The sequence below is a fragment of the Adiantum capillus-veneris genome, chromosome 3 (assembly GCF_014529385.1).
Source record: "Adiantum capillus-veneris isolate H3 chromosome 3, ASM1452938v2, whole genome shotgun sequence".
NCBI lineage: Eukaryota > Viridiplantae > Streptophyta > Polypodiopsida > Polypodiales > Pteridaceae > Adiantum > Adiantum capillus-veneris.
Genome location: NC_140933.1, coordinates 159,623,879 through 159,695,967, shown reverse-complemented (window position 1 = coordinate 159,695,967; position 72,089 = coordinate 159,623,879). Strand labels below are relative to the sequence as shown.

The window sequence follows — 72,089 nt, the reverse complement described above, 5'->3', positions numbered from 1 at the left end:
AAAGGAAGAAAACAGCTAGGAAGAGGTCACCCTCTTCTCCTTCTTCTTCACCTTCCTCCTCTTCCGATGAAAGCTATGGCTATTCTCCTAGAGAATACAGGAGGGGAGGACATCGTAAATCATTCCTTGCATGGCGAAGGTCACAAAAGCTAAAGAAGTTCAAGGATGGAGGAAAGAGTATCTCTTTTCTCACCTATGATGGCACCTTTGGTGCTACCGACAAAGTGTTGGCCTTCATCCAACAATTTGATGCGGCCTTTCAAGATGAGGGCTTCACGAAGTCCTCCAAGCTACGCCATGTAGCTATGCACTTTCAAATATCAACTCGTCAATGGTGGGATAGCCTTCGTGGCAATGGTGAAGCCCCAAAGACATGGAAAGCTCTACGAGTTTCCATCATGAAGCAATTCCTTGCAAGCGATACAAAGGACAAAGTGCTTACCGAATGGCGCAGCTTGAAGCTTCTCTCTCACGAGTCTATCCACAAGTATGTAGACAAGTTTTGGGGTTTACATCTCAAGGCTACTGTCTTTCAAAAGATAGACTTTGCCGAGCAAAGGCAACAATTTTGTGCGGGATTACCTAAAGAGATGGCCGAATACATCAACTCTCAACGGCCTATTACTATTAGCAAAGTAATCCATCACACCATGGTTGCTTCACGCAGCAATTTCCATCAAGGGGCTAGACAGAATGTCAAGCCCATGGAAAACGAAGACAAAGATGATGCAAAGGGGAAAACCAATGTTCAAAGTTCTTCCCAAGGCACTTCCAACAACAACAACAACAACAATCAGGTCCAAGGAGAAGGGAGTTTACAAAGGCAAAAACAAACTCTCTTGAAGAGCTTGAAGCTTTTCGCAAGGACCATAAGTGTTTCAAGTGTGGGGAGCAAGGACATGGCTATCGTTCTTGCCCCAAAAAGAATGCTCGCAATGAGACTCCTAGGGCTTCCACCATCGAAGCTCCAAAAGAGGATGTTCATTGCAAAGGATCATCACTTTCCTATGCTTGGGGAAACGTAAGAGAGCATGATGCCTTCATCTTGTTTGACCCTGGCTCTACTCACAACTTCATATCAACGGAGTTGGTATGACACCAAGTTGAACATTCAAGCTTTCAAGATGGGAGATATGGTAACGACCGGCTAACACAGCTTTCAAGGGACAACAAGCCTCCATTACTCCCTTGATTGGGAAGTTGAGGCTTCATGTCCAAAGTTATGTCGACAAAGAAGTCTTTTTCATCTCTCCTCTCCAACACAAGGATGTTATCCTAGGGGCACCATGGTTTGATTGCATGGCTGCCAATATGAAGTTCCTTGAAAGGAGAATCTACTTCACCTACGAGGGAAAGAACTTGTATATAGATGCTAGTAAGCGTGGTCGCACTATTCCACTTGTAAATCCTCCTGCTTTTGATAAGTCAATGAAGATCTCAGTTTCTGCGTATATGATTTTGTCAAAGAGTCTCTAAAAGATCCTAATGTTTCATCAAATGTAATGGTTGGAATCAAGAAAGAGTTAGACTTGTCTAATTTTCTAAAAGGATTCCAAGATGTGTTCATCGATGATATCCCTATGGACTTACCTGACCAGTATTGAGCTCCTTCTAGGAAGCTCACCGCCTAACAAGCCTCCTTATCGAGTCTCACAATCTTAACGAGAGGAGATCCTGAGAGAGGCAAGTACAGGAATTGGTAGACAAAGGGATGGTGAGGCCTAGTTCCTCTCTCTTTTGTTGTCCGGTCCTTTTAGTGCAAAAGAAAGATGGTACATACCGTATGTGTGTGGACTATCGGGCACTAAACCATATCACTATCAAAAAGAGATTTCCCGTGCTTCGGGTAGAAGATCTGTCTGATAAGCTACAAGGCTCTACCTACTGCAGTAGGATTGACCTTAAAAGTGGCTATCATCAAATAAGGATAGTGGATGAAGATATCCTAAAGATCGCGTTTTGGTCTTTATGAATATCTAGTCATGCCTTTTGGCTTGACTAATGCACCAGCTACGTTCAATTGTCTAATGGAGAAAAATTTTAGACCTTATCGTAAATTCACTGGAGTGTTCTTTGATGATATCATCATCTACTCCAAGTCTTTGGAGGAATATAAGCATCATCTCCAAGTGATTTTTCAAGCATCGAGAGAGAACAAGCTTTTTCTCAACCAAAAGAAAAGCAAATTGTTCCTTCAAGAGATTCAATACCTAGGTCATATTATCTCTCAAGATGGTATCCGTATGGATCCATCAAATTTAGAGGTAATAGAAGCATGGCCTAACCCAAGGAATCTACATGAGATAAGAAGCTTTATTGGTATGTGCGCATACTATAGACGCTTCATAGCAAAATTCTCTCAAATAGCAGGACCACTACATGACTTAACTAAGAAGAGCGTTAAGTATGTATGGATTGCTAAGGAGCAAAATGCTTTTGATAAGCTCAAGGAGAAGCTTATCTCCCAACCAGTCCTCATGCTTCCGGATCTCTCAAAGCCATTTGAGGTCCAATGTGATGCTTGTGGTGATTGCCTTGGAGCAGTTTTGCTTCAAGAAGGGCATGCCATAGCATATGAGAGCCGAAGGCTCAATACGGATGAATGAGTCTTGGGCATTTATGAAAAAGAGCTTTTAGCTGTTCTACATGCCCTAGACACATGGAAGCACTACCTATTGGAGACTCCATTTATCCTACAAACCGACCACCAAAGTCTCAAGTATTTCATGACGCAAACCAAACTTTCCGACAAACAAATGAGGTGGGCAAATTTCCTTTTGCAATTTAATTTCCATATTGCTCACATTGCTGGTAAGCACAATCAAGTGGCCGATGCACTTTCACGACGACCAAAAGTTAATGCGGTGTCTATATCTACTCACAATGATCTATCCTCTATAATAGATGAGTATGCTACTGACCCTGACTTTAGAGACATAATGTTAGCCCTTGCTTTGGGGAAGAAAGAGGAACCATTCACCTTGCAGGATGGTTATCTTCTCCACGGCAATAGTCTATGTGTTACCCATTCCCTTCGTGAGAGAGTTATGTATGAATCCCATGCTCCTCCCTATACGGGGAATAGAGGAATTCTACCTACTCTTCGAGGAGTAGAGATGTATTTCTATTGGCCTACCATGAAAGGGACATACAAGAGTATGTTTAAAAATGCGTAGTATGCCAAAATACATATGATGGAGGGAAGCAACCTGGATTATTCCAGCCATTGCCTATCCCAAATTCACCATGGGAGAGTATATTCATGGATTTCATCTTTGGATTGCCCAAGTCTATCCATGGGAATACGGGAATATGGACGATAGTCAACAGGTTTAACAAGCAAGCACACTTTATTCCTGTCAAAAAGACTATTAAGGCACTCGAATTGGAGCTGGTCTCTTTAGATAGCTGATTCTAGTGTTAGAATTTACAACTATTGGTGTTCTGTTAGTTCAATCAGTAGAACTGGAAGAGAAGATAGAAACTGAACTTGAAGTTACATGAACTCAAATACATCTGCTGAAGCGAGAGACAGACTGAATGACTGGAACTAGTGTTCAGATTCAGATTCAGAGTTCATAAAGAATGAATACAAGGCATATCTGTATTAAGGATTACAGAGTAGGATTACAAGGGAAGATAGTGTAGCTCAGGAACAGCTTCAGGACTAAAACCACACAACTAAGAGTAAGAAGTCAAAAGATAAGCAGCCCAAAAGTACAACCAACCCGATTACAATGTAATGGGTCCTATTTATAACCCCTTGAAGTTACTGTGGTAACCGCCATGGTAATTACTAACTGGTCTGCTGTTCGGCTTCCAGGAGCCAGTTCCCACCTATTGAGTCTATCTCCGCCATCTACATCCTTCCCTCCTTTCTTGAATTTTGGTAAGACTCCAAATTTTTTGGAAAAATCCACCGTCTGATCCTTCTGAAATGTTGAGGAAGCTCTTTGCCTGCTTGCTGAGTTGGCCGATGTTCCTCATGAGTCGGCCTATGTTCCCCATAGCTATTGTGGTATTGCTAGCTTTATGCCATACTTCATGCTTCTTGAGTGCTTAACACCCCTATAGTTGTAATTCCATGAGTGTCTAGCCAAAGAGATACCAACACCTGACTGGAAAAATCCACGGTCTGATTCTAAAAATTCTTGGAAAAATCCACTGTCTGATTCTAAGAACGGCTAGAAAATTCCTCCATCGAATTCTGAGATGGAACTACCCAGTATCCTTCCACTAAACCCACTTCCTTTTGCCCTTTGGTCTTGACGGTGTCTCAGAAGTCCCAGTGCCAGCATTGTCCTTCTGAATGAGTCAATAAATGGCCTCCTGCTCAAGCTGATCCCACCTTTCTGTGGTCATTTTGACTTCATAAGTCATGAGAGGATGATAAGTTCTGGTGTCGGGATCATAGAGCGTGCGTCTGCCTTTTGTTAGACGAGTTCTGGACAATTTGTGACAATGCGAAGATGTATGGATCCATCCTTCTGGAAGAGGCTGATTTGTTTTAATCCTAGCTTCAAAGAGAATCTCAACCATCTCTCTGTACTGTGGTCCTAGGCCTGGTTTAGCCATAATGTCCTTTTCAGGAATTTTAGAGGACTCAATAGTGAGTTGCAAAAGTTGGTTTGTGATCTTAGTGAGACTCTAATCTGGATTTTCTATTGTCCCATACACAGCTTGATCCTTTGCACCTCATCTTTTAATTCCTTAAAATCATTTAATTGAAGAGCATCATTGAATAGCATTTGCCAGGTTTTCCATTCCACAATTGATCGCTCATACGAATCCTGAAGATCATGAGTAATCTTATAGTATGTGAGCCGATCTACTGGTTCTGTATGTTGAGGATATAGTACTGGAAAAAACCTCAGAAGCTCCACTTCTCTTGCTGGTAAAGCATACAAGAGAACTGGGGAATCAAGTACAAACTCTCAAAAATTAAGGACAGCTTGGTTCTCCTGCTGCATCATCTTTCTGGTAACTTTAACCAGCTGAAATAATCTCCGGAGTGCAGTTGCTTGTTCTCCTACTGTCATTTGAGTTTGCGGTCCCTTGCTAGTGGTAGTCTAATCTTCAAGAATAGCTCACACCCTTTGATCCAAAACTCCCGTAGCAATCTGCATTTGCACTAAGACCTCTTTTAATTGACTTCTGACATCTTGCATACATTTATATGTCGGCTTATTCCCTAGCAGGAGCTCTAATTCAATGGCTAGGGAATGACAATCTGTAGTAGAATGCCGCTGCTAATGTGGATTAGCTACTTTCTCATCAGTATAGTTAGTATCCATTCAAGCACTCTCTCTAACAGTTGTATTGTACTAGGATGCTCAGGCAATTGGCACACCTCCTGATCATGAAAAGCAGTTGATTTCCAATGTTGAACCATTTCCCTAGCGCCGACGTATAGTCACTGAAATCGCTCTAGATCAGTCATAAGATCATCATCCTCCAGATACATCGTGGTTATAGGAGCTTGCTGATGTCTTAATCTCTTTTTCAGCGTGATGAGCTGTAATGAATGTCGCTCATCACCTTTTAGAATCTCAGTCACAGCTTTGCCTTTCCCTTTATCATCCATACTGTGCTGGTGCACTGGTGAATTCCCAACGTTGCTGGGTTGTTGATCTCCCACCTGTTGATCACCCGACTGCTGAACTTCATGCTAGTCTGGTTGGTCTGCCTTTGACTGATTCCCTCCTGTAGTCCCCCGCTCCACTAGTACCAGGTCCTGAAGGTAGAGATGGAGGAGAGTCATCATCATCATGCCCTTCCTCTGATTCATCCTCCTTCTCTTCCTCTTCTGCTACCTTATCATCATCCTCCTCAAGGTTGTTTTGCTGTCAATATAATCAAGGATAGCTTGATTTGCCAGAGCGCTGTTATATTCAGAGAGTTTGTCTTGCAAATCACTCTGCATTATCTCCATGAGAGTCCTCAAATTATCCATATTGAAAACAACATTCTCTTCTGGGTTTAATATCTCAGCCAAATTATTATAGATGCATCTTTCCGTTAATGTGGCTTTCAGAGCAGTGTGACTAGTCAGCAATGAGTTGAAATCAACTCGCTTCATTCTCAACAGAGTTTTGAATCTGTCGGCAGCCCTTTCAGTTTCTGCCTTTTCTTTCCTCAAGGTCCGTATCTCAAACTCCACCATGGCTAACTTATTTTCTAATTGTTGAATGGTCCTAGCTCACTAAGTTTCAATGATAGTGTGGCGCAGGGTCTGGGCTCCTCTCTCCTACTCTAGTTTTTCAATTTGCTGCTCAGCCTCCTTCAATTCAAATTTTACCTTGGTTAATTCATCATCTGATACTGAAGCATCCAGCATTTGTCCTATGGCATTCACAATAGTGTTCCAAGATTATTGAATAAGTACAGAACAGCCATCCTTCACCGTGGTTGGGTCACAGACAGTTGGCTCATAAACTGTGTGACATGAGCCATATATGATAATGTAGTATAATCAGATTTATGTAGAAGTAGACGTCCTTTGAGAGGATGAGTCTGCAACTGGTGTAACCTGTCCTTCTTAATTAAACGCAGGGCCGCTTCATTATAAGGGATGGAAACCTTTCCAAGTGGACTTGAAGATGCTGGTCCTTTTTCCTTATTAGTTTGATCCGCTAACTTCTCAGCAATGGTCCTATCTAACTGGTCTTGTCCTGTATTGGTGGTTGTCGAAATTTGCCATGTTGCCTGGCTGACTCCATCAGTGGTCTGGACGAGAGTTTGTTCAGTCTGACTAGCTGGAGTCTTTTCAGCAGACACTGTTTGGATTTGACTTTCTAACTGCTTAAGAAGAGCAGTGCTTTTGGTCAGTGTTGTCCTTGGTCTTTTAGAACTGCCAACTTCCTCTTGTGTGGCCTTTCTCTTTTGTCCAGTGAGAGCTAATTGGTTTTCTGGGGATTCTTCATCTGATGGTAAATCCACATTGCTGGTGACTGGAAATGGCTTCTGGCTCCAAGCCATTCTTACGTGGGCATGGGCGTCTAGAGCAGATGCCCAGTAAAGAAACTGCCAAACATGCCAAGCTTTGAAAACATTCTGAGACTTCAACTTGGCAGTCTGCTGAAGCACATTATGTGACAATATCTGACAAAGATTTATAGAAATTGTAGAGTCCAATCTTTTTGCTAAGAGTATAGCAAATAGTTTCTCTGACACATAAGTCAGATTGTTTTTAAGACGTGAGCTTCAGCTACAAAGCGGTAAGCAATAGGAATTTCCAGACCTACTACTAGAACTCCTTGCACACTGGCTTTTTGTTTCTTTTTGGCAACATCATCTTCTTTCAAGGCTGCATAGATTTACTCTACGGTTGCCACAGATGGCTTTGGCCCATTTGGCATTTGGAATGCGAAAGCAATATTTTCTAGAGTGACTCACACTTTCCTACCATAGACCATAGCACTTCCGTCTTTGGCATTGAAGGAATCCAGAACTTGTCTTATAATAGCTGTGTCAAACTCTATTCTTGTGGCTTGCACAACCACATGCAAATCCCACAGTCTAAGTAAGGCCTCGGCTTGCTCAGTAAACACACATCTTTGTATTTTACTGTGAGGAATAAGCGGAAGAGTTGCTTTTGCAACATCAATAAGGGCTTGGGTTTCTTCTATAGTTTCCTGCATCTTCTCCCACATTTTCTTCCTACCCATACACTGTGAAGACGATGAATCACTACACAAAGAAGAAGAGGACTTACTTGATTCGTCAAACTCGTATTGTTGGGAGAAGAGGGGGAGATCGACCGCTTAAACTATTCAACAAAAGCTCCCAAGCATCACCATCAACCTGTCCACCTCTTCTTTCAATTTCCAAGCACACACACTCACACCTAGACTATGAAACACACACACACAGTAAACATAGAATTGACATAGACATGCTTGTAAGAGATTGTAAGAGATGTGTAAGGGATGGAGACTAGATTAGAGAGTACACAGCAAATAACCATAGCATAAGAGAGTAGAGAAGAGAATCTGCAAGAGAAGGGCCTAAATCTAGCCCCAAACTCCACGGCACCTCTCTTGTGGAGTTGGTATTTAATATATTATTTGTGAGTTTAAGGTGCCAAAAATTGAGGCCCCTTCTTTTACAACCACTTCACTTTTGTAAACGAGTGAAGCTCATTAGTTCTTGCATGACCCATAAGGGGAGTTCCCACTACAACTATTTACAGAGTCATAGTGACTTATTGAAAAAATATTGTGCAAATATAAAATGGCCAAGAGTAATTTCCATCGCCTCTTCATTTACTTCCCGCATTCCACTCTACAAAATCATCATCAACTCAATTAGTAAAATAAATAGACAGCACATAATTAACCATTATGCCAGCTATCCCAATTGCAGCTAACCACTACAACAAGAGGGTAACATGTATCCTAGTGTAGCTGGCAAGGATAATCAGTAATCCACAGTCTCCTCAGATGAAGAAGTTTGTGGTTGTAGTGAGGAAACTTCGGAGCTTGGCGATGGCGAATGAACAACAGTAGGTAGGCGTCGTGCATGAGATTTGCGAGGAAAAACGCTTACTCGCCTCACTGTTATACGCGTTTACGTCATAAAAGCTCCACCACTTAGTGTTCCTAGAGTTCTGTGCACCGCAATTGACGTGGCAGACATGCATTGGACAAGACTCTCTCTTGTCTTTTAAATGATTACAACTGATAGTCCTTCTGACCGTTGTTCCCTTAAAAACTGATATTAGTTTCCATACTTTTCTGTTTCTGTTTGGACATGGTTTGGTCGTACTAGTACTGTTCTGACTTTTTGACTGGCTATGGAACTGGTTGTACATGAAAAAGACCTAAAATAGCTGATTCTGGAATTTCCTTGTCTTCAGTTTCTAGACCATCAGTACCCTTTTCCCGAAAAGTTTCTGTGGCTTCTGAATAATAGAGCTTGATTTTGGCTCCATTATATACCTCTAGCAACATTAATCCAGACAAATCTTTCAACCTTACCGTCCATTGGAGAACACCCAATCAACTTCAAATGGTCCTGCCCAAGCTACCTTTAAGTTCGGTTTCTTAGGGCCTAGTTTTGATTGATATAGGAGAACCAGATCACCTTTCTGAAACTCCCTGACCTTAATTCGTCTGTCATGCCAGTGTTTTCTTCTTTGCTAAACAATTTCTTTTTCCACCATAGCCCTCTGTCTCAATTCATCTAGCTGTCTTAGCTCCTCTAGTCTCTTTTTTAGATTGTGATTAAAATCCAAGCCATGCTCTACTACCATCCTGAGACTGGGTTTGACAAATTCCATAGGTACAACAGCTTTAGTGCCATACACCATTCTAAATGGTGTTAACCCTGTAGTGACCTTATAAGTTGTTCTATATGCCCATAGAGCAGTTTGAAGTTTCAAGTCCCATTGCTTTGGCTTTTTCTGCACAATCTTGGAGAGGATAGTCCTGATAGTCTTGTTGCTGCTTTCGGCTTTTCCATTGCATCTAGGATAATATGGTGTTGATTTTCGATGCTTGACTGAAAGCATATCCATGAGAATATCCATAGTGTCATTTATAAACTGTGTACCTTGGTCTGACACAATCTCTACAGGACATCCGTATCGGTAGACAATATTCTCAAATAGGGACCTAGCAGTGGATTTTGTCGTGTTGTCGGGAAGAGCCTTAGCTTCTACCCACTTGGTCACATAACAGGTAGCCATCAATATATACCTATTCTTCCTTTGAGTAATCTTCTTGAATGGACCCATAAAATCCTGACCCCATTTCATGAAAACACCCAGTGGCTGGACTGGTGTTAAAGGAGTCATATCTGCTGTTGTGGGTCTGCCCATTCTTTGGCATATATCACATGTTTTACAAAAGCTTCTGACATCAAGTATTAAAGTTTGCCACCACAAACCAGCCTATAGAATCTTCTTGAAAGTAATATCCATAGAAAAATGTCCACCAGATTTCCCATTATGTGCCTCTGAAATAACTTGCATTCTACCCTCCATAGGCACACATCAGCGAAGAATCCCATCGATACCCAATCTGTAAAGTGAGCCACCAATAATAGTGAACTTTATACTTTTAATAACCAGAGCCTTCTTCTGATTATGAGTCCTATTGTCTAGGAATCCACCCTTAGAAAGAAACTGATATACGTCATACAATTCTGAATCAATCGATTCTGCCACTTCTAGGTGAAATAATTATGCATCTACTGGCTCATCTCTTAAAGACACCTTAGAGTAGCCCTCCATACTCCTAGACAGGAAGTCAGCACCACAATGGTTTTTGCCAGGTTTATGGAAAATATGAAATTCAAATTCCATAAGGAACATCATCCACCGTATCAGCCTACCTTGAATGATGACTTTATTAATAAGAAATAATAAGGCTTGATGATCCACATAGAAATGAAACAGCTTGCCCATCAAATAATGTCTGAATTTAGTAGCACTGAAAACCATCCCTAAGGCTTCTCTTTTAGCAGTTCCTTGTTCAGCCTGACTGAACTTGCGAGACTGACAAAGTATACTGGATAATAAGTTCTTCCTTCTGGCTGAGCTAGTATTGCTCCCATTGCCAGTCCTAAAGCATCAACATGTACATGAAAAATGACATCCCAATTCGTTTGTCGAAGAACTGGTTTACTGATGATGGCATTCTTTAATTTCTGAAAACTTTTCACACATGCAGTAGTCCAGCTGAACTTGCTGGTTTTCTTTGTAAGTTCATACAATGGTAATGCTTGGGAAGCAAACTTGTGCACAAATCTTCTATAAAAATTAATATATCCCAAGAAAGAACTTAATTATGATGTATTTCTAGGCGCCTTGGCCTGTTGAACACACTGGATCTTGTCATTGGCCATTTCTATTCCATTTCTGGAAACTACATGTCCCAGTAGTTGTCCTTTCCAGACTAAGAAACAGATTTGAATGGATTCAGACAAATCTGCTTTTCCTGACAACGCTTAAAAAATATCTCCAAAACTAGTAAATGCTTTTTCCCTATTGAATATATAGTGAAGTCATCCATAAATATGGCAAGGAATCGATGAAGAAATTCACTAAATATTTCCATCATACATCATTGAAAAGTGGCTGGTGCATTGCAAAGGCCAAATGGCATTACCAGATACATAAATGCTACCCCGATCCTCAGGAGCAATCTGTAACTGGTTATAGCCACTATAACCATCCATAAAGCTATACATCTCATATCCTACAATTTCATTAACTAACATGTCTGTGAAGGGTAATGGAAATGGATCCTTAATGGTTTGAGTGTTCAGTTTCCTATAATCCACACATACTCTCAGCTTCCATTTCTTCTTAGGCACAACCACAATAGGAAACAACCAATCACTACTGGCTACTTCAGTAATGAACCCAGCTTTTAGAAGGTTGTCAATCTCTTCCTTGACCTTCTTAGCATAATTTGGATTCATTTGTTATCGTTGTAGTCGTACTAGTCTGGCATCTGGTTTCAATGGTATTCGATGTTGACATACCTCTGGATCCACTCCTTTGAGATCAGCATGTTCCCATGCGAACACATCTTTATAGTGTTGGAACATATGTCGTGCCTTCTCTTTCATCTCACGATCAGATGTTTATTGACCTTGATCAATCTAGGGTTTTCCTCAGACCCCAAATTCCATTCCTCTATCTCTTGATCATCTGGAAGAAACCAGTTAGGCTCTCCGCCCTTTCTCTTGGTTGACTCCTCGGCGTAATCCCAATGTTACGAGACTGGGCACGCTCCTATTGTAGTGGTTAGCTGCAATTGGGATAGTTGGCGTAATGGTTAATTATGTGTTGTCTATTTATTTTACTAATTGATTTGATGATGATTTTGTAGAGTGGAATGCGGGGAGTTGATGAAGAGGCGACGGCAATTACTCTTGGCCATTTTATATTTGCACAGTATCTTAGAACATCATTTCAATAAGCCATTATGGCTCTGTAAATAGTTGTAGTGGAAACTTCCCTTATGGGTCATGCACGAACTAATGCGCTTCACTCATTTACAAAAGTAAAGTGGTTGTAAAAAGAGGGGCCTCAATTTTTGGCACCTTAAATTAAAAAATAATATATTATATACCAACTCCACAAGAGAGGTGCCGTGGGAGTTTGGGGCTAGATTTAGGCCTTTCTCTTGCAGATTCTCTTCTCTACTCTCTTAAGCTATGGTTATTTTGTTGTGTACTCTCTAATCTAGTCTCCATCTCTTACACTCTCTTACAAGCATGTCTATGTCAATTCTATATTTACTGTGTGTGTGTGTGTATGTCATAGTCTAGGTGAGTGTTTGTGCTTGGAAATTGGAAGAAGAGGTGGACAGGTTGATGGTGATTGCTTGGAAGCTTGTGTTGAATAGTTTAAGCGGTCGATCTCCCCCTCTTCTCCCAACAGTGGTATCAGAGCCTCAGGTTCGAGTACAATTCGGCACCAGATTGCAATTTTAAGAAGGAGTTCCTCTAATCGACAAAATCCCAATTGCAATTCATCGACCTTGCAATTCAAGGATTCAAGGACTCGTGGAAATTCGAAGTATAATTAATCGAATTTGCAGAAGAAAACTCGATGTGTTAATTGGTGGCTAATCGGCAACTGATTTCCAATTCGGCTTCATAACAACCAAAATATGGTATGTCGAGTGTCCACTTTCAATTTTAATGCATAATCATTGCGGATTGTGAAGGCAAGAAGAAAGCAGAAAAAGCTTGGAGAGTCGGAAGATTTTGACTTCGAAAGAGTCGGATTTTTTTTTTTGCAAACGAGCAATTGCTTTGTCATGAAGGACGACATCGGAAAGTTTAATTAGAGAGGAAGATTGCAAGAAAGAAAGAAGGATCTGATTGTGACACCCGACGGCCTTTCATCACACGAGGAGTTGAAGGTTGTGTTAACTGCAACACCTTGTAGCCAAGACGAGGTCCGACACAATCAAAACAAAGCAGTGCTGTGGGAATCCTCCCTTGTTGGACAACAAGCATCACCGTCGACCTCTGCAAAAACGAACCCAGTCAGCATCGAAAGGATCGCCCTGGCATTGGGGTTGTTTCACTGATCTTGCACTCGGGCCGAAACGGCCTACAGACGTCGCCATCTCCCATCTTCCTGCTCGCACGACAGTCGGCGTCCTGCTGCACGCCATGCAAGGCTTTTAATAGCCTTTACACACCTTTTTTTTTTATAAAAGGGGATGGCTTAAAAATTTGTCCGGCCGCCCACTGCAAAAACCTACAAACCCTTACCATTCAAACCTCGGCTGCCCAAAATTAACTCTATTTCAAAATTAATAAAAAAATCATGCTTAACTTCGAGTCCCACCATTCTGCTCAAGTCCCTTACCACCAAGTGAGCTATACCCCCAGCTCCACTTACCAACTCAATTGGGTTTTCCTCATTCGGCCACCATTTCCCGAGAAGTATCGAGCTCGTGCTACCAAAAAGTGGAAGGACAACCACCGAGTTGCTAAATACTTTTGCAACTAAAAAATTATCGGCTCATCCAACTTACTTCCTCCTTGACACCCACTATCTCAATGGAGCTGCCAAATTACTTGCTAGGAACTCGAACATCGTCAAATTAATAATAATAAATTTTTAACAAATATTATCAACCTACGGACTTCTTCTACAATCGATATTGTTGTATTCTTTCGGGAGGATAAGGGAGACCGTACGCTACAAAATTCAACTGGCTCGGTAAAGCACCGTCGGAACGTCTATTTCTCTGGCAATTTCCTAGCGCATTGCCATTCCGGACTGGACGCCACCGCTACTTTTCAGCTAAGTACATTACGTTTCTGTTATTTATTTTACTTTTATTTCCGCATATTACATCTCTGAATATCACCAAATAGCATTTTTTAGCATTACCATTTAAATATTTATTTATTAACAAAAAAGGAAAATATAAAAAAGCACGCAATCATGGCACACCTTCCTCAGGCACCCACGATTGCGGAACAACTTCAAAATTTGCAGCAGTCACTCACATATGAACGCATGCGAAGGCAAGAACTTGAAGATAAATTATTGCATTTTGCACGCACCGAATCTACACCGGCACCCAAGAAAAACAAAATTAGCAGAAAAGCCTTCACTTTCAAAGATTTTGATGGCACTAAAGATGCTAGCACGGTTCTAGCATGGGTTAGTCAACTAGATGACTATTTTCATGATGAAGACTTTCCCGAGCGTGAAATGGTAAAGTGTGCATCCAATCATCTCACTAGCAGTGTTGCATTGTGGTGGAACGCCACAACATGGAAGAAGACCACGCACCTGGAATGCATTTAAAAAAGTGTTTTTATCCCAATTTTTGCCCACACAATACAAAGCTAAAGCACGACGTCAATGGGATTTAATTCGACAGGGTAGAAATGAAGATGTACACGATTACACTTACCGTTTTTGGAATTGTCTAATTCAATTGTAAGCTATTGAACATGTTAGTTGCAAGAAATTGAAGCGAAAGTACATATTAGGCTTGGCACTACAAATTAGTGTTGAGGCAGATATGTTCGAACCAGATTCTCTGTCAAAGGCCATTAATTTGGCTCTCAACGCAGAAAAGAAGAAAGGTGGACATTCCTCTCACACTGATCAACCTGCTAACACTAACCGCAACAAGAGACCTCCTTTCTCTCCTAACTTTGACAGAAGCAAACACAAAAACCGTACTTTTTTCAAAAGACGTAGATTCGACAATTCTCCTACAACTGCTCAACCTCATACGAGCAACAACAACAACAACACCCAGCAACGAGGCAACCAAAATTCTTTCAACCAACGTTCTCCTCCAAATTCTAATGGTAACAAAAAGGTGAAGTGTTTTAAATGCTTTCAGTATGGTCACTATGCAGATAAGTGCCCAAATGGTCATGCTAAGGGCAATGGTCAATCCATTCGCCATTCAAATGGAGTCAACAGGAATTCAAGTAAAAAACCCTTCAACAACAACCGGCCCAATGGAGCTACTCTTAACCTCATCGAAGATGCTACACCCGACGACAATGAAGTGGAAGTTAACTACGGTGAGGGATATGATCCTAATTATGATAACGATGACAACCCATCCTCAGGTACTCCTATATCTCCTCACACTTTGTTTAAAGTGCAAGGCAATGTTAAGGGTGAAAATATCACCATTCTGTTAGATGATGGTAGTAGCCATGATTTCATTTCCACACGATTGGCACAACAACTATCTCTCACTCAAAACTCATCACCTCACAAGGTCAAAACTTTTTTTAATAATCAACGTTTTAATTGTAAAACTCAAGTCACTGTTGAAGTTTGCATTGGTGAGTTCACTCAAGCACGTACATTTTGGGTAGCACCATTGCATGGTATTGATATGATTTTGGGAATGCCATTTCGTCATGAATTTGACCCGTTGATTAATTATAAAACACGTACAATGTCTCTCACTCATAATAATAAAAATTTCTCCATCCAAGAAACACTGGCACATCAAAAATTTCCACTCCTCTCTCACACTCAAGCCAAACGAGCAATTCGAAAACAGGGGAAAACATATCTAGTGTTGGTAAATCAAATTTCTACTGAAACGAAAACTTCACGTAACTCCACCCACGCTGAATTTCTCTCACAATTTAAAGATTGTTTCATGCATGATCTGCCGCTTGGAATTCCACCATCACGCCCAGAAGGCCACAAAATTGCCATCATACTGGGTAGTGAACCTCCTTGTAGAGCACCTTATCGTGTAAATCCTACCGCACACAGGGAAATACAAACTCAAATCACTGATTTACTTGACCGAGGCCTAATGCGACCTAGTAGTTCACCATACGGGGCTCCAGTACTTCTTGTCAAGAAGAAAAATGGAACCTTTCGTATGTGTATCGACTACAGGGCTTTAAACAAGATCACCATTAAGAATAGGTTTCCTATTCCTAGGGTGGATGATCTATTAGACAAACTGAAAGGGGCAAACATCTTTAGCAAAATTGACCTTAAATCAGGGTATCACCAAGTCAAAATGTTTGAACATGATGTCTACAAAACTGCTTTCAGAACACAAATTGGACACTATGAATTTCTTGTCATGCCATTTGGTTTGACAAATGCACCAGCTACATTCACACGCATGATGAATCGAATTTTCATTGACCATCAAGATTTTGTGATTGTATTTTTTGATGACATTTTGGTATTCAGTAAATCTGAAGAAGAGCATAAACAACATTTAACACGTGTATTTGCTCTGCTTGCACAAAATCATTTGTATTTGAATCCTGAAAAGAGTTCGTTTTTCCAATCTGACATTGAATATTTGGGACACATTGTATCGGGTAAGGGAATACATGTTGATCCAAAGAAAATCGAAGCCATTCAATCATGGCCTAGACCCAAAAACATGCATGAGCTACGATCTTTTATTGGTCTTTGTAGCTATTACAGGAAATTTGTTCGTAATGAAAAATATGCCTTATGAATAGACTGATTTGCAAGAAAGCTCATTTAATGCACTTAAACATGCTTTGACTCATGCACATGTATTGCAATTGCCTGATTTTGAAAGACCATTCTTTGTGGTAGTCACTAATGCTAGTGGAAAAGGTATCGGTGTAGTCCTTATGCAAGATAACCATCCAATTGCTTTCAAAAGTCGTAAATTCAAACCGTCAGAAGCCAAGTTCAGTACTTATGATAAAGAATTGACTGTTGTGGTACATGCATTGAAAATTTGGAAACACTATGTAATGGGTACTGACTTGATCATTAAAATTGATCAACAAAGTATCAAATACTTACTTTCTCAGCCCTTAATAGATGATAAACATATTAAATGGGCCGCTTTTATTCAAAGTTTTCAGTCCAACATTCAATACCAAACTAGTAAAGAAAATGTAATGGAATTGGCCTATTTAATTTGAGAGTAGCGAAAATTAATGAGAGTACTTTTGAGAAATGACTTTGTGAGCATAGCGGGTAAACATAATTGAAGATAGCAACATAATCATAGCAATTAGTTAACTTGGCATGAACGATACTTTTGCAAGAGAGAGAATTTAGAGAACATGACAACAGTTGAGGACCGGATTTATGTGGAGCAGGTCCCCCCTCCAATAGACATTTGTATTATGATTTCTCCCACTAAGAGAGAATTGTTACAATACAATCTTTGTGTTCCTTGTGACCTAGGTGATGCAATGAAGATGGAAAGCTTCATGCATCACAAACATAACATAAACTTGAAGAAAGCTTTAACTATCCCAAGCCTTAGTCCCAAGACCTCAAACACCTTCGAAGGTGGAGAGAGCTAGAAGGGAATGAGGGTAGGGAAGAGGAAGAAGAAACATTTCGTAGTAGAAAGAATTAGTTCCTCACTTATCATGACTCTTGTTGCTAGCATACATAATAGCATAGTAATGAAGAAGAAGGAGATGGCAAGCTTAAGCATTGAAGCATGGCTCTTGGTTGGATTTGCACTCCATATCCAAGAGTGTTGGTGTATGCTCTCAACCTCTACTTGCTTGGAGAAGGAGAGGGAGCTCTTGCACTTTGCATAGCACACAATGAGAGTGTTTGTGAGTGTGTGTGGGTGAGTATATCCCTAAGCAACCCCCCTAGCTTGCTTGGGTCAAACCCCCCCTTGTAGCTCATGCCTGAAGCTCATTGGACCCCTCCAGGCCTAGCCAATCACAAGCAGGAGGCATTACAAGCAGCAAGGGTAGCCTTGAGACAAGTGTCCCCCTTTCCCCTTTGAGAGAGAGGGTTAGATAAATGATAAATTAATTAATTAAATCTCCTAAATTATTATTGGACCCCTTGGGTGGCCAACCAATAGGCTTTAGGCACACCATGAGGGCAACATGAGGAGGAACTTGACAAGTGTCCCTTTTGCTTTATTTGTACCATGCATGCCTTGTGTGAGTGTGTGGGTGTTCTCTCTCATCCCCCCTCATGTAGGGCTCGCCCCCTCCTTGTAGGGATTGAATCTTTGACTTTTTGACACCTCAAGCCCCTCATGCATACGCCCAGTTCCCACCACAAGCTTGGCTCATAAGCACTTTAAGCTTGGGCTGGGTTCTCACCTCAAGTGAAACCTTAGCATCTCAAGCATATCAAGCATCTCAAGCACCTCAAGCACCTTAGTCATCAAGCATGACAAGCACCTCGAGCTGGGTCGGGTTCTCGTGCCTCAAGCTCAGCCCTAGCTTACCTAAGGTCAAAGGTCTTTTACACACATCATTGGAGGTATTCAATGAAGCTAACCCTAAGGTCTTATGCTCCATTTGTTAGCCTTGCTCTTTGATAGACCATCTCTCATTTGGGTCCCTTTACCATTGGCCTCGTGTTGAGATAGATCTATAAGCACATGTCTATATCTTAACACTTGTTCCCGTTTATTCTCCCACATTAAGTGATCAATTTAATATGAGAAAATTATTTGGGTTGTTTAGATATTAGATTTTATGACATTACCTCTCTCTTGAAATCATAGTCGTCCTCGACTATGAGGCATAAGAGATAAAGCCTTAGTCATTAGTCAATTTTACTTAGCGGGTAGAGGATCCCTTTTTACCCTACGACATCTTTCCAAGATGGATGACTAATCCATTTGGTACTTGGGAGACATAGCTGCCGCAAGCATGTCTGCTCTTTAGTCCATTTCAGTCTCGCAAAGTAGAGTGACAAATTCTACTTGGTGTTTGAGAGACGTAGTCATCACAAACATGATTCTAAGCATGCATACTAGTTAAATTTGTGCACAATTAAAAAGAGGACTAGTCTTATAAGACAAAAACATGAGTCATTTAAAAGAAATTTGTACATTTGCTTACTCTAATGTAGCATTGTAAGCATTGACAAGGTTCATACTATCCTTAAGCTGTATTCCTTGCATCCATCTAGCATCTTCAAAAGGATAATTTTTGAACTTAATAAGATACCGTCGGATAATCTTACCATGTCGTAGTACCTTGTCTTCATGCCGAAGGACAGCTTCGGGTTGTAGCACCTCTTCTTGGTCTTCAACTTCGGGAGGGTCTTCAATAATTGGTTCAGTTGGTGGCTCTCCTTTGTAGGGCTTGATTAGGCTTACATGAAAGGCATTGTGTATGAGCCAATGGTTGGGAAACTTGAGTTGATAAGCCGTTTCATTGAGGGGCTTCAAGATTTGGAAAGGACCATAGTATCTTTTTGCTAGTTTAGCATAATAGTTTTGATGGCCCGTAGGATTTTTGCCCGTCGTTTGCCTTAATCGAGCCTTAGGAAACTTGAGTAAGACCCAATCATTTTCTTTGAACATTAAGGCTCTTCTGTGCTTATCAGAAGCAGCTTTTTGCCTTTGTTGAGAGATGGATATAGCGTCCCTAATCTTTTGAAAAGATTCTTGTAGGTCATGGCTATACTCATCGGCGGTGAAGTAGCAAGGGACTTTTAGGTCTTCCCTCAATGATCTCAAAAGGTGCTTTTCCCATAGAAGTATGTACAGTATTAGTGTAGGCATACTCTACAAGAGGTAAGTACTTTTCTCATTGTGAGCGTTGATCTACTTCGGTAACATAAGTCTTGAGTAGATCAAGTATCGTAAGATTGGCTATCTCACTTTGGCCATCCGTTTGTGGGTGATAGGCCGAAGAGAAATTCAATCTTGTTCCTAGATATTCAAAGAGACCTTTCCAGAAATTACTGGTCATTCTAAGATCTCTATCTGACACGATGGATGTGGGTAATCCATGGTGCTTGAAAATATGAGATATGAAGAGAGTTGCCATTTGATGTGCCTTAATAGTCTTTTTGACAGGAATAAAATGTGCTTGCTTGTTAAACCTGTCAACTATTGTCCATATTCCTGTATTCCCATTGATTGACTTGGGTAATCCAAAGATAAAATCCATGGATATACTCTCCCATGGTGAATTTGGAATAGGCAATGGCTGGAGTAATCCAGGTTGCTTCCCTCTATCATACTTGGTCTTTTAGCATACTACACATTTTGAAACATACTCTTGTATGTCCACTTTCATGGTAGGCCAATAGAAGTATGTCTCTACTCCTCGGAGAGTAGGTTGAATACCTCTATGCCCCGCATATGGAGGAGCATGGGATTCATACATAACTTTCTCACGAAGGGAATGGGTAACACATAGCCTATTGCCGTGGAGAAGATAACCATCCTGCAAGGTGAATGGTTCCTCTTTCTTCCCCAAAGCGAGGGCTGACATTATGTCTCTAAAGTCAGGGTCAGTAGCATACTCATCTATCGTAGAGGATAGATCATTGTGAGTAGCTATAGACACCGCATTAACTTTGGGTCGTTGTGAAAGTGCATCGGCCACTTGATTGTGCTTACCAGGTATGTGAGCAATATGGAAATTAAATTGCGAAAGAAAATTTGCCCACCTCATTTGTTTGTCGGAAAGCTTGGTTTGCGTCATGAAATACTTGAGACTTTGGTGGTCGGTTCGTAGGATAAATGGAGTCCCCAATAGGTAGTGCTTCCATGTGTCTAGGGCATGTAGAACAGCTAAAAGCTCTTTCTCATAAATGCCCAAGACTCGTTCATCAATATTGAGCCTTCGGCTCTCATATGCTATGGCATGCCCTTCTTGAAGCAAAACTGCTCCAAGGCAATCACCACAAGCATCACATTGGACCTCAAATGACTTTGAGAGATCCGGAAGCACGAGGATGGGTTGGGAAGTAAGCTTCTCTTCGAGATTTTCAAAAGCATTTTGCTCCTTAGCAGTCCATACAAACTTAACGTTCTTCTTAGTTAAGTCGTGTAGTGGTCCTGCTATTTGAGAGAATTTTGCTATGAAGCGTCTATAGTATGCGCACATACCAACAAAGCTTCTTAGCTCATGTAGATTTCTTGGGTTAGGCCATGCTTTTATTACCTCTAACTTTGATGGATCCATTTGGATACCATCTTTAGAGATAATATGACCTAGGTATTGAATCTCTTGAAGAAAGAATTCGCTTTTCTTTTGGTTGAGAAAAAGCTTGTTCTCCCTCAATGCTTGAAAAATCACTTGGAGATGCTGCTTATGTTCCTCCAAAGACTTGGAGTAGATGATGATATCATCAAAGAACACTCCAGTGAATTTGCGGTATGGTCTAAAAATTTTCTCCATAAAACGATTGAACGTAGCTAGTGCATTAGTCAAGCCAAAAGGCATGACTAGATATTCATAAAGACCAAACGTTGTGCGAAACGCGGTCTTTAAGATATCTTCATCCACTATTCTTATTTGATGATAGCCACTCTTAAGGTCAATCCTACTGAAGTAGGTAGAGCCTTGTAGCTTATCAAACAGAGCTTCTACCCGAGGTAGGGGAAATCTGTTTTTGATAGTGATATGGTTTAGTGCTCGATAGTCCACACACATACGGTATGTACCATCTTTCTTTTGCACTAAAAGGACTGGAGAACAAAAGGGAGAGGAACTAGGCCTCACCATCCCTTTGTCTACCAGCTCTTGTACTTGCCTCATGATCTCCACTTGTTGAGCTTGCGAGACTCGATAAGGAGGCTTGTTAGGTGGTGAACTTCCAGGAAGGAGCTCAATGCGATGGTCATCATCCCCTCGTTTTGGAGGTAAGTCCATAGGGATATCATCGATGAACACATCTTGGAATCCTTTTAGAAAATTAGCTAAGTCTAACTCTTCTTGATTCCTACCATTTACATTTGATGAAACATTAGTATCTTTTAGAGACTCTTTGACAAAAATCATGTACGCAGAAACTGAGCTCTTCATTGACTTATCAAAAGCAAGAGGATTTACAAGTGGAATAGTGCGACCATGCTCACTAGCATCTATATACATGTTCTTTCCCCTATAGGTGAAGTAGATTCTCCTTTTAGGGAACTTCATGATGGCAGCCATGCGATCAAACCATGGTGCGCCTAGGATAACATCCTCATGTTGTAGAGGAGAGATGAAGAAGTCTTCTTTGTCGACATAGCTTTGGACATGAAGCCTCAACTTCCCAATCAAGGGAGTAACGGAGGCTTGTTGTTCCTTGACAGCTGCATCAGCCACTACTATATCTCCCATCTCAAAAGCTTGAATGCCCAACTTGGTGGCCAACTCCGTTGATATGAAGTTAAGAGTAGAGCCAGGGTCAAACAAGATCAAGGCATCATGCTCTCTTACCTTTCCCCAAGCATAGGAAAGTGATGATCCTTTGCAATGAGCATCCTCTTTTAGAGCTTCGATGGTGGAAGCCCTAGGAGTCTCACTGCGAGTATTCTTCTTGGGGCAAGAACGATAGCCATGTCCTTGCTCCCCACACTTGAAACACTTATGGTCCTTGCGAAAAGCTTCAAGCTCTTCAGGAGAGAGTTTGTTTTTACCTTTGTAAACTCCCCTCTCCTTGGACCTATTGTTGTTGTTGTTGGAATTGACTTGGGAAGTATTTTGAACATTGGTTTTCCCCTTTGCATCATTTTTGTCTTTGTTTTCCATGGGCTTGACATTATGTCTAGCCCCTTGATGGAAATTGATGCGTGAAGCAACTATGGTGTGATGGATTACTTCGCTAATAGTACCAGCCCGTTGAGAGTTGATGTATTCGGCCATCTCTTCAGGTAATCCCGCACAGAATTGCAGCCTTTGCTCGACAAAGTCTATCTTTTGAAAGACAGTATCTTTTGAAGTTAAGAGTAGAGCCAGGGTCAAACAAGATCAAGGCATCATGCTCTCTTACCTTTCCCCAAGCATAGGAAAGTGATGATCCTTTGCAATTAGCATCCTCTTTTAGAGCTTCGATGGTGGAAGCCCTAGGAGTCTCATTGCGAGTATTCTTCTTGGGGCAAGAACGATAGCCATGTCCTTGCTCCCCACACTTGAAACACTTATGGTCTTTGCGAAAAGCTTCAAGCTCTTCAGGAGAGAGTTTGTTTTTACCTTTGTAAACTCCCTTCTCCTTGGACCAATTGTTGTTGTTGTTGGAATTGACTTGGGAAGTATTTTGAACATTGGTTTTCCCCTTTGCATCATTTTTGTCTTTGTTTTCCATGGGCTTGACATTACGTCTAGCCCCTTGATGGAAATTGATGCGTGAAGCAACCATGGTGTGATGGATTACTTCGCTAATAGTACCAGGCCGTTGAGAGTTGATGTATTCGGCCATCTCTTCAGGTAATCCCGCACAGAATTGCTGCCTTTGCTCAGCAAAGTCTATCTTTTGAAAGATAGTAGCCTTGAGATGTAAATCCCAAAACTTGTCTACATGTTTGTGGATAGACTCATGGGAGAGGAGCTTCAAGTTGCGCCATTCGGTAAGCACTTTGTCCTTTGCATCGCTTGCAAGGAATTGCTTCACGATGGAAACTCGTAGAGTTTTCCATGTCTTTGGGGCTTCACCATTGCCATGAAGGCTAGCCCACCATTGACGAGCTGATTTTTGGAAGTGCATAGCTACATGGCGTAGCTTGGAGGACTCTGTGAAGCCCTCATCTCCAAAGGCCGCATCAAATTGTTGGATGAAGGCCAACACTTTGTCGATAGCACCGAAGGTGCCATCATAGGTGAGAAAAGAGATACTCTTTCCTCCCTCCTTGAACTTCTTTAGCTTTTGTGACCTTCGCCATGCAGGAAATGATTTGCGATATCCTCCCCTCTTGTATTCTCTAGGAGAATATCCATAACTTTCGTCGGAAGAGGAGGAAGGTGAAGAAGAAGGAGAAGAGGGTGACCTCTTCATAGCCCTTTTCTTTCTTTGTTTCCTCTCTTGCCTTTCAAAATGATGAGGAGAAGGACTATGTATTGATCTTTTCCTCTTGGGAGGAGTGGGCGATCATTTAGACCGCCATCTTCGTGGAGCCACATCTTCAGAGGAACTTAAACTTTCATTGCTTTCTTGCTCTTTGGATTCCTCCTCTCGAATGGGAGAGAGTCTTCTTTTGGGGGTCTCTTCAAGAGGCCTCCTAAGCTCGCTCTCCTCCTGGAGAGGAAGGGAAATTCCATAAGCACGAAGTTGTTGAGTAACTTCGGCTTGCAAAGCAGGGTTGCCCATAGCTTGCTGCAACCTAGTGACGAGATAACTCACAAACATGGGAGCATCATCACTAGCACCTTCATGTGCAAAATCAAAGCTATCAATGTTCATTCTACTCTCTTGATTATTGTCAGCCATGTTAACAAAATTTATGTATCTACTTAGTATATGCTTTGGCAATTGAAAACCTTAGTTGCCACTCCTCTTAGCCTTTGAAAATCGGCTCTTAAGTATCTACACCCACGGCTCGAAGTGGTTAATTATAGAGAGTAGAGGAGTAGGTCTAACATAGCAGAGTTGCCAAGGGCTAGCTCCTTTCGGACTTCTTATGGCTCAATAATGGTAAAGCCGTAGGCAAGTCTAAAAAGACTCCATTATTATTAAGTCCAAATCTCCCAAGGTGTGCACCATCCCCCACATAGTGGGCGTAACAAAACCGATAATAGAGCGATGTTCCACTTACCCTAATATAATTAACAACATCAACCATTTATAGGCTACTTAAGGACCTCTCTTCTTAAGCAAGAAAAGAGAAACCAAATGCTCTGATACCAATGTAATGGAATTGACCTATTTAGTTTGAGAGTAGCGAAAATTAATGAGAGTACTTTTGAGAAATGACTTTGTGAGCATAGCAGGTGAACATAATCGAAGATAGCAACATAATCATAGCAATTAGTTAACTTGGCATGAACAATACTTTTGCAAGAGAGAGAATTTAGAGAACATGGCAACAGTTGAGGACCGGATTTATGTGGAGCCGGTCCCCCCTCCAATAGGCATTTGTATTATGATTTCTCCCATTAAGAGAGACTTGTTACAATACAATCTTTGTGTTCCTTGTGACCTAGGTGATGCAATGAAGATGGAAAGCTTCATGCATCACAAACATAACATAAACTTGAAGAAATCTTTAACTATCCCAAGCCTTAGTCCCAAGACCTCAAACACCTTCGAAGGTGGAGAGAACTAGCAGGGAATGAGGGTAGGGAAGAGGAAGAAGAAACATTTCGTAGGAGAAAGAATTGGTTCCTCACTTATCATGACTCTTGTTGCTAGAATACATAATAGCATAGTAATGAAGAAGAAGGAGATGGAAAGCTTAAGCATTGAAGCATGGCTCTTGGTTGGATTTGCACTCCATATCCAAGAGTGTTGGTGTATGCTCTCAACCTCTACTTGCTTGGAGAAGGAGAGGGAGCTCTTGCACTTTGCATAGCACACAATGAGAGTGTTTGTGAGTGTGTGTGGGTGAGTATACCCCTAAGCAACCCCCCTAGCTTGCTTGGGTCAAACCCCCCCTTGTAGCTCATGCCTGAAGCTCATTGGACCCCTCCAGGCCTAGCCAATCACAAGCAGGAGGCATTACAAGCAGCAAGGGTAGCCTTGAGACAAGTGTCCCCCTTTCCCCTTTGAGAGAGAGGGTTAGATAAATGCTAAATCAATTAATTAAATCTCCTAAATTATTATTGGACCCCTTGGGTGGCCAACCAATAGGCTTTAGGCACACCATGAGGGCAACATGAGGAGGAACTTGACAAGTGTCCCTTTTGCTTTATTTGTACCATGCATGCCTTGTGTGAGTGTGTGGGTGTTCTCTCTCATCCCCCCTCATGTAGGGCTCACCCCCTCCTTGTAGGGATTGAATCTTTGACTTTTTGACACCTCAAGCCCCTCATGCATACGCCCAGTTTCCACCACAAGCTTGGCTCATAAGCACTTTAAGCTTGGGCTGGGTTCTCACCTCAAGTGCAACCTTAGAATCTCAAGCATGTTAAGAACCTCAAGCATCTCAAGCACCTCAATCATCAAGCATGACAAGCAGGACAAGCACCTCGAGCTAGGTCGGGTTCCCGTGCCTCAAGCTCAGCCCTAGCTTACCTAAGGTCAAAGGTCTTTTACACACATTATTGGAGGTCTTCAATGAAGCTAACCCTAAGGTCTTATGCTCCATTTGTTAGCCTTGCTCTTTGATAGACCATCTCTCATTTGGGCCCCTTTACCATTGGCCCCATGTTGAGATAGATCTATAAGCACATGTCTATATCTTAACACTTGTTCCCGTTTATTCTCCCACATTAAGTGATCAATTTAATATGAGAAAATCATTTGGGTTGTTCAGATATTAGATTTTATGACAGAAAACATTGTAGCTGATGCTTTGAGTAGAAGACCCTCACTTAATCATCTATCAACCATTACAAAAGCTTCATTTGACACTATGCCTAACACTTATGCACATGATGATGACTTCAAAACGACATGGTTGCACACGCTTGATATATTTGTACACACATTTCTCGAATACACTATTCAAGAAAACTTCCTTTATTTCAAACAAAAAATGTGTGTGACTAAACCCTTTCGTACATTAATTATTGAAGAATTGCACAAACCACCTTATGCTGGACACAGAGGATTTGCTGCAACTTTTCAAAATTTATGTCGTGATTTCTATTGGCCTATTATAAGAATGGATGTTAAACAGTATGTTTCAACTTGTTTGATCTGTCAAAACATCAAAGCAGCTCTACAGGTAAGAAATTGGGACTTTTACACCCTCTCCCCATTCCTGAAAGACCTTGGGAACATATTTCAATGGATTTTGTTACTGGTTTTCCACTCACAATGCACAAACATGACATGATATCGACTATTATTGATAGTTTCTCTAAACAAGCGTATATTTGTTCCGTGTAACAAAAGCTGCACTTTTGTTTCATCCTGAATCTAATGGTCAAACCGAAGTCACCAACCGTACTATTATTGACTCGTTAAAGGCTTATGTTTCTTCTCAACCTAAGAAATGGGATGATTACATACATATTTTGCAATTTGCATACAACAACACCACTCACACTACCACGGGTAAGTCTCCATTTGAAATTGTCTATGGTCACTCACTTCCTACTCCTGCTTCACGTCTTTCTAATGTTGTGCCTGCCGCTGACGATTTCACTACTGACTTTCATGATCTTTATGCAAGCGTGCATTTTGCCATTAAACACTCACAAGAACTTTACACCAAGCATGCTAACAAGCATCGCAAGGCACACCAATTCAAAGAAGGTGATCATGTTTTACTTCGTATCGAAAAACGAAGGATCAAAAGTGTTGATACTAATGTCTTTGTTAAGCTTGCTCCTCGTTTTTATGGACCTTTCAAAATTTCAACTGTCATTAATGATGTTTCTTTCCGTTTAGAACTACCTGCACATTGGCACATTCACAATGCCTTTCACATTAGTCTTTTACGCCCATTCCGAGGACCCCTACCTACACACCACATTTATGAAGACCCACCTTCACTTGTAGACCAAGAAGAGCAACTCATCCCTGATAAAATAGTTGACCATGAAACCACCACTACACGCACTGGAATGGTTTATAACCGTTACGTTTTGACTTTCAAGGGCCACCCTAGAGAAGATACCAAATGGATGCCTCAAAAGTTTTTTCGCAACTTTCCCAACCTTCTCCACACTTTCCATCACTCACGGTCCAGTTGATTTGTCTATTGAGCAACTGAGGACAGTTGCTATCCCTGGTGGGAGGGACGTTATGAGACTGGGCACCCTCCTGTTGTAGTGGTTAGCTGCAATTGGGATAGCTAGCGTAATGGTTAATTATGTGTTGTCTATTTATTTTACTAATTGAGTTGATGATGATTTTGTAGAGTGGAATGCGGGGAGTTGATGAAGAGGCGACGACAATTACTCTTGGCCATTTATATTTGCACAGTATCTTAGAACATCATTTCAATAAGCCACTATGGCTCTGTAAATAGTTGTAGTGGGAACTCCCCTTATGGGTCATGCAAGAACTAATGAGCTTCACTCATTTACAAAAGTAAAGTGGTTGTAAAAAGAGGGGCATCAATTTTTGGCACCTTAAACTCAAAAATAATATATTAAATACCAACTCCATAAGAGAGGTGCTGTGGAGTTTGGGGCTAGATTTAGGCCTTTCTCTTGCAGATTCTCTTCTCTACTCTCTTAAGCTATGGTTATTTTGATGTGTACTCTCTAATCTAGTCTCCATCTCTTACACTCTCTTACAAGCATGTCTATGTCAATTCTATGTTTAGTGTGTGTGTGTGTGTGTCATAGTCTAGGTGAGTGTGTGTGCTTGGAAATTGGAAGAAGAGGTGGACAAGTTGATGGTGATTGCTTGGAAGCTTGTGTTGAATAGTTTTAGCAGTCGATCTCCCCCTCTTCTCCCAACACCCAAGACGATCCTCTGAGCTTTGAACTACTATTCTGATTTTTAGTAGCTCCTCCAGAGTGTGCTTGTTCTACTGGTGTGCTGAAATCAACTGGTTCTTTTGGCCTTCCAGTTAGCTGAACTAGACGTACTCCTAAATTAAGTTCAGTGAACTCGTCTGGAAATTGTTTCTTTTGTTTTTCAACTTGATCTTTGTTCAATAAAACTACATTGAGATCTATCTGTGTTAATGAAAAAATATTCATGGCTGCTAGCATTCTCTCAATTTTCTTCACCTTATACTTCTAGCAAAGCTCTTTGGGTCTCAATTCCTTTCTCCAATTTCTAGTGTTATTCGTCTGAATCTAGATTCTGCCACTGGCCCCTTGTATTGTCAAAGTCTGATTACAATAGTCTTGAACAGCCTATGCCGTTCGTAGCCATGGGCGCCCCACTAGCATCCCATATGCTCCTTGCACATCTAGTACTTCTTTGCCCACTCTTATCTACATACTCTCTATCATACCATTTGCATGCACCACTCGATGATCCGCCATTCAAACTTTGAAAGTTGTTGGTTCAAGTTTGTAATTCCCATCCTTTGCTGAAGATGTGCCCCCATAATGTTTACCCCTACTCCTCCATCTAGTATGACGCCTGATAGTGGTTCCCACTATTTCCGAACTTTGTAATCTACTTGGATCACCGGCACTTCATCATCTCTGATAGTCGCCAAGTCAATGGATCTGGCCTCCGCCTCAGCCTTCATTCGCTGTCTGATGAATTTCGCTGCTTCAGGCAAAGTTCTTCTAGTGTCCTCTAACTCCACAGTGAGTTTCTGAATTCTGTCACAAATCTTGACATGAATTTCCTCTTTCTCATGATCAGAGTTGTTATTAGAACTTGAAGAACTGGTAGTATCTTCACAATACCATTCCTTTATTTTAGTGCTTTCAGCTCCTTTATCAGTTCCCAACTCTTCCATCAGTCCTTGTACTGTAGCCAACATGGTCTCACGTATCCCAGGCTTTGACTGATCTGGTTGTGCTGTCTCAGAAAACTGGGTAGGTATCTTTTGAATGACCCGGGCTTCAGAACTCTCTGGCTGTTCTGGCAGCTTCTTGGCTAAATCCTTCGTGATTTTCGTCACTAGTTCTCTCTGCTCCTGCCATTCATCAACCACCTTTTCTTTACCCTTGGCCTTCCATACCTCTCTCTGCTGAGCCCATTTGCTACTTTCAGGAGTGACTGGTTTTGCTGAATTTTTTGGAATTTCCTCGATCACCACCCCTTTACTTCGTGTAACTGTTCGTACAAGAACTAGTTCTGGAACCTTCGCCTCAGTATCCGCAGTCACAGGTGTTTCTGGACACTGAGCCACGAAATACCCATACTTACCACAAGTGTAGCAATTCAGGCTTCGACTCTGAAAATTACCACGACCTCGGCCCCAACTAGTACCCCTTTGGTATCTGCCACGCTCTGTACCAGTACCACTGATACTTGATTTCTCTTCTTGAGAAGCACTGGTAGTTTCCACTCTTACTGGTTCAACATTGGTAAATGCCACCACCGACAAATCTTTTCCCTTCTTGAAATGATGAACTCGAATACCACAGTTGTTCCATAGATGGCCATAGGCTTTGCAATAAGTACATTGTGGGCATTCATTTGAAACATGGTCTTTAGATTTACACTTTGAACACCAGGTTTCCACTCTTCTCATCGATTGTCTCGTCTGGTTAATTTTAGCAATTTGCCGGGCCATCTCTTCAATCTTCCTAGACCAAGATCCCTTCTTAAGTTTGTCTTTGGTCTTTTCATCTGAGCTACTTTCAGAACTACTAGAGGCCCTACTGGAATCAGAATCCTTAGGAGAAGTACCGCTATTACTGGACCTCCTCTTCCTATGACTCTTTTCCTTCTTAGCTTGCTGTTCTAGCTTCAGGGCTCGCTGCACCAAATCATTGAATTTCTTTGTTGGTGCTAGCACCTCCTGTTCCCTAAGCTTCTTACTACGAAAACCATTCAAAAACCATGCTCGCAACCGCTTTTCAGATGGTGGTTCCTACAGTTGTCTAGTCAGTTCCTTGATTTTCTCAACAGAACTTCTGACTGATAATTTTCTATGTTTTATCTTATCCAGTTTACAGAGTATATCCTCATCTCCTCTGTTGTCTGAATATTCCAGTCGGAAAGCTTTAAGCAGTTTATTATATGATATGAGTTAGCAAGCCGGGTAATGGTAGTACTATTTCCTTGCTACCTCCTTTAATGTTTGCGGAAAGTATTCACCCCAGTCATCTTCATCAATGTTTTACAACTGAGCATACTACTCAAAGGCTTGGATATGAACATCCGGGTCATCCTTCTTTCCTCCTTTGAACACGGGAAAAGAAATTTTCAATGAAGATGTGTAATCATGTCTATGAGCATCATTTCTTCTTCTTCTCACCTTGGGGCCCGACTCCTTTTTGAAGCTTTGTTATAATGGTCTGTGTCTCCATCCCAATTAAATTCTGTCTCCGTCTCAGTTTCTATTTCCTCCCTGGCTTTTCTACTGGAACTATGGTGACTTCCTTTACTGCCTTTGGCTCCTTCGTCCCCCTGTATGGTCCAAGAACTCTTGGCCTTGCGTTCTTCCCTTTTAGCCCTTCTTCTTCTGGATTGACTAGAATGCTGAGAGTCCTTTGCCTCATCATCATGATTGTGCTCCTCCTGAGCCTCGATGTCAGTTTCTTATTCATTCTTAGGATCAGAATCTCTTTCTGACTCCTCAGGGATAGGGTCAACGCGATAGGATGGTTTCCAACCACGAATGGGTTTGGGTGCCATCACTGCAACTGAAAACTCAAACTGGGAGAAGAGCTTTCTGGTCAACGAGCAACAGCTCTAGCCCCCGTGATCGCCAAAATGGAATTGGAGCTGATCTCTTTAGATAACTGATTCCGGTGTTAGAATTTACAGCTACTAGTGATTCGTTAGTTCAATCAGTAGAACTCGAAGAGAAGATAGAAACTGAATTGGAAGTTACATGAACTCAAATACATCTGCTGAAGCGAGAGACAGACTGAATGATTGGAAATAGTGTTCAAATTCAGAGTTCATGAAGAATGAATGTGAGGTATATCTGACTAAAGTACACTCGACGACTGTATTAAGGATTACAGAGTAGGATTACAAGTGAAGATAGTGTAGCTCAGGAAGAGCTTCATGACTAAAACCACACAACTAAGAGTAAGAAGTCAAAAGATAAGCAGCCCAAAAGTACAACCAACCCGATTACAATGTAATGGGTCCTATTTATAACCCCTTCAAGTTACTGTGGTAACCACCATGGTAATTACTAACTGGTCCGCCGTTCGACAAGCACAAAAAGGCCTTAATATTCAAAGAAAATGATTGGGTCTTACTCAAGTTTTCTAAGACTCAATTAAGGCAAACGACGGGCAAAAATCCTACGGGCCATCAAAGTATTATGCTAAGCTAGCAAAAAGATACCTTTCCAAATCTTGAAGCCCATCAATGAGACGGCTTACCAACTCAAGTTGCCCAACCATTGGCTCATACACAATGCTTTTCATGTGAGCCTATTTAAGCCCTACAAAGGAGAGCCTCCAAATGAACCAATTATTGAAGACCCTCCCGAAATCAAAGACCAAGAAGAGGTGCTACAACCCGAAGCTATCCTTTGGCATGAAGAGAGGTACTACGACATGGTAAGATTATCCTACAGTATCTTATAAAGTTAAAAAATTATCCTTTTGAAGATGCTAGATGGATGCAAGGAATCCACCTTAAGGATAGTATGAACCTTGTCAATGCTTACAATGCTACATTAGAGTAAGCAAATGTACTTTTGTTTTTTTAAATGATCAATGTTTTTGTCTTATAAGACTAGTTCTCTTTTTAATTGTGCACAAATTTAAATAGTATGCATGCTTAGAATCATGTTTGTGATGACGACATCTCTCAAACACCAAGTAGAATTTGTCACTCTACTTTGGGAGAAATGGACTAAAGAGTAGACATGCTTGCGGCAGCTATGTCTCCCAAGCACCAAATGGATTAATCATCCATCTTGGAAAGATGTCATAGGGTAAAAAGGGATCCTCTATCCGCTAAGTAAGATTGACTAATTGCTAAGGCTTTCTCTCTTCTACCTCATAGTCGAGGACGACTATGATTTCAAGAGAGAGGTAATGTCATAAAATCTAATATCTAACCAACCCAAATGATTTTCTCATATTAAACTAATCACTTAATGTGGGAGAATAAACGGGAACAAGGGTTAAGATATATACATGTGCTTATAGATCTATCTTAACACGGGGGCAATGGTAAAGGGGCCCAAATGAGAGATGGTCTATCAAGAGCAAGGGTAACCAGCGGAGCATAAGACCTTAGGGTTAACTTCATTGAAGACCTCCAATAGTTAGTGTAAAATCCTTTGACCTTAGGTAAGCTAGGGCTGAGCTTGAGGTCGGAACCCGGCCCAAGCTTGAGGTGCTTGAGGTGGGAACCCAATTCAAGATTAAGGTGCTTGAGGTGCTTGAGATGATTGAGGTGCTTGAGGTGCTTGACATGCTTGAGATGCTAGGGCTGTACTTGAGGTGGGAACCCAACCCAAGCTTGAAGTGCTTAAGGGCCAAGCTTGTGGTGGGAAAAAAGGAGAAAATTTCGCTTAAAATACATAGAAAATAGTGTAATTTTGTAAAAATACTGGCTATTATTGTAAAATTTCCGGTTTAGATTTGTCTTGGAGGGATTTTTGTATGTTTGTGAAAATGATTTTTCCCGAACAGTGTCCATAAGATAACAAGACACCGAGGGGATGAGTGCACTATTGGAGAGAAAGAGAACGAAATAGATGGAAAGCTACGAAGGAAATATGAGTGAGACGCATGACGAAGAATTAGCATCTCTCTCTCTCTCTCTCTCTCATAACAGGTCTTGAGTTCAACTCTTTTTGGATAGATCTTTAACGTCTCTTGGGATAGTTTCCTACGACGTTAAAATCCTCTTCTTCTTCTCTATCAACTCATCCCTTTTGCTTGCAGCATAGAAGTATATCTCCCTCTCTCTACGACCACACTTGAAGTTCAACACGTTCCAATTTCCCTTCTTTGTAGGTAACTTTTCTTTTTTGCATAAAAAGTATTCCCGAGATCTCCCATCGCATTTTGTCCACCAAAAATCAAAACTAACAAAGTTCATAACATCTTTGCATACAATAAGATGTCTTTTTTTTAAAAACCCTAACTAAAACTAATCTCCTTCCCGATAGAGAATCTCTCTTAAAGCATGTTGGGTATACCCCATTCTTTCTCAAAGAGTGTATAGGTAGAATTCCCTGCGAAAGGAAAACGCCATTGCTATAGAAGGGGGACCTGCCAATACACAGCACGCCCTCACATACAGGACTTTATCTCACGCAGAAAGCGAAGAGCTATGGCGAAGCAAACGATGGCACCTACGTCGAGCAGCAGCGGCAATAACGGAGCCCTGTACGAGGCATCCTCATTGCCGCACACACACACAGACGCCTACACCTTTTTGGAATTCAACACGCAGGGCGATGATTATGACTACCCTCCCCCTCTCCCCCCTCCGCCTCCCGCTGCTTGGGGTCTCCACCCCCATCTACCGGATGCACGAGACCTGATATCCCAAACTTCAGTAGACCTTGCTTCCATTTCTGCCGACTCCGACCTCATTGATCTTCCCTCACGCAACCCTGACACGAATCCCAACCCCAACGCAGGTCAGCAACATCAGAAACAACAGCAGCAGGGAGCTGCGGCGGCAGCCGCTGCTGCTGCCCTCTCTGCCATTAGTACAGGCATTGGGGAACTTGCCTTTGAAGAAGCTGCTGACGAAGATAGCCATGAGTATTCCAAGCGAGACCTTCCAGAACATTCCTGCAAGTATTGTGGCATCCACAATCCAGCCTGCATCGTCAGGTGCAATGTCTGTCGCAAGTGGTTTTGCAATTCTCGGGGCAACACATCTGGGTCTCATATCGTTAATCATTTGGTAAGGGATAGGTTTCTTCATTTTTTGCTACAGCCGCGTTATAGTGTTGTGATACAATTATATGGGATTTCTGCTTTGTTTGGGTTCCATGTCTTTGTGAAAGTACTGGAGGCAGTGCAGCCTATTTTTAAATGTGCTAGGATTCGATGCTGTTGTTGATGGTTTATGTTGGATGTTAGAAGGATAATGACTAGCAGCGTGCTTTCTTCATGGTGTGAATGCTTTTTGTGCTCCCAGGTTCGAGCAAAGCATAAAGAAGTTTGTCTTCATAAAGACAGTACTCTTGGAGAAACTACTCTGGAGTGCTACAATTGTGGCTGCAGGAATGTTTTTCTTCTTGGATTTATTTCTGCCAAGACAGAGAGCGTTGTCGTGCTGCTGTGCCGCGAACCTTGTTTAAATGTTGGTGCATTGAAGGATATGAACTGGGACCTCAGTCAATGGCAACCTTTAATTGACGATCGCTGTTTTCTTCCATGGCTTGTGAAGGTTAGTCCTCTGACCTCTTGAATGTCACCCTGAGCATGTGTCTATATGTATGTGCGAGGAACTGGCTTGCAATCTATGCACTTTTGGGTGTATCTATTCTACTACCTTATTGGACAGTAGATTATGAGTGGACACATGAGTGTGCATCTAAATTCAGCACCTTTTGAGGGTGTTGCAGGTTCCTACCGAGCAAGAGCAGCTTCGAGCAAGGCAAATAAGTGCACAGCAAATTAATAAAGTCGAGGAGTTGTGGAAATCGAGCCCTGATGCAACATTAGAGGATCTTGAAAAACCAGGAGTGGATGATGAACCTCAGCCTGTAGCGTTGAAATATGAAGAAGCTTACCAGGCAAGATAAGATTAAAGTTGTAGCTCAAGTTCTGAGTTGTCTGATGGAATGTTCTGGAATTGATGTATGAAGTTTTTTAATCTCCAGTATCAAAATGTTTTTGGACCTTTGGTAAAGCTTGAAGCAGATTATGACAAGGTAGTTTCTTGGCCTTGCAATGCGTGTAAACTGTTTGTTCGCCAGACCTTACTTTAAACTTCTACAACATGCAGATGATGAAAGAATCTCAAAGCAAGGACAATATTATCGTTCGCTGGGATGTGGGTTTGAATAAGAAGCGTGTTGCATACTTTGTGTTCCCAAAGGTGAAATTTTTTTCATAGTGCAATGTGAATATCGTTGGTGCATTTGCTGAGATATATTTGCTCTTGTTTTCAGGAGGATAATGAGCTTAGGCTTGTTCCTGGTGATGAACTGCGATTACGGTATCCTGGAGACAGCACTCACTCAGCTTGGCAGTCAGTTGGCCATGTGGTAATTGGATGCTTCTAGTTGAGATTTTTGTGTTTGTCTTTACATAGTGGTACCCATTGTTCTCTGTCTTTTAAATTTGTAAAGGTTAGAACACTCACAGGTGCAGAGGTGTATTTAGCATTTAGGGAGTTGGGGAAGAATGGAAATTGGTAGCACCATTAGTTCTCATTTACAGTTGAGCGATCTTCTTTTGGCATTCACTGCAGATCAAGCTTACAGCACAAGAGGAGGTTGCTCTCGAGTTGAGGGCAAGTCAGGTATGTATGCTAAATTTTGATACCATTTCTGGAAAAGAAAAGATGGATATAATTGGTGGGTGGCGATTGGTTTGCAGGGAGTCCCTATTGATGTCAATCACAATTTCAGTGTTGATTTTGTTTGGAAGAGCACAAGTTTTGATAGGATGCAGGCAGCCATGAAGACACTCGCTGTAGACGACACCAGTGTCAGCGGGTATCTTTCAATCATTTGCAACATGCTCTGTGTCAACTTTTATTTAATCAATCATGTTCATGCTCCCTGCTGTGGGCTGCTGTAGATACATTTATCATCGTTTATTAGGGCATGAGGTTGAAGCCCAGTTAGTTCGCACTACTTTACCACGCCGATTTGGTGCCCCTGGTCTGCCAGACTTGAACGCTTCACAGGTCGGTTGATGGGTTATGTTTGAGAAATATGAATCTTTTCATTTGAAATCCAAATTTGTTGAGCTTTTTTGTTAGGTTTAATACGAAGATTATTTTGTCAAGATTATATTTGTAGGTGTTTTTGAGTGTCCTAGATGTTTTTGTTTGTTCTTGTTTACCAATCACAAATTGTTTAATGGGCTGAAATAAGCTTTTGGATCGAAGACAAGTGATAAAATCACAAGGCTTGCTCAATGCCTAGTGGTTTAACATGATTGCTTCATATGTAATGTGTAATGGTGTGTGTGTGTGTGATTGCCACTCACCCCTCGTTGATGTATCTTGATCACTTGACCTCTGCGGAGCGTCTTCATGGTTTGCAGTTACCCTTGGGTCATACCTTTATTGGGCAGGCTTCGGCGGATGACTCGTTTTTGCCTTGTAACTAGCAAAGTGATGTTCAAGTGATTATGGAAGCTAAAATCAGCTCCTAAAAGATAATGTTTTCAAATGGAAAGAGCATGAATAACTGGCATTAGCTCTTTCTCAATATTGGAAGCATGCAACTCTGCATCTTTAAGGCGCCGACTTTCGTAGGCTAGGGCGTGACCCTTTTGGTTCAAAACTGCTCCTACACAATCTCCAGATGCATCGTAGTACACCTTGAAAGGTTTGCGAAGATCAGGGACGGTCAGAACAGGTGCGTGGTTGAGTAGATATTTAAGCTTTTTAAAAGCTTGTTTTTGTCCAGGTCCCCAATGGAATGGAATCCGCTTCTTCGTCAAATCGTGGAGAGGACAAGCTATGGCGGCAAAACGCCGACAATAAGGACAAAGGCCGAGAAAACTTCATACGTCATGTATTGTAGTTAGTGTAGGCCATTCTACAACTGCTTGAATCTTATGAGGGTCCATTCTCACCTGGTTGTGAGATACTATATGGCCCAAGTAGTGAATTTCTTTTATAAAGAATTCACTCTTCTTAGCATTCACAAATAATTTGTGTTTGCGTAATTCTTCAAACACTAATGTGAGATGCTTGTAGTGTTCTTCTTCTTTCTTTGAGAAGATTAAGACGTCATCGAAGAAGACTCTATCCATCATTCTGTTGAGTGTTGCTGGTCATTAGTGAGTCGAAAAGGCATCACTAAGAATTCATACAACCCAAAGGTTCTTCTAAATGAAGTCTTATGCACATCCTGAGGAGCAATGCGGGTTTGATGATATCCGCTCTTCAAGTCTATACGACTGAAGACACTTGCGTCTTGTAACTTATCAAGAATGTCATCAATCCAAGGGATTGGAAATCGATTCTTTGACTGTGATCTTGTTTAGAGATCTATAATCTATGCACATGCGGAATGTGCCATCCTTTTTTTGTACTAGCAAGACAGATGAACAATATGGAGAAGTACTAGGCCTTGTTAGACCTTTCTCCAAAAGTTCATTGACCTGCTTGAGGATCTCCTCTTGCTGCATTAGACTAACTCGATAAAGGGTCTGATTTGGAGGAGAGCTTCTTGGGATCAAATGGATTGTATGGCCTAAGGCCGAGAGGGTGGAAGTTCATCTGTAAAATAGTCTTCAAAACTTTCTAATAACTTAATTCTTTTTTCCTTTGAAGAGAAAGAAAATTGTGAAGATACATCTCTCTCTCTTGCGAAAATCAAATATGGTGAAACACACTTTTTTATTATATTCTTAAGTGCAATGTGGTTGGCAATGGGAATTCGCCAATCATTTGCATCCTCAATTACAATATATTGCTTTTCTTTGTGGTCAAAGGACAGGGTTTTCTGAACATAATCAGGAATGGGATGCATCTTGTAGTGCTAAGGCATCCCCAAGATGACATCACATTCTTCAAGTGAAGCTAGTAAGAAAGATTCTTGCTCTTTGTAGTTATCTACCTTTAAATTCAGCTTCCCTATGATTGGAGTAGAACTGGAGTTTTTCCCATTAAAAGGAGAGGATGCTTGAATAGAAACTCCAAAGCGGTTGGGCTGTAAATTGAGATCTTCGGCTAACTTTGTAGAGATGAAGTTATTTGTAGCGCTTGGGTCAAACAGGATAAGTGCCCGTTGGTTGTTAATGCTACCCTATGCTTTGAGAAGAGATCTTTCTTTCCCATCCTTGGTTGTGTTCCCCTGTACAGTCACATTGTATTCCCCTGTACATTTGTGACTGCATTGGAAGAAGGTGGTTGCGAGGTTTTGGTAGGGCAATCACCCTTCATATGTCCAATTTGTCCACACTTAAAGCATCTTCCTTCGTTGATGTAGGTTCTCAATTTAGCAAGAGAGAGGTATTTTCCTTTCTTGGGCTGATTTGGCTTTGCTTCTGCATTGGAGGCGGTTCTTTTCTTCTTTTGAGAAGAAGTGGAAGTAGGCTGTTCATAGAGAGCGCCTTCTGCTTGGCATGATAGGCGCTTCCTCCATCTTCGTGGGAGTTCCCTTCTCGTGTATAGCATCAGCTATGCGAGCTGATTCCATAGTATTTGTAGGTTGCCTCGAGGATAAAGCTTCATAGCCTTTTGCAAAGCTTCGTGCAACTTGGCTTCAAACTTTCGCATCTTCTCCGAATCTTGGATCTTTTTGAATGGGATAACTTTCAAGGGAACGTCCCAAAACTTGTCCATATATTGTGGAATAGTTTCCTAACTGAGAGTTGATCCCATTCTTTCTTTACTTCTTCCTCATAATCTGGAGGGAGGAATTGAGCATAGAACTCCTTGAAGGCAATCCAATCCCGAGGCTTGCATTTTTCAAGGATCAGAGTCAGCCACCAACCGCTGGCTGTGCCTTTCAGGTACATATTGACATGGCGAAGCTTGGACCTTTCCTTAATGTTCCCTTCAGCAAATGCAACTTCAAACTGGCGGATAAAAGCTAAAGCTTTGTCATTGTCCCGGTGTCCGTTGTAGGTCTCAAATTTCACATCTTTGTCACATGACTTGAATGATTTCTGCTTGTGGTGCTTCTTCTTATGATGCTCCTTCTTTCTGCCTTTCGACTCCTTGTAGTTAGGAGCTCTATCCTTCGACTGCACTTCCTACTGTGGCGGATCGTCAAGGAACATGTCCTCTGGAGAGACTATGTCATCCAGATCCTTCATGAAAGAAAAGTAAGGAGAATCAGGAGGATCCTGCTCTTGAACCTTTGGATTAAACCGCACATGACGTTCTGGAAGCTTCTTTTGTCTCTCGTGCATGGGGGAGGTTTCAATTAAAGGATCTTTCTGTAACAAACTTGGACACTCCAAGTCAAGATTCTACCGCAACACATCAGAGATTCACTTCAAAACAGTTCACAGTTTACAATTGATTCGACATGGCCTGGCGGAGTTCCGTGCCTAGAGATATTGGCCCCAAAGACTGGCGCCCCTTTCAGTATTTCTTTTTGTATTAAATTTGTGCTCAAAGTAAAAGGGAGTGGGAGGGAATCACTCTCAGACTCTGCGTCCAGATGCTTTGAGAAGTGGGAGCCCAAACCACTCTTATAAAGGTTTACAAGGGATGCCAAAAGCAGAACCCTAAAAGCTCTTCCCAAAATAAAGCAATGGCTAAAAAAAACTTTCAATAAACTTGCGTAAATTACAGTTTGCTTTTTTGTACAGCTGCCAGCACTATTGGCGTCGCAAATTGTGGAGGGTCCGTACGACATGCCACGTCAACATCTCCTCGCGTTTTTCGGGCTTTGTCGCTAGCCAGGGTATGTGTGCGTCTGTTGCCCACTGGCCACGTCACCGGTTTGTGACATACCCTCCTCTTGAAAGCATTGTAATTGCCCTCGATTACGCTTGCAAAATAAATAGAGACCATAAACTGTCTTAGCAGACACTGACTATTAGTACTAACGCACTAGGAACACACATCTAGTACATGTATCAATCGACAGTCACATCACATGACATCACATGACAAATCACATTCAAAAATTCATTCGGATCTCAGACCATGATTAATCGGCAACGTATTTAGCAATCGTATCTAGATCCACTCGGGACCTCATAGATGTCCGATTAACTAATCCATATTGCAATCACGTCTATGGAGATCTTTCAGACCGAAATGCTGCAGTCATTTCGTCTTTCAGTTGCTGTACTTAAACAAGTCGAGAACAAATCAGTATCATATTATCGGGAATTCCAATTCATAAAGTCATACGACAGAATACTGTCAGCTCACTGTATCCCTGAAACTCAAAAGAAACATTAGTGACTTTAGTATCAAAAATCGGGGCAATTTGTTGACAAAGGAGTGGAGCGACTCCCCTCTTGTGCATACCCACTGCACCAAATTCCGCCCAGTTGAGTTCAGGGTTCAATTTTGGAATAGACTATGCTAAACCAAATGCTTCAAGGTAAAGGTTCACAATCTGAGGAGTATCTGCCAGGTCCTCCTGCTCCATCCACTTTGCATCCAATGCGGGACAGTTCTTGAATTTAACCAAGAATCGCCATTTTACCTTTTACCTTTCTTTCTTTATGTGCCAAAATCTGTTCTGGAACGAGTATCTCCTCGTTTTCCTCCACTTCGGGTTGCTCATCAAGCCACATCGCCTTTAAAAGGCTTCAAGAGACTCACATGAAAAACATTGTGAATCCTCCAAGTATCGGGCAGCTTCAGTCGAAAGGAGACATCATTTGTCTTTTTGGAAATCTGGAAAGGTCCATAGTATCTCATGCTAAGCTTTGGAAAAAGCCGCTTCTTTCTCTTTTTCTTTCTCAGGCGTTCCTTCTCAAAATGTAAGAGCATCCGATCGTCTTCCTTTAATTTCAAATCGCGACGGTGTCAATGTCACAAGACAGGCACCACGTGCCAATAGAAAAGAACAGACTGAACAGACTTTTAGCACTTCAATAACAACTGAACTGAAAGAGAGAGATGACACGCACACGGAGTGGTGGAATTCCACCTCAGAGAGTATTGGCCCCAAACCTTGGCACCCCATTCGGTATTTCTTTACATTGCATCAACACAGCACAAGCCGGTACTCCAGACTGTGCACCTTCTCCAAGAAGCATGCCAGAGAATGAGTCCTAACCTCATATTTAAAGGCCCTAGGCCCCAAAAGCAGTTTACAGTGAAAAGCCTTCAAACTCAAAAGCATATGGTCCAAAAGCAAAGCCAAAAAACTGCCAGCGTAAATCACGGAAATCCGTACAGTTGCCACGTCATCAGCAAGCGCAAAATGCGGAAATCCATATAGCTTGCCACATCATCATGCCAACGCAAATTTTCGGAAATAGCCACGTCATCAGTTTTTGCGTGTGTGCGGGTTCTGCTTTATTTTAATCCTTTATGTCACTTGGGGCCCCATCGGACGGGGTCCCCATAAGTTGGGAGGACTTCTTCTGTTACTTGTTCTTTAGGGTTTAGGCCCCTCGGCCAGCATCTGTAAGTTGGCTCCATTCTTTAGGCTTTGACACGTCAGCAGTTTGTGACACTCGATCTGCTGCCTACTTGTGTCCTTCCTGAGATTTCGCTAAAGCCTCCCGTACTTTGGCAAATGCAGTGTCCAAGTCCCTCGTGTACTGTCCGGCTTCAAAAATCTTATCTTTTGTGCTAAGGAAGGGTAGAACCTTCAATAATCTCAAACAGTGCCTTCCCCGTTGAAGAGTGTATCGTGTTATTGTAGGCAAATTCCACCAAAGTTAAATACTTTTCCCATTGAGTCTTTTAATCCGAGATGCAAGACTTCAATAAATCTAGTACCACTGAATTAGCAATCTCTGATTGCCCGTCAGTCTGCTGGGGGGAACGATGACGAGAACTGCAACCGCGTGCCAATGTTCTCCCAAATAGCCTTCCAAAACAAATTCGTGAATCTGGGGTCTCTGTCGAAGACAATCGTCCCATGCGTGCCATGTAATCTGAAGATCTGGGCCACAAACAGTCTCGCTAAGTGATCCAACTTGACTGTTGTCTTCACAGGAATGAAATGAGCTTGCTTGCTAAATTGTCAATAACAGTCTATTTACCATCATGAGCACTCTGTGTTCTTGGGAGATCAAAAATGAAATCCATTGCAATATTTTCCTAGGGGCGGGTGGGTATGGGTAAAGGCTGTAACAAACCATGTGCTTTATGCATGTCAAACTTGACCTTCTGGCATACCAAGCAATTGCGCAGTGCGTACAAAATCGTTCACGTCCTTCTTGAGTCCCGGCCAAAAGAAGTATCTCTTCACACCTTTCAAGGTGGTAGCAATGCCGCAGTGACTCGTAAATGGTGGACAGTGGCATTCGGTTAAAACCTTTTCCCTCAACGGCTGTGTAACGCACAACATCGTTTTCTTCATCAAGTAGCCATCTCGAATGGAATATCCCGCTACTACCTCGCCATTGTGTATTCGACCGAATACATCTGCAAAATCTGGATGTGTGGCATACTAATCGACCATATCCTCGAAGCTCCTATGATGTACCGCGAAAATAGCCAGAACCAACGACTTCCGAGACGAAGCATCTGTCACCAAGTTCTTTTGTCCCTGCACATGGACAATCTGGAAGTGAAACTGTGACAAGATGTTCGCTCATCGCATCTGCTTTTCTGATAGCGGCTTGTGTGATGAGAAATAGCGTAAACTCTGATGATTTGTGAAGACTGTAAAATCTGCTCCGAGTAGGTAATGTCGCCACTGAGTAAGAGCATGGATAACCGCCAAAAGCTCTTTCTCATATATCTGTGCTGTCAATTTCGGCCTTGAGAACAATCGGCTCTCGTAGGCAATGACATGGCCTTCTTGCATTAAGACTCCATGCAGGCTACGACCACAAGCATCACAATATACTTCGAATGACTTCTACATATCCGGCAAAGTCAAAACCAGTCCTGTAGTGAATTTCTCTTTCAATGTCCGAAAGGCAGTGACCTCTGTGGATCCCCACGAGAAAGGGACTCCTTTTTGTGTCAAGATATGCAGGAAGCAACCTCTGCAAACTTTCTGATGAACTGCCGGTGGCCTCAGCCTGTCGGACGTAATCCCAAATCGAGCTGCCCATTCAAGTGGAAAGAAGTAGGCCTTGGCTCCTCCATCAAAGAAAAATGAGGGCTTCTTGGTCTTTCACTTTGTTCTAAATGTGGCAAAGTTTTGTACTTTCATTCATCTGATTCGGTTCGAGCCCCATGCAATGTGGTACCGGTTCTGCTTTCATCTGCCTTTTCTGCCATGTTCCTCAGCTACTTTTGAACTCTCTGGCCTTTCTTCATATTGTTCTTTCGGTGCCATTTTAGGGCACTTCATGGAGATGTGTCCTGTTTCCCTGCATCCAAAACACTTCCCCTCTTTGATGTAGCGGGCTCTTTCCCGAGGAGTGAGCTGGGGTCGTGCATCCTTATCTTTCTGATCTTGGGGGCTCTTCTTCTTGCTACTTTCATTTTTAGAAGTATGTTCTGTTTCCTGCGTCATGACCTCATCTGTGGGGTAAGTCAAATTGCTTGAGTGTTTGGCAAAGTCCCATTTCGTATGACTAATCAATTCTTGAATAGAATCTGACTTTTGCTCTAAGCAGTGATCTCGGATCTCCATAGGAAGTCCCAAGGTAAACCGCTCAATCTATTCTTTAAACGAGATCTTCTTAAATGAAGAAGCGGGTAGAAAAGAGCTCCACAATCTCTGGCAATATGCATCCAAGGTATCGTTCTTGGTCATCCGAAGATGGTTCCAAGCAGTTCGTATGTCGCGTTCGTACTCCTGAGTCAACCAAGAAGAAATAAAAGCCTTTTAAATTTTAGCCTGGCACTTGTTCAATGAAGAGTGGACCACCATGTTCGAGCATTTCCCTTGAAGTAAGAGGTGGCCCTCCGAATCTTGGGGTGCTCTGAGTAATGCCTCCCAGAGAAAGCTATATCAAACTGCTGTATGAAGACTAAAGCCCTCGAAGCATCTCAGAATCCAGAAAAAGTGCCAAAGTTAATTGACTGTCCACCTTCTTTAAATTTTCGAACTTTCTTGCTTTTATCCTCTAGAAAGTCGTATTGGTTGGCTTTATAGAAATTCTTCTTCTTTGCATAAAATTTGTGATCTTCGGATTCGAACTACCTGAAGACGAGTCCTCTGTAGAACTGTCAGAAACTGGGCGAGACTTAGACTTCTCCAAAGCTTTGCTTTTTGCTTCGCTTTTTCCCTTTTATGTCTTCTTCGCTCGAGTAAGAAGAGCTAGAAGAACTGTAAGAAGAAGAAGAAGAAAGGTTTCTTGAGTGCCGGTTTGAGGGGTGGTTCTGTGGCCTTTCGCTACTAAGAATGCACTTCGTCGAAGGGTGTTTGCGTAAATTTTTTCACAAGTTTGGGATCCATCGCAATGTTGATCATCATCTTTGTCGCATCGTCAACAAATTGTTGACGCTTCATCTCTTCAATCTCCGCCTGAGTAGGCCGAGGCGGGCCATACTCCTGGTGAGAATCTTCTTCGTGATCTCTTCCCGCATCTGTAGATGCAGAGGAAATCGACTGATCTGTGTTTGAATCCATAAGTGTCGCTAGAAAAAGGATCGGATTTCCCGTAGAAGAGAAATCGGCTGCACACTGATACCATTGTAACAAACTTGCACTCTCCAAGTCAAGATTTTACCGCAACACAGTAGAGATTCACTTCAAAACAGTTCACAGATCACAATTGATTCGACACGGCCCGACGGAGTTCCTTGCCTAGAGATATTGGCTCAAAGACTGGTGTCCCTTTCGATATTCCTTTTTGTATTAAATCTGTGCTCAAAGTACAAGGGAGTGGGAGGGTCTCACTCTCATACTGTGCGTCGAGATGCTCTGAGAAGTGGGAGCCCAAACCACTCTTATAAAGGTTTACAAGGGATGCCAAAAGCAGAGCCCCAAAAGCTTAAAAATCAAAAGCTCTTCCCAAAAGAAAGCAATGCCTAAAAAAACCTTCCAATAAACTTGTGTAAATTGCAGCTTGCTTTTTTGTACAATTGCCAACGCTTTTGGTGCCGCAAATTGCGGAGGGTTCGTACGGCATGCCACGTCAACATCTCGTGTTTTTCGAGCTTTTCTGCCAGCCAAGGTATGTATGTGTGCTTCTGCTGCCCACTGGCCACGTCACCGGTTTGTGACACTTTCTTTGGTTATTGTGTCTTTTTGGTCAGGATTTCTTCCGACCCCATTGGCACTTTCTTCCTCCCCCTCAAGGGTATGGAGAATCTTCCGAACTTCTGGATGGGAGAGAGCTTTTTGCAACTCTGCCATTTGCTGTTGGAGGAGAGTGAACTCTATCTCACGTCCTTCCATTTCTGCAGTCTGCCAAGAGTGGTCAATCTCTTAAGAAAGAGAGAGATGACCTTGCTCTGATACCACTCTCACAAAAATATGGAAGCGTAAACTAACCTTTAAATGCAATTCATATACTCGAGAGAATTTGGAAGAGAGAGAAAAGCTTGACATGTCATTGGGGACCAGAAGATGGGCTGGTCCCCCCCTCCCCCTCCCCCTCCCCCTCCCCATAAAGAGAATATCTTTATTACTAGGGAGAATCTTTACAAGCACAGGAACGAGGCAAAAGCTCGTTCTTTATTCTTTCTTTGTTCCTTTTTTGCTTCTGACTGAGAGAGTGAGAAAACTACTCTTTGACTACCAAGAGGATTTTTCCTTTGTTGTGAGATTTTGGGAAGCTCTCGTAAACGAGGGTTTATCTTCCACAAAACTCCTCGGAAGCTCTCAAAAGTGAGAGTCTACTTTCCGCTAATTGTGTTTCTATATGCATAATCATTCTTGCAATAAACACAAGGGAGAAACACGCAAGGTTGGACCATACGTACATATGGATCCATACCGTACGTACATATCGTACATAACGTATATTGTACGTATGGAACAATCCGTACTTTTTTTTTTTTGGGGCCGCGGAAGGTAGCAAATTGGCCAAGCAATCCCTATTTTCTCCCAAATTTGCCCACGAATCCCATAAAACTCACTTTTCGAAACAGAGGCCTTTCTGCTAGACGAAACTCTGAAACAGAACCAGAAAAAGCCTGTGCAGAGTTGCTACAGAGTGAAGGTATGTGCCTCTCTCCCTCTCTCGTGTGTGTTTCTCTCTACTCCACACTTGTTGGAGCTTCCCTCGTGTTTCCCTCCGTCTCTCTCTTACACACACACGCTTTTTGTTCGCGTGATTTTTGCTCAATACTCTTGAATCTTGCAACAGGAGCAAGAATGCCGAAGCCGACCAATCCCTACTGGAAGGAACACACAAATATCATCCGTGTCGTCAACACTCCAACTCAAAAGGGTTCCGGTTGCCGCGAATGGTCATGCAAGTATTGTAATTTCTCGCTCACAAGTACAATCTCGCGAGTTGTGAGGCATTTGACAGGGATTATGTAACAGACTTGGACACTCCAAGTCAAGAATCAACCGCGACAACACCAAATAACCACTTCAAAACAAGTCACAGATCACAATAGATGTACACTGGCCCGGCGGAGTTTCGTGCCTAGAGATATTGGCCCCAAAGACTGGCGCCCCTTTCGGTATTTCTTTTTACATTAATCAAATAAAAGTACAAGAGAGTGGCTAGGTTTTCACTCTCAGACTCTGCGTCCAGATGCTCTGAGAAGTGAGGCCCTCACCACTAATTTAAAGGTTACAAGGGATCCCCAAAAGGAGAGCCCCAAAAGCTTTTAAAATAAAAAGCATCAATTCTCTCTGTCTTAGAGAGTCTTTTTCTCTTTTTTTTAATAAAAAAAAGCAAAATTCGCGACGCTCATCATTTTTCCCTTTTTTTTTTTTTGAAGCCTCTGCGATTTCCGGAAATAGGGTTTCTGGCAAAAATTAGGGTTTGCAAGAATTTTAGGGTTTTTGGCAGAAATTAGGGATTCTGCTGTCCGCCACGTCATCACTTTGTGACATACCCCTGTCTTGAAATCATTGTAATCGACCGCGATTACGCCTGCAAAACCGACAAAAGCCATAAACCGTCTTAGCAGACACTGACTGTTAGTACCTACGTACTAGGAACACACATCTAGCACATGTACAAAATCGACAGTCACATCACCCGACGTCATAGGACATCACCAGACATCACAGGACATCACAGGGCATTCAACATTCATTCGGATCTTAGACCATGATTTATCGGCAATGTAGCTAGCAATCACATCTAGGTCCAATCGGGATCTCATCGATGTCCGATTGACTAACCCCTATTGCAACCATGTCTATTCGAGATCAATCAGACCAAAATGCTGCAGTCATTTCGTCTATCAGTTCCTGCACTCACAAGAAGTCAAGAACAAATCAGTATCATAATCAGGAATTCCATTTCATAAAGTCATCCAGCAGAATACTGTCAGCTCTCAGTATCCCTGAAGCTCAAAGAGACATCAGTGACTTTAGTATCAAAATCAAGGAATCTGTTGACAAAGAAGCAGAGTAACTCCCCTCTTGTGCATCCCACTGCACCAGATCTTCGGCCAAGCTGAGTTTTTGGGTTCCGTTTGGAGTAGACTATGCTAAATCAAAACATCGAGGTAAAGTTTCACAATCCGAGGAGTATCTGCTAGGTCCTCCTCCTCCATCCACTTCGCATCAAATGCAGGAAAGTTCTTGAACTAAACCAAGAACCGCCTTCGGACTTTACCTTTCTTCGTATCATTATGTGCCAAAATCTGTTTAGGAACAAGGATCTCCTCGTTTTCTTCCACTGCGGGTTGCTCATCAAGCTCCCCATCATCAGGCACATCACCCTTAACAGGGTTCAAGAGACTCACATGCAATGCATTGTGAATCCTCCAAGTATCTGGCAGTTTCAATCAGAAGGAGACATCATTCATCTTTTCAGTAATTTGGAAAGGTCCGTAGTATCACATACTAAGCTTTGGAAAAAAAGCCTCTCCTTTCCCTTTTTCTTTCTGAGGCGTGCCTTCTCAAAAGTAAGAGCACCCAATCATCCTCCTTCAGTTTCAAGTCGCGACGATGGCGATCCGCTGCCTTTTTCTGTCGTTCTTGAGACTTCTCCAAAGTCTCACGAACCTTGGCAAAAGCCGTATCCAAATCTCGCGAATATTCATCCGCTTCCAATATCTAATCTTTCGTGCTCAGGAAGGATGGAACCTTCGCAGCACTTTCAACAATCTCACATGGCGTCTTCCCCGTCGAAGAGTGTATCGTGTTACTGTAGGCAAATTCCACCAAAGATAGGTTCGTTTCCCATTGAGTCTTCTGATCCGAGATACAAGACTTCAATAAATCTAAAATCATTGAATTGGCAATCTCAAATTGCCCGTCAGTCTGCAAGTGGAACGATGACGAGAACTGCAACTGCGTGCCAATGTTCTCCCAAATTGCCTTCCAAAACAAACTCATAAATCTGGGTTCTCTGTCTGAGACAATCGTCTCAGATGTGCCATGTAATCGGAAAATCATTGTGATCATTCTGTGTTCTTGGGAGATCAAAAATGAAATCCATTGCAATACTTTCCCAGGGGTGGGTGGGTACGGGTAAAGGCTGTAACAATCCCTGTGCCTTATGCCTGTCAAACTTGACCTTCTAGCATACCAAGCAACTGCGCACAAACTCTTTCACATCCTTTTTGAGTCTCGGCCCAAAGAAGTATTTCTCTACCCCCTTCACGGTGGTAGCAATGCCGCGGTGACCCGTAAAAGGTGGACAGTGGCATACAGCCATAACCTTTTCCCTCAACGGCTGTGTAACGCACAACATAGTCTTTTTCATCAAGTAGCCTTCCCGAAGGGAGTATCCAGCTACTGTCTCCCCATCCCGTATCCGTGTGAAAATATCTGCAAAATCTGTATGTGTGGCATACTGATCGACCATATCCTCGAAGCTCCTATGATGTATCGCGGAAATAGCCAGAACCAACGGTTTCCGAGACGAAGCATCTGCCACCACATTCTTCTGTCCCTGCACATGGACAATCTGGAAGTGGAACCATGACAAGATGGTCGCCCACCGCATCTGCTTTTCCGAAAGCTGCTTCTGTGACAAGAAGTAGCGCAAACTCTGATGGTCTGTAAAGACAGGAAAATCCGCCCCGAGTAGGTACTGCCGCCACTGAGTAAGAGCATGGATAACCGCCAAAAGCTCTTTCTCATAGATCTGTGCTGTTATCTCCGGCGTAGAGAACAAACGGCTCTCGTAAGCTATGACATGGCCTTCTTTCATCAAGACCGCACCCAGACTACGACCACAAGCATCACAATATACTTTAAATGACTGCTGCAAGTCCGACAAAGTCAAAATAGGTCTCGTAGTCAATTTCTCTTTCAATGTCCGAAAGGCAGTCACCTCTGTGGGTCCCCACGAAAAAGGTACTCCTTTCTGTGTCAAGGTATGCAAAGGGGAAGCAACCTCTGCAAACTTTCGTATGAACCGCCTGTACAGTCCCAAGAAGCTTCTAACTTCATGGACATTCCTCAAATCGGGCCAATCACGGATAGTCTCTATCTTGGCCGGGTCCATTTGCACTCCTGCTGTTGCTGACACAATGTGTCCCAAAAAAGTGTATCTCTGGTAGGAAAAATTCACTTTTCTTTTTGCATTAATCACTAACGTGTGATATCGTAATGCCTGAAAGACTTGAAGCAGATGATCTCTGTGTTCTGCCTCATTCTTGGAGAAAACAATGATGTCGTCAAAGAAAGTGACAACAAATAGCCTGTACTCTCGAAAAATCCTGTCCATCATCTGGTTAAATGTCGCAGGAGCATTGGTTAAGCCAAAAGGCATCACCAAAAACTCAAATAACCCAAAAGTCGTCTGAAAAGCAGTCTTGTACACATCTCCTGGTGCTATCCCGATCTGATGATATCCACTCTTCAAGTCAATCCTGCTAAAGCACGAGGATCGCTGTAACTTGTCGAGTATATCATCGATCCTAGGAATCGGAAATCTGTTCTTGATGGTGATTTCGTTGAGAGTGCTATAATCGATGCACATTCTCCAAGATCCGTCTTTCTTCAAAAACCAGCAACACTGGAGAGCAATACGTTGGAAGTACTAGGCTAGACAAGACCCTTTTCCAAGAGGTCTTTCACTGGGTTCATAATCTTTTCATTTTGTACTCGGCTCACACGGTAAGGTGGCCGGTTCGGTGACGTGCTTCCAGATATCAGATCAATGGTATGATCTTCAGGACCTCTAAAAAGCAATCGGCATGAGCGTGGAGAAAAAATCTTGGCGTTCTTTTGTTCAGGTCAAAACATATTCAACCTTTATCCATCGTTCAGTTCTCTCCCAAAAGAATGAGAAAGAAACTAAAGTTCATCAAGTACAATCTCTAAGCCCTTCATTTATCAAAGTCGCTTTCTCGGCCCGGTAGTCAACCACGGCGTAGTTCTTATGGTACCAAGGGATCCTGAGTAGAACGTCACTCGCGTGCCCTGAACACCCCTGTCATTGCAAACAAAGTTTGCCAATGCTCGGTGTAATGGCAACATCCCATCTGGGTGCCAGTCGAACTACCTCTGCCTGTGGCGTCAGTCTGTCGGGCGTAATTCCAAATCGAGCCGCCAATTCCAAGTGAAAAGAAGTTGGCCTTGGCTCCTTCAAAAGAGCTTCCTGATCCTTCACTTTGCCCCAAAAAGCGACAAAGTTTGTACTTTCATTCATTTGATTCGGTGCAAGTCCCACGCCATGTGGTACCAGTTCTGCTTTTCTATCTGCCTTTTCTGCCACATTCCTTAGCTGCTCTCTAACTCTCAGACTTGTGGTCATCATTATCATTCTGTTCTTTCTGTGCCTTTTTAGGGCACTTCGCGGAGATATGTCCATGTTCCCCGCATCCAAAGCACTTCCCCTCTCTGATGAAGCGAGCTCTCTCCTCAGGAGTAAGCTTGGGTCGTGCATCTTTTTTCTCTGGGTTGCTCTTTTTCTTTCTACTTTCATTCCCAGAAGTCTATTTGGCTCGTTGTGTCATGGCCTTATCTGTGGGGTAGGTCAAACTGCCAGAGTGAATGGCAAAGCCTCGCTTCGCATGACTCATTAACTCCTGAATAGAAGCTGACTTCTATTCCAAGCAGTGATCTCGGATCTCTGTAGGTAGACCCAAGGTAAACCGCTCAATCTGTTCTTTGAACGAGATCTTCTTGAATGAAGAGGCGGGTAGAAAAGAGCTCCAGAATCTTTCACAATAAGAGTTCACTGTATCGCTCTTAGTCATCCGGAGATGGTTCCAAGCAGCTTGTATATCTCGCTCAAACTCTTGAGTCAACCAAGAAGAAATAAAAAGCCTCTTGAATTTCAGCCATGTAACTGGCACAGTCTTGCTTAATAGAAGCGTGGACCACCAAGCACGAGCATTCCCCTTAAAGTAAGAGGCAGCTCTCCGAATCTTGGAGTGCTCTGAATAGCGTCCTCCCGCGAAAGCGATGTCAAACTGTTGAAAAAAGACAAAGCCTTCGAAGCATTCGAGTATCCTGAAAAAGTATCAAACTTGATCGAGTGGCCACCTTCTTTAAACTCTCGGACTTTCTTGCTTTCATCTTCGAGAAAGTCATACTGGTTGGCTTTGTAAAAAATTCTTCTTGTTCGCATAAAAGTTTCCATCATCGGAATCTGAGCTGTCTGTAGACGAGTCCTCAGTAGAACTGTCAGTCTCTGGGCGAGATGTAGCCTTCTTTGCCTTTTTTCTTGCCCTTTCCGAAGCTTTGTTTCTTGCTTTGCTTTTTACTATTTCTGTCTTCTTCGCTCGAATCTGAAGAGCTAGAAGAACTGTCAGAAGAAGAAGAAGAAGAAGAAGAAGAACTGGGTACTCCTTCAAATCGAACACGCTTCTTTTGTTTCTTTGCCTTGTCAAAAGTCGATTGACGACCCAAATATCCCGGAAAGTCAGCGGTTTTCTTTTGCTTTTTCGGTGCTTTTTGGCTTTCTTTTGCGCGGCAAAAAGCTGAGTAATCCTTGCATCAACCACGTTCTCCAGTTCCTTCTCCGTATATTTCTTGGAGGCAGAAGGTTTCTTGAGAGCGGGTTTCGGGTGTGGTGTTGTGGTTCTTTGCCACTCCATCTGTATCTCTTCCAAAGAGGTCTGGTTCATATATTTTTCCATCTTCGGGTCCTTGGCAAAAATTGAGCATCATCTTTGTTGCATCGCCAATCAATTGACGACGCTCCATCTCTCTTTGCTCCGCCTGAGTAGGCCGAGGCGAGCCATACTCTCTGTCTGAATCTTCGTTGTGATCCCAGCCCGCATCTCCAGATGCAGAGGGAGTCGACTGATCATTGCCTGAAGCCATAGGTGCCGCGGAAAAAAAATTTTGGGGATCGGATTTCCCATAGAAGAGAAATCGGCCGTGCTCTGATACCACTGTAACAGACTTGGACACTCCAAGTCAAGAATCAACCGCGACAACACCAAATAACCACTTCAAAACAATTCACAGATCGCAATAGATGTACACTTGCCCGGCGGAGTTCCGTGCCTAGAGATATTGGCCCCAAAGACTGGCGCCCCTTTCGGTATTTCTTTTTATATTAATCAAATAAAAGTACAAGAGAGTGGCTAGGTTTTCACTCTCAGACTTTGCGTCCAGATGCTCTGAGAAGTGAGGCCCTCACCACTAATTTAAAGGTTACAAGGGATGCCCAAAAGCAGAGCCCCAAAAGCTTTTAAAATAAAAAGCATCAGTTCTCTCTCTCTCTTAGAGAGTCTTTTCAAAATTCGGGTCGCTCATCATTCTCCCCATTTTTTTTTTGAAGCCTCTGCGATTTCCGGAAATTAGGGTTTTTGGCAAAAATTAGGGTTTGCAGGAATTTTAGGGTTTCTGCTGTCCGCCACGTCATCACTTTGTGACAGATTAATTGCACGGACAATTGTAGTGCATGTAAGAAAGTACCCCAAGCTAATTGTTGAGAACTTTCCAGAACAATCAGCGGCAGCCAATGTTAAAGGGCCATTTTTCACTTATTATTAATAAGTGACTTTGTTGGGAAACTGGGTAGGGCAATTTCGCTAAGACAATATATAAGAAAAGCTAGCGTTAGTACTTTCTGACAGAAGAGGTAGCAGAGACGCAATTGTCTGGCAGTGCACCTTCTCAGCAAGACCCCGGCGGAACAACTTAGCGTTTTCAGCCATCAAGAAAGGCCAACGTTTTTCAGCCATTGCAGATCAGCCCCAGCGTTTTGCAGTTGCAGATCAGCCCGGCGTTAGTAGCAGATTCACGACAGATCCCCTAGCGTTTTTGCAACAGACAATAGATCAGCCTCCCCGAACCTCGCAAATCTCACCTTCCTGTAGCAGATCCTCGCCGCAAGGTCAGATCAGCCAGCGTGCAGATTCAGCCCGCTATTCGCAGATTTCAGCATCGTCGTCGTCGCATCGTCATGCTCACCGACATAGAGTCAGAATTCAGCAGATACAAGATTTGCAGATTTCAGCCCCTAGCGTTTTCAGTTCTCAGCCAGTCTCGTCATCGCCATCATCGTCGTCGACATCGTCGGCAAGACCATTGCATTTGGACCATTGTAGAGATTTGTGCAATCAATAGCATAGACCTCTCGTGATATAGAGTGGGGCCTTTGGAGGAGGGTTTGACAACATTTTGGTGTCGTAGTCTTCTCTCTCTCTCAGTCTCAACACCTTCATGCACAATGTTTACCCACTTTGTTTGTGATCATTTGCACTCTCTCGCTAAAGGAATGGAAGGCTCTCTTTTCCGTAAGTAAAAGGAACCCTTGAGCACAGTTCGGAGCACTCATCTTGAGCAAAGTTCAACATTTACTTCCGTTGCACCTTACAGAGAGAGCACACGCGACACGGGGTGGTGGAATTCCACCCCAGAGAGTAGTGGCCCCAAACCTTGGCGCTCCTTTCGGTATTTCTTTATATTACTTGAACTCAGTACAGTGTCGGTACTCGCGCTCTGCACCTTCTTACTAAAGCGTGCTAGAGACTGAGTTCTCTACACTTATTTGAAGGCCCTTGGCCTTGAAAAGCAGTTTACATGAAAAGCTGGAAACTCAAAAGCAACTGGCCCAAAAGTTGGCGATGAAAAATTACCCAACGTAAATCACGGAAATCCATATATGCAGCCACGTCATCACTGTCAGCGTGAACCGCAAAAATATGTACAATTTGTCCGTTGGAAGTCCAACGAAGATTGCAGAGATTCGTATAGTTTCGCACGTTATCAATCTCTGCGCAAGTCAGCATGTGTGTGTGTCACAAGCGGGCACCACGTGCCAATAAAAGAGAACAGATTGAACAAACTTTTAGCACTTCAATAACAATTGAACTGAGAGAGAGAGACGACACGCGACACTGAGTGGCGAAATTCCACCCCAGAGAGTATCGGTCCCAAACTTGGCGCCCCTTTCGATATTTCTTTATATTGCATCAACACAGTACAAGCCGGTACTGCAGGCTCTACACCTTCTCTAGGAAGCATGCTAGAGAATGAGTCCTAACCTCGTATTTAAAGGCCCTAGGCCCAAAAGCAGTTTACATGAAAAGCCTTCAAACTCAAAAGCATCTGGTCCAAAAGCAATGCCCAAAAGCTGCCATGGTAAATCACGGAAATCCGTACAACCTGCCACATCAGCAGTCAACGCAAAACCCCGGTTTTTAGTACAGTTGCCACGTCATCAGTTGCTACGCAAGTCTTTGTGTGTGTGTGGGACCTACTTTATTTTAATCCTTTGTCACTGGGGGACCCATCAGACGGGGTCCCATAAGTTAGGACTTCTTCTTCTGCTGTTGCTTGCTCTTGTTAGGGTTTAGGCCCCTCGGTGTGATCTGAAGGTTGGCTTTGCTCTTCACTGACTTGGCACGTCAGCAATTTATGGATAGTGTGTGCTGGTCCTGCTTTATTTTTTTAATGCCTTTGTGCTTTGGGTCCCATCGGACGGTCCCAAAAGTTGGTGGAATTTTTTAATTCTTCTGGTGCTTCTTTTTAGGGTTAAGGCCCCTCGGCTGGGGCTCCGTTCTTCAGTGACTTGACACGTCAAGAGTTTGTGACAGGTAGGTGCACTGCCAACCTCTCCAATGCGAGAGGGGCGAGAGAGAGAGAGTGAGAGAGTCACTTTGCATGGGTAAGTGTGCCAAGTGGCACACTTAATAACTTAAAAACCATTCAACTTTTCACTTTAAAAATAATTCTAGGCCTTAGGGTCATTGTTCTTAGGACCCCATCTCATTCCTGTGCTCGCACTGACGCACGTAATTTTTTGAGCCTGAAATCTAAGGCTATTGTCTATCCCTTGTTGAAGGCCCGATTTCCCAATCACTAGGGCTCCAAGGTATATTTTTGCTAGGGTCCGTATCTTGTTAGAATTGTGCACAAGAATGAGCAAGCACTTGAATGAAGATGGGTTTCGAGGAACCTTATAGGAAAAACAGAGGTCTATGTTAGCGTTGCATCTGTGCATGAGACTACATCCAAGGACGCTTGGGTTGTGAATGTGTAAGCATTGTTTTCAGCGTATAAGGTTTTATTGAGTTTTTAACAGTTTCAGACCCTTTTCAAATAGGCGAGTTGCCCACTTAATAACCTTAAAAAAAAAAGCAAAAAAAAACCCAGCGCCCCCTTTCTTGGCAGCCCACAATCTCTCCCTTTTTTTTGGCAAGAAACCAAGCGATCCCTCTCTCCCTCTCTTTGGCACTCCTCTTCCTCCTTTATTCCTGCCGGCGAGACCACCTCTATTCCCGCCCGTTGATCAACAGAGATCCTCTCTCAGAGTCGTTGAAGCAATATAAAGAAATACCGAAAGCGGCGCCAAGGTTTGGTGCCAGTGCTCTCTTGGGGTGGAACTCCGCCACTCCCCGTCCCATGTTTCAGTTCAGTTGTTATTTGAAGTGCTTAAAGTTGTTCAGTCTGTTCTTTTCTGTTGGCACGTGGTGCCCGTCCCCGTGACAACTACCATGGGTCTATAACGTTGCACTTTCCCTTAAAGGGTAATTTGGGCTTATCCTAGATTCATCCAGGTATATTGATGTCGGGTAAAAATTTTAGTGCCTAAGAATCGAAAAGCTTGTTTGGAGTTTTTTGTTTTGAGCGAGTTTTACATTTTGCAGTACCTGGCTTGGACTCCAAATCTATTATGAAGTGAAGGAAATTGACTTGCAGTCCCTTCGTGGATTGATTATTTCTATTTTCTGGGCTATAGCCTAAACCCATGCAAACTATTACACACTTTACCTTCTCTTTCTGTTTTGACATCAGATAGTCTGAGAGTATTGTTTTTTGAGGTTTCCCATTTCGTGTGTCATTGGAAAAGTAAAATTTTAATGGACGTAGGGTTCATCATGATACTTATAACCTTGTGCTTATCTAGGTTCATGCTGTGAAAAGTGTGCTGCAAAAACCTGTGAGCTTAATTCAAGGACCCCCTGGGACCGGAAAGACTGTCACCTCTGCTGCTATTGTCTATCACCTCGCAAGACAATCACAGGGCCAGGTACATGGATTATTCCTCCTATTCTTGTGATGCCTGTTTTCTCGATCCTCTGAAACAATGACATTGAATCATGCTCTTATTGATGAAGGTTCTTGTTTGTGCCCCGAGCAACGTGGCCGTCGACCAACTTGCAGAGAAAATAAGTGCTACAGGGTTGAAGGTTTGTAGATGTAAGATCTGTTACTTCTGCCCTTTGCTGGAGCACGATCTTAGAATTATTATGTGCATGGCCTTGCAGGTGGTTAGATTATGTGCCAAGTCGAGAGAGGCTGTCAGTTCTCCTGTGGAGCATCTTACTTTGCATTATCAGGTTTGTATTCTTGAACCGCTTTGAAAATGCCTGAAAGGCTAGGCATCCTGCTTAGTGTCTGGGTGCAAAAGAAAGGGAAAAGTTGAGGAAGTTATTTTTACAAGAAAGGGGTGAGGTTGGAAGTTTTATGTGGACATGCGTTCAACTGCCTTTATTAGCTAATTTATCCACCAGCAAATGTTGTCAAAGGCATCAATGGAAACATTTAGCCTTAATCTTCATACTTTGGAGAATATCACGGGGGATAGAAGGGTAACTTAGTGGAAGAAAGATTTGTCTGGAAAAATATCCAAGTTTATTGTATATAAGACTGTTAGGTTGAGCCAGTTTGTATTTATCTGGAAAAGATCTAGGTTTAGTGTATTCCGTTTTATAAAAATTTCCCCTTACGTATCAAGAGAGGAGAAACCTACAAAACTTGCAGGTATGTAATATAAAACCTTCAAACATATCCAGTTGTCCTCTGGATTTTTCCAGATGAAAAATTTCCAGGTTTCTGAATAACTTTTCTTTATAAGATTGTGGTGTACAGAGAAGGGGAGATTGGAGGGGAGAAAGTGGCTTAACAGTGTGTGTAAAACAGGTCAAACATCTGGACACTTCAGATAAAAGCGAGCTTCACAAGCTACAACTTTTGAAAGATGAACAAGGTATTCCGTTTAGAGTACTACTACCTTGGTTATCTTCTGCTGGTTTATAAGGTCTTCTTGCTTTGATTAAAAGTGTTGATACTTGAAATAATATCTGAATCAGGTGAATTGTCTAGTGCTGATGAAAAGAAATACAAGGCGCTAAAGAGGGCAACAGAACGCGAAATTGCACAGAGTGCAGATGTTATATGCTGCACTTGTGTTGGTGCTGGTGACCCTCGTTTGCTAAACTTTAGATTCAGACAGGTAAATTCTTTGCTTTGCCCAAGGTTTGTTATGCCTAACATTTGGCAGTACGTAGTTCAAAGTTACTGTCCACAAATTGGCTGCAGGTTTTGATTGACGAGTCCACTCAAGCAACGGAACCAGAGTGTTTAATACCTTTAGTACTAGGTGCAAAGCAGGTAAGTTTTTTTTTTTCGGTGCAACCTTGCTTACTGGTTTGCATTTATTCCTTGTTATTGAGCATTTCATGTGTTTGGCAGGTTGTCCTTGTGGGAGATCACTGTCAGCTTGGCCCTGTGATAATGTGTAAGAAAGCAGCACGAGCTGGCCTTGCCCAGTCTTTATTTGAACGTTTGGTTTTGCTCGGAGTCAAGCCTATACGTTTGGTGGTAGGCTTTAGTATAGTGAAATTCATTAAAGCAAGGACTTTGTTGTTCGCTTAGGTTCTCATCTTTGTTGTACGTATTTTCTTCCAGGTGCAATATCGAATGCATCCGTCCCTTTCAGAGTTTCCCTCAAACAACTTCTACGAGGGCACGTTACAAAATGGCATCACCATGAATGAGAGATTGACTGTGGGAATTGATTTCCCTTGGCCTGTACCTAATAGGCCGATGTTTTTCTATGTGCAGGTCTGCAATTGTAGACAGTTTTGGCATAAGTTTGCTTGGTGAACATTTTTGGTGCAGGCCTGGTCATACTTTTTGTTTTGTGTTCTGGAGTGGTAGCCCGCATCTGTTTGCTTTGATTGAAAGATCTTCTTGGCCTGTTTATAGAATTCCTCCTACTGTGTGCCCTTCGTGCTCTTTAATTTTCTTGTTTGTTATTCCGACTTCCATTCTTTCTGTGTCTAGCACCTTGACTTCTCTTTGTTTTGCACTGTGCTTTTTTCAAGGGCTTGCGCAGAGAGAGGTACTAGTACGGTGCTGTCACAGTGGAGAATACAAGCTAATAGGGCTTGATTTCTTATGGACTTGTCTCCTGCATTTGGGCATTAGATTATCTGTTTTGTTTGCTGTTTACTTTGAATGCTAAAAATCTTTAATAAGAATCTTTTTTTTTTTTTTTTGGGTGTGCTGTGCTCATTTGTAGGCAGGACCTGCTCTAACTGGGTAATTGGTTGACTGTTCTACCATTCTCATGCTTTCTTCTGGAGGGGGGTCCTTGCTTTGTTTTTTTTTTGTTTCTTACTAGTACTCAGCTCAATGGGCTTTTGCACTCGTACATCAAAAGAGGACTATCTATCTTTATGCGATTAATGAGTGTTAGTTTTACTTCTGAAATTATTTTATCCTGTGCAACAGATGGGCCAGGAAGAAATAAGTGCAAGTGGTACATCATATCTCAACAGGACAGAAGCTGCAAATGTTGAGAAGATTGTCACCACTTTTTTGAAGACAGGTGTCTTGCCTAGCCAGGTGAAGTTCCTTCAGCTCTCTCCTCTTGATCTTTTGCAAATTTGCAGTGGTTGACAGGATCTTATTCACATTGTTGTTTCAGATTGGTGTGATAACACCTTATGAAGGTCAGAGAGCTTACATTGTCAATCACATGTCAAGGATTGGCTCATTGCGCCAGACATTGTATAAGGAGATTGAGGTATTATTTTACACAGAAAAAAATACATTCGTGTGATGCATTGTGCGCGGTTGGTGCTGTGCTCACTGGATTATGGTACTTTCCAGGTTGCTAGTGTAGATTCCTTTCAAGGGAGGGAGAAGGATTTTATCATCCTTTCCTGTGTTAGAAGCAATGAACACCAGGCAAGTGCTGCTGGTGATGGTCAGCTTGCTATACAGTCAAGAAAGTTGCAGAGTGGTTATAGACCTCTATTTATTTTGCAGGGAATAGGCTTTCTTAACGATCCTCGGCGCTTGAATGTTGCGCTGACTAGGGCTCGCTATGGAATAGTGATTCTGGGCAACCCTAAAGTTCTTAGCAAACAGCCCCTATGGAATAGTTTACTGACTCATTACAAGGTATGGCCTTGTTCATGTTAATACTTCTCATTCTGACCGTCTTCCACATATGTTTTGGTGTATCTATTGTGTATGGTTACAAGTCTGTTCTAGAATTTTGATTAGGATACAGACAATGCTTGATAGGTTTCGTAGGGCTGGCTCCTTGCACATGTGACTTTTGGCGCACATTTGTTATTCCCATACGCATGTGCAGATTGGGCAAGCTAGCATGTTTCTAGTTAAACCTTTCAAAAGGCAGTAGTTTAGATGCAGAACTCCCATGTACGTTTTTCATGAACCTTACCAAGGCTCATTTTTCTATTGGATTGGCACAGGAACATGAGTGTCTGGTTGAAGGACCACTCAATAATTTGAAGCAGAGTATGGTTCAGTTTCAAAAACCAAAGAAAGTAAGATTATTTCTCAGATCTCAGTCTGTGTCTGCTTTTCAAAATCAACTTTAACTTCTGAGGATTTTTACAATATTGCAGCACTGAATGCCACTCCTTTCTGTCCACAGGTTTATATGGATCGGCGAGTTTTCCCTGGAGGTGGATCTTTAGTTGTAGGAGATGGTTTCATTCCTGTTGCAGCTGCTAGTGGTGCAGCAGGTTTTGCGGATAGACGTGGTGGTGGGCGGGGGAAGATGGATGGTCGTGGTAGAATTTGTGTAGTTGTCTGCTTTTGAAGCCGATGCTTTTGGCAAATATTAATTTTTTTCTTGGTTTGACAGGGGGATACATGCCATTTGGACCGGGACCTCTCGGAAATGGTGGCCACAAGCCTGGTGGTGCTCCTTTTCCAATGCCGCGGATTCCAGTTCCTGCTTTTCCTGGGGCCCCCCTGACTCAGCCATATGCAATCCCTTCAAGGGGTGCTCTGCATGGACCCATTGGTGGCGTTCCTCAAGGTCCGCACACAGGAAACAGAGGATTTGGGGTTGGGCGTGGGAGTGCAGGAGGGCCAATAGGTGGCCACCTTGCTCATCATCAGATAAATCAACAGCTGGGAAATCTTGGATCAGGTTTCAATTTTGGTGGCCTTGACAATCCAAGTAGCCAGGCTTCGGTCGGTGGGCCACTTTCCCAATCAGGCTTGATGACACAGGTATAAGAAAAATGTTATGTCTGTGTCCGTTATGAAACCAGTGAGCATACCGATAAAACAATCTTGACTTGGTTTCAGATGCCATCTCAAGGGTTGAGTCAGAATATACGAGATGGGTTTTCGCTCGGTGGAATGTCGCAGGTATGAAATGATAGAGAGGAACTCCTTGAAGGTTCTTAACAACTTAAGGCATTTAGGTCACCTCAAAAATAAATTTAGCGAATTGTCATATGTTTAAAAATGCCAAAGTCATGCATGATGTATTTGATTGTGGGTGTAATCATAAAGCTCCAGCTTCCTAATGCTCGTCTGATTGATACATTTTGGCAGGATTTCCTGGGTGATGACTTTAAGAGCCAGGGTTCTCATGTGGCTTACACTGTGGCTGATTTTAGTACCCAGGTAAGTAGTCTTTGTTTGGTGATAATGCGACAAGTGCTTATTTCTCATCAATAACTTCACATTCCTTTAATCATGTCAATTCCACTCATTAACCATCTGCAGGCCGGTCAAGGTGGGTATGGTGATTACGTGACTCAGGCAACGCAGGGGTCTTTTGTTGGGGACTACTTGAATTCTAGCTCACAGGGTGGGTTTACACATGCATCTCCAGGCAATGACTTTGCCTCGCAGGTATACGATGTGTTGCACTGGCAGTTATTGTGTGGTGAAACTGGGCAAACCTTCATTATTCTGTATAATCTCATTTGCAGGATTATATGTCGCATGGGTCTCAAGGCTTGTTTACGCAAGTAGGTTATAATGATCGGATCCAAGATGATCCTTCAAGTCAGACGCATTTTGGGCTGGGTGGGCAGCTTTCTGCGCAGGTATAATATCAAGTGTTCTCTTAGCATTCTGTTGCTAAGAGTTATATTGATATCTTCTTCATGGGTGCAGGGCTTGATGAATCCAATGTATTCTCAACCATTCACTCAGTATAACCCATCATTCAATCAGCAGCCACAGCAGCAGCAATCTCAACATCAGCGCATGCAATACAATGGCTGATTAAATGGAATCCTGAGACACATGTTAGGGGTTTCACAACCAGCAAAATCAGAATTGCTGCCTCATATGGCCCAAGGATTTCCGACAAGTCGTGCCCTGTTTCTGATGCCATCTTGCCAATAGCAAATGCAACCACAGAGAATTTACTTTGGGATGTTGTGGGAAGGTTAGTGGTAATTTGAAGGAAGATGAAAATGCACATGATGGTAGTGAGCTGCCAGCATGCGCAAGGGCACACAGTAGCCTGCCTAATGTGGCTCGGGGCTATCGACATCGATAAAGGGGGTTCCCATGGTCTATGAAGCCAATTTCTGTATAGATAGCACCTTATAGGGGTCCAAAGCAGTTACGTCTATCTAGTATGCAGGTTTTGTAACCCCTTACTACCACAGTAAACTCCCTGCTATGTTTCTTAGGGGAAAGTTTTGTATATTCTCGAGCATTATTTGGTATTGATTTGTCATTAAAAGGTAGCGCTAGCTTCAGCATCTTGAGGTTAGTCTGAGTAATTGTGGAGTTGTAAATGGACATTTAATGATGGGCTGGTCAAGAGTTCCTTCAGCTTTTGCAATGCCAGGCATGTGAACATGGGCATGTGAACAACCAATGAGATTTTACATACCCCAGATTAGAACTGACCCAGTGGGGTTGTATCCGTGCGAAATGTTTTACTGATGGTCTCCAATATTCTTCAGAGTTTTTTTTCCCATAGCTGTAGTCTTGATTTCCCCCCTCTAAAAGCAGTGGTCTTGATTGCTTCTTGTGAATTGACCGCCCGTCACTTTTCAGTGAAATCAATTTGGGAGCCAGCTTATGTGAAATTAGCAGTTTGATGGTGAATTGGTGCATTCGTGCGTGCACGTATGTGTGTCTGTGTGTGTGTGTGTGTGTGTGTGAGAGAGAGAGAGAGAGAGAGAGAGAGAGAGAGAGAGAGAGAGATTAACGTCTTGAAGACATGAGACCAGACGATCACAAACTGTCAAATCTGATACCATGCCTGGGTACAAAAAATTAAATGAAACTAGAAGTACTCCTGGGGTATGAGTGATTATTGAATCCATCCTCATCTGCACTCCAGATGTCGAGACAGTATGGCTCGAATCCTCTGTTGTAGTCTCTTCAATGCTGTGAAGCTCCTCTCCTCGGTCCGGGGCGTGTTGATCTCTCTCACTCCAATGCTTGGTCTATTAGAGTACCACGGGTGTGAGTTTGGCTTGAGCTTTGCAGTGGTGGCTGCTCCTCTTTGTCTAGTGTCTGGTATAATCGTCTTTTTCCAGTTCTCTTCAGTAATGTCTGTGTTTGTATAACTCAAGCAAGTACAATCCAAGACATCTCTGGTCACGATAGCTCATGACTCGGGAGAAAGGTCTGAAACCTTCTCTGAATAGACGGTGGAAGCAACCCCACATCTTGTAATACTTTGTGCACCAACAAATATACGGCATCTTTGTCTTTGGCTCTGTGTGGCAGAGGCGGTATATCCCGTTGGCTGTTAGTATCCCTCTGAATTTACCAATCTCAATCTCGAGCTGGTGCGAAGATGTTTGTATATGGCCAATGGCCCATTGTAACCCATGAGATGTGTATCTATATAGCAAGGTCGAATCACAAATCCATCCCTTGGGAGTTGGAGAAGATGCTCCTACAGGGAGCCATCTTCGTGTCCTATTAATGGAGTTTTGAAAGGGCGGCAAGCTGTCCATGTAGAAGCCATGTACCTGGAAGTATATAGACATTTGTGCGTACCTCATGATGTGTCCTCTTGTGACCCTAACTGTTTGGAGGGCTCAAGGGCCAATCTGGCATATTTGTCTTTGGTATCCTATAGGCTGTGTAATGGAGACTGATTTGGCGCATGCGTGCGTGCGTGCGTGCGTGCGTGCGTGAGAGAGAGAGAGAGAGAGAGAGAGAGAGATGTGAAATTAAGTGATATATTAATGTCTTTAGAAGGCCAAAAGGACCTAGGTGAATTTGATACCATGTCTAGGTACAAAAAAGTGATGATAAAATACATTTATACGTGCTGCTAGCCGGGACCGTGTGGGGTATGTGTGATCCTTGATACAGTGGGTGCCCAATACAAGAGATGGGTCATGAATCTAATATCATATTTGATTTCTTCAAACTAGATATTGGACAAATAAGAGAAGAAATCACCATTGTAAAGCTCAGCTCATACTCACCTGCAATACTCATTGATTGAGCATTGTAGCTAGGGAGATCAAGATGCCCGCAAATAAGGAACTTCACAGCATCAACAGAGGCTACAGTAGAGGATACGAATAATTTGCCTTCGGAATTCTCTCTTCAAATCTCATTAGTAAATACGTCTCTTTGTTTGTGTAGATATATTCTAGACGTCTCTGGTCTTTGGTAGCCCATAACTTTAGAAAAAGGTCGGAAGCCTTCTCTGAATAGACAATAGTGACCTTGTATCTCGTAAAACATTGTGCATTGATAGATATAATGCATGACTCTCTATGGCATAGGCGGCATATCCTACTGGTTGTTGGTATCCCTCTAAATCTATTAGTCTCAAGCCGGTGTGAAGAAGTCCAGATCTAACCAATTGCACATTGTAACCGGGAAGATAGATGTGTATCCATATAGTTAGGTCAAATCACAAACCAATACCTTGTTGGAGAAGATGCTCTTTATAAAAAGTCATCTTTGTGCCCAACTCTTGCATCGGTTGTATCCATGTCCTCTTGGTGTCCAACCTATTTAGGTCGTGGTGATTGACTAGTAATTTCTCGTGCAAGAGACATTGATAGTGCATCACGGGAGTAATGGAAGAGAGTTAAGCTGTCCATGTTGAAGCCATGTAAGTGGAACCATGATGACATCCATGCATATTGGCATGACGTGTCCCCTTGTAAACCTAACTGTCTGGAGGACTCAAGGGCCAAGTTGGCCTATCTCTCTCTGTAGTATCCCATAAGCTGTACTTAAAGGAGACTGATTTGGTAAGTGCCTCTATCTCCATTGGGGGGGATGTTAACTCCACTAATGATCTTATGTGGCATGAAGGCCTTGTACCTAATCACCCAAGAGATCATAGATACGAAGGGCCTCTCCATACCTCTCCACCCATCCGGACCCATAGAGGGTTCCCAAACTTGAACCCCATAGAGCATAGTTGAAGCTACTAAGGCATCAAAGAGGCATAGCTTTCTTCGGGGTTCCTTGGATTGAAGTTGTGAACACATACTCTCCAATCCTCCCAAGGCAGCATATGCTATGGCTAGTCTAGTCTCTGTTAATCTCTACAAAGAGAACCTTGGCCCACTGAAGACTACCCCAAGATAAGTGTATGCATTTGTGTACTCCAGAGTCTCTTGACCATAAGTGATTGTAGGTGTTGATCTCCTGATCCACTGCGGTGTGGTGATAAACACCATAACCTTGGTAAAGTTTTACCAAGGTTTACAATCCACTATTTTCCGCAAAGCTATGTAATGCATCCAAATGTCGTTGCATACCCTCTGGTGGGTGAGAGATCAACACAATATTATCAACATATAACAACAATGGAATCCATGGCCTTGCCAGTTGAGCACCTCTGTCACCCTCTCTGTCATCTATATTTATACCAAATTTAGTGAGACAATGGACAACCTTGTTTCACTTTGATAGTGGCGTGTACTAAATTAGATATGCCCTTTGAAGTGCTTACATTTTCCACCACTAATTTGTGTAGAGCCATGATCCCCAAATCAACTCATCGGGCACTCCCATCTTTGGACACCATGTCAAATGCTTTGTGGAAATCCACAAAGCTACAGTAAATTCGTCTCCCATGTGCCCTAGCCTCCTCAATGATGGCTATGAGTGTTAGAATATGGTAAGAGTGCAGAAGCCTCTCTTGAAACCGGCGGCCCGTTGCCATACACCCTCTCTCTCCCCATCTGCTTACCTATTGCTCAAGGATAGATGCATACAACCGTGCCAATGTGTGTTCAATCATAATAGTACGGTAGTTTCTAGGCTCTGTAGGATCACTTGTCGTGAAGATATGCACAATAGTAGATAGTCTCCAAGTCTCAGGTAGATGCTCACACATGACACGATTGAATAGGACCGCAAGAACCTCTGCCAACATATCCCTAGCATGTATAAAGTGCTATGGTACTAGGCTATCATAATCATATGCCATGGTGGTCTTCATCGTGTCAATGGCAGTCTTAACCATTTCAATGGTAAAGAAGGTACTAGTACACACACACACACACAGAGAGAGAGAGAGAGAGAGAGAGAGAGAGAGAGAGAGAGAGAGGCTCTAGGTTTCCTTTTGAAGTGCTGTGTATTTCATGGATATTTTGGAGTGAAATGGGGACAATGAGAAACTACTTTCGACAATCTGCAGAGTTTTGCTAAGCATCTTTTGAGTGTGTTCAACATTTAGTAATCAAGTGACTTGTATGTTCCAGTTGCAAGCGCAGCGTAGTGGGTTCTTTTTTAAAATTTTATATTTTTTTGACGTCGCTACATGAAGTAATGATTAGACCTCAGAGTTTAGCCCATTTGAATGAGCTGCTGCTACTACTGCCAAAGAAAACTCAGGTTTTGTATACGAAGAAAGAGGTGATAAACATATTGCATCAAGATTGTAATGCATAGTATGACAAAAGACAATTTTTGGATAAGATAGATATCAATGCCAATAAAAACTGTGCGCGTATGTCGCACGTGTCAATGCAAGGAACTTGCCGATACACTGTGTGCGAGCCACAAATGGCTCCAAGCACACAACAAGCCTAAACTAGTAAGCTCAAAGATGACCATGGTGTGTCACTCACCGCTCTACGCTTGCTTCGTGGAGGATTCCTCGTCGCGAAGAAGAGGGAGACGTTGCTATGCCGCGCTCAACCGTCGTGCCACCGCAATGCTCGATCACACACTCTCTCTCTCTCTCTCTCTCACGCATACACACACACACACACACAAGGAGATGAAGAAGAAGAAGATGGAGATGGAGCAAGAGCACTCTTCAATTGCACAAATGAGAGAATGAGTGAATTTTAGGTTTAGTTGACTTTTATATGAGCTCACCCCATTCACACTTGGGTGCCCATGCTTAGCCAACTAATCCCTTGAATGTTCTAGTTAGAGTGCGTCTCTCATTGGCGATCACTCTTACCCTTTCCCTATTGGACCGACAAGCCCGGTACCTGACTCTACCAAGTATATAATACAACGTCTGTCGTAGGTGATATGGTGTCCGTGAGCCGTAAGGGTTAACATGTCCCCCTTCTTGATGTAGATTCCGTCCTCACAAGCTATTGAGTTGAAGCTCGTTCGTCGAGGTGGAAGAGCATTTGAGATGAATGTCCTTAGCCTTCTTCAGCCACTGCAAAATCAAACAACATTGGCACAGTAATTGCATTCTCATATAGAATTAAAAAGCATATGCAGTTGTAAGCAAACAATGTTATTGGTAATAAAATTTTAAACCATTTGTCAAGAATAAAGATTAAATTGCAATATAATCAAATGCATAAACATATATAAAGGTAAAAAATTAAACAAGTATGGAGTCGCTAATTTAACGGTCGAAAGGCACTAGAGATCGACTATTAATACCATGGATAAGCTTCTTAATTTTCTCTGGTCAATTAAGTTGTTTAATCGCGAGAGCCAAGTATTTCATGTTCGAGGGCTGATTAGAGGCTATACCTAGAAGACCTTGTAGTTAAGCTACCATAAAAGGAATTTCTCATGAAATCACCGCTGACTGATTACCTTTTCTTTGACCCCCAAAGTCTTTTCACAGTGATTCAATTTTGATGTGTGTGCTTATTTTGTATGCCTTGGGTTTTTTGCTTTTCAAGGAAAAGCGTCCACACTGGGAACCTCTAGGGCTCTAGTACCATAGGCGATACATGTGAGTGAAGTACCAAATCAAGTTGAGATTTCACTTCCACCTTAAGATTTTACATTGTGGCACTTTGATTTGTTTTTGTTTGTTCGTTTTCAGCATTTTAATTTTGTAACTTTGGGGGGTTATATAAAACTGTTACACCTCCCCAGGCTCATCACACTAGTAAACTCCCTTTATAATACTTAAGCTAAAGGTCAATAGGGACTAAGTCCACTCGAAAGCCCTAGTACATTTCACACAATGCTGTCTAAATCGGATTAAGAACCTAAGTAACCATTGATAATTAAGAAGGCATTCCCCATGGTATTAAGAGAAGATCTCTAACACCTAACTTGGTCAAACTAGCTTAGTCGGACTGCTTGATTTTTAAACCTAGACAAGTGATTATGACAAAAAATTACATTGAATTTAATGTTTGGTACTAAACAAAGGCACTAAATATTATGCTACCAATCACAATCAAAGCAGACAAACATAGATGTAAAAAAGATAAGGGGCAATGCTAATGGACAAGAAACACCTGTTTGTGTTGATGGTCAAGCTTGATTTGAAGTCTGAGCGAGATAAAGATCCCATGAAGGTCCAAATCCTAACCACAGCAACACGTTTCTGTACACACTAGGAAACACAAAGAATACCTCTAGGAGGCACATCAGTGGGAAAAGGTACCAACACTTATTGAACACAACAAAAAACATAAGGAACCCTAACTAATTATTTGCACTCCTCCTAGAGAGTCAAGGGAATAGGATATTGTAGAGATTGGGAGGAAACCCTAAGGCTAAACCCCTATCCTCGTCGTTGAAATAAACAAAGTCATCATCCATGAGATCATGTGCCATCTGTGTAATCATGCAAATCTTCTTCTTCATCATAGGTATCCATGTTTACTAAGAAGGTCACTAGACGCCTATAGTCATCTTGGTCAAAAGGATAGGCTTGTGCAATGGGAGATACACTCTCTACTAAGCATGGATCAGTCGTGGTCAAGAGACATATCAGCCATTCTAAATCCTCGAAATTCCTCTCACATGCTAGCGTACCTACCAAATCCCATTCACAGGAAAGCACCGGAAAGACCATGTGAAACATTTGTGAAAAGTGACGAGGGTACCTCTCACCCAAGGCAGTAGTGGATGACTCTAGCGTACTAGCCATATCTGTACACGCAAATAGATGATGGTTAGAGTGCAAATATTACAAGGGTTGTGTTCTTGTGCATAATGTGTTTTTATGATTTTGTGCTATGTCTCTTGCTCTTTTACTTTTTTATCTTGTTTTTGTGAGTGTAAGGATTTATATATGCATTCCCTAAGATTGGAGATTAAGAATTTAGGGAGAAAGGTTGAGAGGGGAGTGAGTGAATGATGACTGTCAGCAAACACTCCCCCCTTCCTTGGGTAGATCATACCGTTTGAAATGATGTCGTCACCCTTTGAAACCAGTTGTTCCAAGTTGTTATAGGTGAAGGCTTTAACCAATAGTTTTCAACCGCCCTATGTGTTTCATCTAGTTGCCGGGTGGTAAGGTACTCTCCCATGATTTTATTTGCAACATTGTTGTAGGTGGTGAACTTACAACAGGAGGTGCAAACTCTTTCTTGCTTGTATGGATATGTACAATGGTAGGTGGAGGTTGTGCCGAAGATTTTATTTCCATATAGGAACTACATGAAGAGCAAAAAGCTTCATTTGATTTCTCAAAATTGTTCTTTCTTTGGTACCCAAACTAGCTCTGGAGCGGGTGTGTCACATTCCGTGATTTTTTCCTTTCTGCGATCTTCAATTTGTTTTGGAGCCACTGGATTAAGCTCACATGGGCCCGGTGACAAGTAAGAGCACAATTTACGTTTTGGCACCCAGATTTGGCTTCCAATAGTTTTTAGGAATCGAATGCAACGTTTCTTTACATTTCTTGGGACGAATGGGACGTCTCTTACCAAGCTCCTGTCTTTTAGCACTGGCTATGGTTGCTAAAGAAGCTTTAGGGACGCACTTGTATGTTTTCTTTGTTATATTGGGATGGGTCTTGTGTGTCTCAAGCTTTATTTCAGCTACATCAGTTGAAGCTCTAGAGAGTTGGGCTATGGGGACATATGGTTCAACCTCTTGGACATGCAATGTTTTGGGTTTTATTTCCTTAAGAGGCAATATCTCAGGGACTATGGCTTGAGTGGCAGGGCTAAGAGTTGGTTTCTGTGTTGTGACACCCCCTGTCCCCCAATCAATAGTGCATTTGGTGGCTATCATCTACATGCGTCCTAGGTTTATATTACCCTCCATAGTTCCAACAGGCATGACCAAAAAGTCTCGAGCTACAACCCCATTGTCATAACTGACAGAAGTGTGCTAGATTCCAAAAACCGTAGTTTTTTTCTTGTTGACACCCTTGACTTGGATAATACTCTCAGATAGAGGTGGCTTCCCTAACTGACACCACACCCCATATGATAGCAGATTATATTTAGCACTCGTGTCCAACAAGGCGTTATATAGCACTTTTCCATAGGTGCTGTTTAGCTCAATAGGGTATCGTAGAGGTGTGTCAGAGTCCAACCAATCCTCATTGGTTTCAACATGGAATGCATGTGTGACTCCAAGTTTAGCCTCTCGTTTTCGTCTTATGTGTTGTTGTCGCTCCTTAGCCTTAGCTTGAGCTTGTATCTTCTTCAATTCTATTTGTGCCTTGGTTGCCTTTTTTGTATGGATGGCACGTAGCTCCTCTTGGCTTAAAGAATCATAGTATCTTTTAAATTTGCTCCTATTGAGGAATCCAATGGTTTCAACTCCATCAAGAGTCTCCACACGAATAGTTCCTTGTGGGGTGATCTCACATACTCTATATGGTCATTTTTCCGCATATTTCAACTTTTTCTTTTTGTTACACACTCCATACATAAGGACTTTATCACCAACATTGATATCTTTGTTCTTTAGATGATGGTCAAACCATTTCTTCCTCCTATCTTTCTCCACAAGTGCATTTTGCACAGTTAATTGCGTCTCTTCATCTAGCCTTTCAAGGATATATAATTGCTTAACTAAGGTTACTATCCCAACCTTCTTGAGAAGCTACTCGAAGACTAGGAATGACAAACTCCCATGGCATAACCGCTTCTTGGCCATACACCATCTTGAATGGTGTGCAGTTAATGGCAACTTTGTACACAGTATGATAAGCCCATAGAGCCGATGTAAGCTTTAAATCCCAATCTGTGTGATGAGCTTCCACCGTTTTGGTTAAGATAGAGATTAAGGTCTTCTTGGTGCTCTCAGCTTGGCCATTTGCTTGTGGATAATAAGGTGTGGACTTATGGTGAGCTATCATAAAGTTGGTAGTGAGTTCTTTTATTACTCCATTTATAAAATGAGTACCATTGTCACTCACAATCTCAAAGGGACAACCAAATCTTGTAATAATGTTCTCAAAGAGAAATTTGGCAGTTGACCTCGCATCGGCCTTACGTGTCGCCCTGGCTTCCGCCCACTTTGTCACATAGTCAGTGGCAACGATAATATATCGAGATTGAGTGCTACGAGCTGCCGGACTAATTGGGCCTACAAAGTCCAAACCCCATTTTTCAAATGGTTGAGTCACTTTAACAGGATGTAAGGACATCCTATCCTTTCGTTGTGTGACCTTGTAACGTTGGCATTCATCACATCCTTTTGCAAAAAGTGATGCATCCTTGAATAAGGTAGGCCACCAATAGCCTGATTGCAACACCTTTCTAGCTGTTAGTTCCCCTGAGAATTGTCCACCGGCTATACCCATGTGGGCTTCTTGCAGTATGTATAAATACTCATCCTCATGGACACAACGTCTAAGAATATCATCCTTCCCCAGCCTGTAGAGAGTTCCTGCAATGAGAGAGTAAGGTTCACATTCTTTTAACACTTTTCGAGCTATGTCTTTACGAAGCTCTTTGGGGGGAAAACCATTAACTAGAAAGTTCACAATCTTCTCACTCCATTAATGTATGGTTTTGACTAAGAATAGAGAAGTATCGGGCAACTCACCATCGACTCCAATAGGGGCTTCACCATTGGGTATGCGAGACAAATGATCCACCATGACATGTCTTTTAAAAGGTCTCACCACAACGGTAAAATCAAACTCAAGGAGAATTAACAACCATAGTATAATTCTTCTCATGGAACAAGGTCTATTTACTAGATACAACAAGGCTTGATGATCAACATAGAGCACAAACTTGTTGGCCAGAAGTTTCTCGCTCTTTAGTGGTGTAGTTTCTCTCAGCATCATTCAACTGACGATTTGCAAAGCTAATGGGGTAGTCCAGTTTATGTTCTCCTGGTTGAGCTAGAACACACCCAATAGCAAAGTTTGATGCATCAATATGCACATGAAAAATTACATTTCAATCGGGCACTCATAGAATAGGAGCACTAGTCAAGATC

At 42.3% G+C, this 72,089-nt stretch overlaps 1 protein-coding gene across 3 annotated transcripts; it reads left to right on the top strand.

Annotated features, from left to right (window-relative positions):
- The first annotated feature begins 33,512 nt into the window (after window positions 1–33,512).
- Window positions 33,513–62,496, top strand: LBA1 (RNA helicase). 3 transcript variants are annotated; one of them, XM_086509513.1, is made up of 29 exons: window positions 33,513–34,216; window positions 34,454–34,705; window positions 34,884–35,054; window positions 35,142–35,192; window positions 35,267–35,359; window positions 35,433–35,528; window positions 35,735–35,785; window positions 35,863–35,981; window positions 36,067–36,175; window positions 56,401–56,523; window positions 56,612–56,683; window positions 56,762–56,833; window positions 57,417–57,483; window positions 57,587–57,729; window positions 57,816–57,887; window positions 57,969–58,097; window positions 58,185–58,340; window positions 59,013–59,126; window positions 59,209–59,307; window positions 59,394–59,471; window positions 59,553–59,687; window positions 60,005–60,079; window positions 60,190–60,322; window positions 60,403–60,776; window positions 60,855–60,917; window positions 61,107–61,178; window positions 61,281–61,409; window positions 61,490–61,606; window positions 61,677–62,496. In XM_086509513.1, exons 1-29 carry the CDS (start codon window positions 33,632–33,634, stop codon window positions 61,785–61,787), a joined length of 3,861 nt encoding a protein of 1,286 aa, XP_086365639.1. In that variant the 5' UTR covers window positions 33,513–33,631; the 3' UTR covers window positions 61,788–62,496. The 3 variants fall into 3 exon arrangements, with proteins under 3 accessions (XP_086365639.1, XP_086365638.1, XP_086365637.1); XM_086509512.1 differs by having other exon boundaries at window positions 60,190–60,325; XM_086509511.1 differs by having other exon boundaries at window positions 60,190–60,328.
- The last annotated feature ends 9,593 nt before the right edge of the window (window positions 62,497–72,089 follow it).

What these genes read in the sequence shown, in the direction of transcription:
- LBA1 (XM_086509511.1), top strand. Translation starts at nt 33,632, where the DNA reads ATGGCGAAGCAAACGATGGCACCTACGTCGAGCAGCAGCGGCAATAAC. An exon ending in AATCAGGCTTGATGACACAG is followed by an intron (nt 60,777 to 60,854) that starts GTATAAGAAAAA and finishes ACTTGGTTTCAG; the next exon opens with ATGCCATCTCAAGGGTTGAG. An exon ending in GCAATGACTTTGCCTCGCAG is followed by an intron (nt 61,410 to 61,489) that starts GTATACGATGTG and finishes TCTCATTTGCAG; the next exon opens with GATTATATGTCGCATGGGTC.